Source organism: Vicugna pacos, chromosome 19 (genome assembly GCF_048564905.1).
Source record: "Vicugna pacos chromosome 19, VicPac4, whole genome shotgun sequence".
In the NCBI taxonomy this organism is placed as follows: Eukaryota; Metazoa; Chordata; class Mammalia; order Artiodactyla; family Camelidae; genus Vicugna; species Vicugna pacos.
The window spans coordinates 1,162,024-1,230,732 of NC_133005.1; the positions used below are offsets into that span (position 1 = coordinate 1,162,024).

General features: G+C 60.8%; 2 protein-coding genes and 1 long non-coding RNA gene across 3 annotated transcripts; 2 read left to right on the forward strand and 1 right to left on the reverse strand.

Moving 5' to 3' along the window:
• Nucleotides 1-10,549: 10,549 nt before the first annotated feature.
• On the forward strand, nt 10,550-17,444 carry CD93 (CD93 molecule). Its single transcript, XM_072943688.1, has 2 exons — nt 10,550-13,096; nt 13,324-17,444. Exons 1-2 carry the CDS (start codon nt 11,172-11,174, stop codon nt 13,346-13,348), a joined length of 1,950 nt encoding a protein of 649 aa, XP_072799789.1. The 5' UTR covers nt 10,550-11,171; the 3' UTR covers nt 13,349-17,444.
• Nucleotides 17,445-22,024: 4,580 nt separating this feature from the next.
• Nucleotides 22,025-28,585, reverse strand: LOC116278888 (uncharacterized). Its single transcript, XR_012061398.1, has 3 exons — nt 25,237-28,585; nt 23,260-23,393; nt 22,025-22,473 (listed from the first exon to the last, which is right to left on the reverse strand). It is a non-coding gene; the product is annotated as an uncharacterized lncRNA (long non-coding RNA).
• A 770-nt stretch (nt 28,586-29,355) lies between these two features.
• THBD (thrombomodulin) lies at nt 29,356-33,386 on the forward strand. Its single transcript, XM_072943649.1, has one exon. It carries the CDS (start codon nt 29,850-29,852, stop codon nt 31,587-31,589), a length of 1,740 nt encoding a protein of 579 aa, XP_072799750.1. The 5' UTR covers nt 29,356-29,849; the 3' UTR covers nt 31,590-33,386.
• Nucleotides 33,387-68,709: the final 35,323 nt, after the last annotated feature.

Here is a 68,709-nt window from a genome sequence, read left to right on the forward strand (position 1 = left end):
GTCTTTATCCAGTGTGTAAGATGCGAAACCCTGAGAAAACACAGAAGGAGAACGATGGGCGGGTCCCCGCACGCCTGTTGCTGGGACTGTCAGGGGGAAGCATTAGCAAACGCAGCCTGGGGAAGCGTCGGAGCAGCCGGTCCCCCCTGAAGGGCAAGCCCGCCGCGCGCGGGGGAGGCCGTCCCAGCTCATGCAGCTTCTTCCCTGACTTCAGCCTGGCCCTGGGGGCAGAGCCTGAGGCGAGGATGCCCGGAGTGCTTCCTCCCGCGGGCTCCTGGGAGACGCTGGAAGGGGGCGGGAGCAGCGGAGAGAACAGGGGGTCCCTTGGGGCCCCTCCCACAGGGGCTCTGGAGTGCGAATTACACCCCACTCCCTGCCCGATGGGAGGGAGGGGAGCGGCTTCCTGTACCCCTTGCAGCCTGGTGTGACGGGGCCCCACCTTCCAGGGATCCCCAGGGAAGGGTCCCTGGGGTGAGGGCCCTTCTGGGGGTGGGGGTCGCCACCCTGAGGGGGTCTGGAATGGGGGCCACCAGCATCTCCTACTAAGTCAGAGGGGAGAAGGCCACCACTTCCGCAGAGGTCAAGGGGTGTTTGGTAAAATGCAACCTAATTCTGACTTTTAAAGTCAGTTGAAGAGAGCAGACGAATGCTTCCACAACATGATGAAATGCTTCTGACAGAAATGCATGCTTCACGGTGACGAGCTAGAGACGGTTTTGCAGGAACTTCGCAGCAGGGCACTGACCAAGCCGCGTCACCCGCCAGATTCTCCCAGAGCCCCCGAGGCGGCTTCGCCGAGATAGGAGCACCGGATTCAAGACCGGGAGAGGCGGGCTGTGACCGCCTCCCTCTGCAGATGGAGTGGACTCTGCACGAGAGACACCGAGCAGCAAGCGAGCGACGGTCGGGACCGGTGGGCAGTCCGGCCTGGGTGTGGGCCTGATTTGCCAAAATCAGTAGCGTTATGAAAACCAAAATCAGCCAGAAAATAAAGCGGGAAAATATTTCATTTGCGGCAGCAATTTAAAAAAGTGATTTTAAAAACACCATGGAATCAACGTAAAAGGGCACGTTCCTTGTGACAAAAACCTAAAATACGAAGGCGGGAAAAAAATCAACCCTGTGCCCGTGTGGAAAGCGTTCTCTCTTCTGGGACAGAAAGCTCCACATTACCAGCTGGAGACTCTTCTCTCGTTAATTTATACGCTTCTGGTTATATAAATAATCATAGAGAGTTCGTTTCAACCGGATAAACTGGTTTTTATCTCTGAGAAGTTCTTACGAAAAAGAAAGCATGAAGTGAAATAGGGAAATTCAGGTCACGAGGCGAATCCGAGATCTAAAATCCAGACGCCCCGAAACGTCGCGAGCTACGGGGAGACACCGGGCGTGGCGTTGGGGGTTTGAACAGATGCGCAGGCCAGTGACGAGAACCCAGCGCAAAGACAGACTCAGGTGGCGTCAGACTTGAGTGTGTAATGAAGCCGGCGCTTGAAATGAACAGAGCGGGCAGGTTTGGTCACGAGATGCAGCGAGCCCACCGGACGAACGTGGGGAGCGCCGTGGCCTCGGGCCTCCGGCTCACCCCCGCCCCAAGCGTGCTCCCGGGGAGACGGAAGGCTCTACGTCAAAGGTAAACCTGCAAACCTGCCGACAGCACGGAGGCGTGGGCGCGCTCCCTTCGCGGGCGTGGGGCCAGACAAGCCCTCTCTCAGCACACGCGGATACAGACGCCGTTGCGAGCACCGGTTAAAAAACACTCAGTTAAGTTACGACACCACCATAAATGAACCCCAAAGCCAGAGACAAACAGAAACAAAAATGCGCCCTCCCCACGAGGCTGGCTTTGTACCCGTGATACATTTCTGTAAGAAGAACAGCAAAATCTCAGTGGGAAAAAGACTCCCCCCCCCCCCCGCCCCAAGCAAGCAGTTCCCAGGGTCTGGCTGAGGAATGTGCTGTGATCAGGGCGCTGACGCAGACTTGGGAGAAAGTGCCAGAGCCCTGCGGCTGATAAGGGACAATTCCAGACGCGTTTCTGATGACAAAGCCTGGCCGGGGAGGGAGGCCTACCCAGAGCTGTTCATCCTCGGAGAGAACACCCCGGGGATGTGCTGGGCACTCTCCCGCCGGGGAGGAAGGAAACGCACTTGCTTGTATCTCCCTAAATCCTGCTGGGGTTTCAATCACACGCGTAGCTTCCTGTGCGGGCCCTGGGCTCAGCTCTGCCCCTCGCCTGCACCCCAGCCCCCCCCATGCCGCCTGGGCCTCTGGGCGGGTGTGCACTTGAATGGGGGGAGCGTGACTGCACCGCCACCCCCACTCCCAGGATGGGCCTGGCTCCGGCTCTGTCCACGTTGTTTCTGGTGCCGAGCGAGGCAGGGGTCTGGTCAGCATCCACATTGCCCTTTAAACCCCAGCTCAGGTCGAAGGCCCTGGCTCTCCCTGACGCACCTCCTCCCCCAGGCTCTAGCCGCGTTTTCTCTAATCACATCGCCCAAACCTTGTTTTCAGCGCCAGCCTCTCCCTGAGCTCCGGGAGGGCATCACTGCCTCTCACCCAGGCCCGCAAGGTTTAGGGGGGCGTTCGGCCGGTGAGTGGGAAGAAGCGGCAGCACGAGGGAGCTCTGGGCATCGGGAGGCGTCGAGGCTCAGGCGACGCGGGCGCAGAGCTGGTCCAGCGTGAGACGTGGGGGGTGCCCACACCCGCACCAGCCGCGCTCCCCCGGCTTCCGCAGGAAGGCAGGCCAGGCTCAGGCCTCCGGGAGCTGAGGGCGTCACGGGGGCCCAGGGGACTCGCTCTCACTGAGGCGGGCACAGTGGGAGAGGGGCCTCTGGAGCGACGCATTCCTCCCTGATCATGCACAGGGAGTCCTCTAACTGCCGGATCTCATCAACAGCGCGGACTTAAGAATGGAGGCACGTCCGCCCAGCGGAACAGCCAGCACGGAGGCGGCGGTGAGCCCTCTGCACCAACGTGCCTCAGTCTCACAGGCCCTGGCCGGCTGGCGGGGCACCCCCGGGACTCCACGAGGGAACTGCAGCGAGTCACCGCCTGCGCTGTCCCAGTCGGGGGTCACCCTGGGGGGCCGTGGCACCAGGGCCTCCGGGGAGGCTCCGTCTCTTGATCTGGGAGCTAGTTTTGTGAGTGAGTTCAGCTGATGGAAACTCATCGACCGTCAAGTGTCAGCACGTGGTCCCTCCTCTGTGCCCAGTGCTTCCATGAGAAGGAGGAGAGAGCAGTGCACCGAGGGAGTCAGCTGGTCCACCTTCCCAGACAGGGTCTCCGCCCCCGCCCCCCACTGCCGAGCCCTCCCCCAGCGCCTCGGAGCGGGGCTGGCGCCACTGCGGGCCGTGCAGCTGGCTCTGTGCTTTTTTTCTGACTTCAGCTCGCCTTGCATCATTTTCTGTCCTGGCTTTAAATGAGCTCCTTAGGAAAAAAGCAACTTCCTTCCTGGCATTTGAGTCACTTCCCGAGGTCTTTGTCTGCTCTAGGTAAGCCCAGGGCGGTTCGTAAGCGTCACTGCTTGCTTGTCCTCCCGGGCCTCCTGACCAGACAGAGGCCCGAGCCGGGCAGAGGTTTTGGGGAGAACCAGGCGTGAGAACCGTGGTGGGTTTGCACTGAGGCGAGACTCGGCACGTGGCCGCCTTCACGGAATCTCCTCGGGACACGGAAGACCCTGCTGAGGAGGGAGGGACAGTGCGACCCCAGGAAGGCGCTTCCAGTCAGTCCCCATCTCCCTGCCACCCTGCAAGGGCAGGGAGCGCCCGCTCACACAGCCTGAGGGCCCCAGCGGGGAGCACCTGTTCCTGCCCCAGGGAAGCGCTTTTCCTCCCTGATCCACCCCCCCAAGCATCCCCTAGGGTTGCCCTTACTCCCATCGGTACGGACATAGTCCTCCACGTCTACAGCAGGACCTCCGCCGACCTGATGCACAGACGGAGATCGGCCTTCTCCACTGTTTGCTGATGGAAGACCCCAGTACTGGCTTTGTTCCCCTGACCCTCAGGTCCCGACAACGTGGGGCACCCAAGCTACCCTTCAGCTTCCCTTCCTGGGTCCCAGGTCCTCACCTGGGCCTCAGCCTCATCCCTGGCGAGTCCAATTTACCTGGGCCAGGCTGGGCCTGCACCGCAGCCCATCTCTCTCTGGGGGGGAGTTGGGTATGACTGGGAAAGCAGACCACACCCAGCGTCCCCATGGGGGCCAGGGCACGTGGGGGCCAGGGGACGTGGGGGCCAGGGCACGTGGAGCCTTCGGGTGTCAGGACTTGTCTTCCCTGCCGGGCAGAGTCACTGACGGCCTAGGGGCTGCATTTTGTATCTGCCACGCCCTCCTGCTCCTAAAGGTCAGAGAACCTGCTGAACCCTTCACGCCAGAGACTTGGCTCTGAACCAGGCCGTGTTAAAGGCCGGTGACGCCCGAGCGTGACCAGGTGGCCGTCTCCTGCTGTCCCCTTCTCTGCGCTTGTCCAGGTCACCACCTTTGTTGCTGTGATTTTTTTTAGTGGAGGGACTGGGGATTGAACCCAGGACCCCGTGCCTGCTAAGCGCGGGTTCTACCCCTGAGCTGCACCCTCCCCGCTGCTGTGAGTTCTTTGAAAGCGTTTTTGAGAGCGTTTTTCATGCTTTGTGAAAAGACACACGAAAAAGGGAGGTTGGGGAGGACCGCTGAGGGGTGGGCCTTAAAAACGATCTCAGAGGCGCGCCTCCGTGGGAAACAGAAGAACCCTGGCGCTGCTGGAAGGGGGAGGTGACGGCCGGGCGGCTGGGCGCCCTGGTGTGTCCTGGCGAGTGCGCACGCCCGGCGGGGCGGGTGAGGGAGCCTCCAACGGGAGATCTTGGGCTTGGCCTTCGAGGCCCCAGCCTCCTTCCCTGTTTACGCTCCATCAGCTTTGCACACCAGCACTCAGAAGACCGTTCAGGGGTGGGGTGACCATTTCTCACTTCTCCCTTTGAGGGCAAGAAGAAATTTCCCAAAGTGCCCAGCTCTCCCAGCCCACAAGGGCAGCCTGGGTCACGTGCCTGCCCCGGTGCAGTGCTGGCCAGGGTGTCGGACACGCCGTCACCGGCTCAGACCTGCGTGGGTTCTCCCCGGGAGAGGGCAGCCTCCTGGCGTCTCCCGACGCTTACTGCCAGCTACGCACAGCTGAGCTTTCCGTACGAAGCACGAGTGAGTGCATCTGTTGGAGAGCCGTCCAGGGTTTGTGTGACATTATTATTAGAAGGACTCCCCACAGCCCAGTTCGTGCAGAGAGGAATCCGCACAGAACCCTGACGGGCCCCAGATGACTTCCAGCAGCACGGCTGTGCAGCTGCAAACGGAAGGTGGGGGCTGCAGGGGTGGCATTTAGCAGGGCTGAGGCCCCCGGGGCTGCAGGAGCCGCACACGGCACCAGAGGACCCTGGCCTGGCCACTGGTTGCCACGTCAGAGTGGGGCCAGCGTTGTCAGACACTCTGAGTTTTCAAGAGAAGCCAGAAATCCAGACCCTTATGTAAAATCTTACACTTCTTAAACATTGACAATCAATTCATGTTTTGACCACCACTGCGTGGGTCTTCCAAGAAACGTCCAAGAGCTGGACCCAGCCTGGGGCCATGGTTCTCCTCCAGCAGATAAATAGGCCAACATCTGGAAGATGTGACGAGCCTTTGCTGTGACCTTTGTCACTGACTGGGAGGGGTGTCTCGCCTTGGGGCACGCTGAACAGCGCGGCCGAGGCCCGAGGGCACTGGTACCGTCCCCCAGGTCTGGGGACCCAACCACTTTCCGACTGTTGTCTTCTAGAAAGGACCGGAGAAGAGAGGGGGGAGAACCCAGGGCGCACGGAGGAAACGGCCAGAACGAGTCCCGCAGAGGAGCGCTTCCCTGGCCGGGCTGGGGAGGGGTGGGGCGTGGGCAGGGTGAGTCATCGCTGCAGATGGAAATTAGACACAGCTGAGAGCTTCTGTGGGGACGAAGCGGATGATGGAACAGCCACCGGGGAAATAAAATCAGACAAAGGCGCCCAAACTCCGGCAGGTACACCCAGGGTCAGGGCAGCCATGGAGCCGAATCCACTGGACACTGAGCTGGGGCCTCTGCACGCCCTGGGCCGCTGTGCCCTGACCCCCGTCAGTCTTAACAGGGTTCGGTGCTGGTTTGGGGCGTCAGTCGTGGAAGTCCGGTCCCAGTTGAAATGCCTGATTAAAAAGGGCTCTTGCCCTCACTGCGCCTGGGCAGGGTCGCGGGCCCCCCACCCCCGGCACGCCCCCCACCTGCCTGTGCCACAGCCGAGTCCCCGGCCCGGCCCCCTTTCCCGTCTTCACTCCTGCCCCTCTTCCCTGGGCGCAGGAGCGGAGACGCACAGAAACGGAGCGGCTTGGGAAAAGGCGGGTTTTGTCATTTCAAGCCGAGGGGTGCAAGGAAGCAGACTGGTCTGTTTTCAGAAGGACGGCGTTCGGTTGCCCATTCTTCCTGGGGTGTCAAAGCAGGTCCTTCATCCGCTGGCCCAGCAAACGCCCTCGCCCGGCGGGAGACGTGGGCTGGCGACCTCCGGTCCTCCCCGCCTGCCCGCCCCCTGCTGCGTGGTGAGGGTCAGGGTCACGCTGGCCAGTCACAGATGGACAACGAAGAGCACCGGAGCGTCAGGCCACCCACCTGCAGTCAAGGGGCGGGGCCGGCACGAGAGGAGGACTCCCGGGGTACCACTGGCCTCAGGCTTCGGGCTGATTCCCGGCTTCTGTGGAATTGCAGAGAGGGCCAGAAAGACCAGACTCTAAGGTGCCCGAGGAGCCCCTCATCACCCCCAGCAGAGTGGGCACCCCATTACTTGACTGGTGGGTCCCAGTGCTCCGCAGCCGCCTCCGGGGGAGATGGGCAGGCTCTGATCTGGGCCTGACAGGGGCCAGGCGGGCACGTCTCTGGGTGTGTGAGCCTCCGATGGTGCTGTTTGGGTGACGTTATGACGCGTGCACCCGTCGGCCTCCTCTGCCTCCACCAGACCAGGCGCCCACACAGAATTGCAGGTCAGACACCCACTGCCTATGGCCGCAGTGCGGAGCGTGATGGACGCACCCCGAGGGACCGCCTGGAGCCAGATCCTGGGGCAGGTGGGGAAAGCTCGCTGGGCACCAGCCGAGATCTCAGCGCCGGCTCTGACGACACACCCGGCTCCCGTGCCCTGCTCACGGCAGCCTGGGTATCGGGCCGGGGGCCCCCTCTGGCAGCACCCACCGTCGGCTCTCTGCTCTGACCAGCTCCGCTCCCCCGAATCCCACAGGCCCTGCGGCAGGCGGGCAGGCAGGCAGGCCTCTTTGATGCCGGGGTGGTGCCACCTCTGCACGTCTGTGGCGGGGTGGGGTGGGTGGCTGTGGCACTGACTTACAGACCCTGGACACCTCCTGCCTCTGGCGTGTTCTGGGTCACTCCCTCGAGAATCAGCCAGGGCAGAAGTGACAACCATGGTCCTTAGAACTGTCTCATGGTACATGGGAGGCTGTGCTCACGAGTGAGAGCGCCGCCCGTCACTGCACCGAGCGCCGGTGCAGTCCCAGCGCCTCTGCGGGGGCTCTGCCCACTCACTGGGCAGCTGGGGCCCAGAGGAACGGCGGTAGCCCTGTGTCATTGGGCTCGTGTCACATTCTGACTCACACCTACTGAAGGTGGGGACTGTCACTCTCATTTGTGCTACATTGCTCGAGTCTGGGGATGCCGGCCTAGGCCAGGCAAGGCGTGGGGGCGACCCTGCCCAGCAGACAGGCTCAGCTTTTCCCTGTACTCCTGCAGTGGGACACGCGGCTCCTCTGCGGCCTGAGCCAGAGGCCAAGGGCAGCCCGGCACCCTTCTCCCGAGCGGCCCCGGCCTGGACCCAGATGCCCCTGGCTGGTTCTCAGAGCATCCTTGAGGCAATGCGTCCTTGCGCATTCCAGGAATCTACAGGCTTGCCCAGTCAGCTTCCCGGAGGAAACGGACTCTGTCTGTTGGGCCTGCGTGGCCTCTTTCCTAAGAACCGCCATGTAACCTCCCCGTTTTCACAGAGAATCGAATCCTGGCACGTGAGGCAAATAGCTCGGTTTTATTTCTGTAACATTGTCTTGTCTAATTAAGGCTAAAGTGTACGGCCACTTACTGGACCCCCCGAGAGTGCTGTGAACGCCACACGGACCTTGCACGTCGCCAGGCCGGCCGCGCGAGCAGGGTCTACAGCCTTGTGTCTCGCCCCTGGAGACGGAATCTGCCGAAAGCGCCGCTGTCTTTGTGATTATGTGATTCCGAGTGCTGACAAGGGCCTTTGCCAGATCCCGGAGACGAGCACAGCGAGCCTTGAAGCCAGCCTCCGGCCCAGTCAAGTTTTCGGTAAATACTGTGCAGGGTAAATGGCGAGGGGGGTCTCTTTACGAAGTGCGGAAAAGTCAGTGATGCTCTCCAAGAACGTCTGCCCAGCAAGGAGCCAAACAAGGACTCGGAAGGGGTGGGAGGGAGCCTTTGGAAAATCAAAGCTGCCACTCTGCAGCAAATGTGACAGAGGCGCAGTGTCTGGGTCCCGCCCCAAAGCCAGCAAATGGCCAAAATGTGATTTCAGTTCCAACTGCCAGAGTCAGAGTCCAGGTGGGATGGTAGCTCACCAGTGGTGCACAGGCGTGAGCCCACTGAACCCTCACAGAGCCCCATGAGGTGCAGAAACAGCCGCAGACTGTTGTGCATGAACAGAGAGGCCCAGCAGCGTATAAAGGTCACACAGCTCGTGAGCTGCAGAGCGGGGTTCGCATCTGGGGTATATGTGTTCTGTCTTTCAGTGCAGAACCCTTGGAAACTCACAAGCTGCCCCCAGGGAGAGCGCGGCCTCACGTGGCTCTGCACACGTGGGATGTGCACCAGGGCGTCCGTGCAGCAGGTCACATGGGGGCACGATGGGGCTACTGTCCTTCTTTGTTCTTTATTTTTTATTTAAAACATTTTTATATTTGTTTTACTTCCACAAAAAAGGGAAAGACACAGCTTCATGAAACCTGCGGTTGCCGGCGGAGAGGCCCTCTGGTGCCCCTGGTGGTCCCTCACTGCAGGGACGGAATCTCCCCCATGCTGGCCTCCCCATGCCAGACGTCAGTGCTTCCCCAGGGATTTCAGAGGAAAAGCCCCCTGTCTTCACTGCCTGGGCTCCCAGAGCGCCCCCTCCCCACTCCCCAGGGTCTTGTCTGACTGCCTTTCTTCGCTCCTTTAGGAAGGACATGCCCCCCCCGCCCCCAGGGCCTGGGTACAAGCCACTCCCCCGCGCGGCCATCACCTTCCTCTCTGTTATTCGTCCTTTCAGTTCTGGCCTCGCTGCCATTCTCCCCAACAGGAGCCAGCCCAGCAGCCCACCCCTCAACCAGGTCCGGACCTCTCCTGATGCTCTGAGGCACCTGTCACAGCTGCAACTGTTCAACATGTTCTAGTCTGTCCCCTCTAAGAGATGTCAAGGGTCATGGAGGCAAGAGTTTTCTCCTAGAATCCCAGTGCTGAGCCCAGCACATAATAAGGCCTTAGTTAACATTGGTTCAATGGATGGGTGGATGGATGGATGCATGGGTAGGTAGGTGGGTGGTGGGGTAGATGGATGGATGGATGAGTGGATGGATGGATGGATCTCGACGGGCACTAAAGAGCACAGGAAAAATCCTATGGGTTCTAAGGAAGCATCTCTGGGCTATTGCAAACTTCTGATTAACACAGAAAGGCATGAGGCGCTCCCTCTGAGGGTCTCTGATGGAGCCTGGGGGTGGCTACTTTATCCCTTGTGGGGGCTGAAAGCCAGGGAGCTCCTCAGCCCCACAACACGCTAACTCAAATCTCTGAGGGGAGCCAGTGTGGCAGACACTGGTGCCGCACACGCCCCACACGGCAGTTCCTGCCACCCTCCACCTGAGCATCCCCCGGGACCCTGGGTCCTCCCCACCAGCCAGACTGATAAGGAGCTGCCTCCGCGGGGGGAGGGGAGCAGGAGGAGGAGAGCCCAGCCCCCGCCTCGGGGAGAATCTGACGCATGGTCCACACCGTCTCCTAGGGCCTCCCCACCAGGGAACAGAGGTCCGGAGCCACAGCCCATCTGCTGGTTCATTGAACGCTGGCCCCTCCTCATCCCTGCCTCACTTCCCCTCCTAAATGCACTGCTTGTCTCAGATCCTTGTCTTGGGTCTACTTCTCTGGGACCCCAACCAGTGACAGTCCTGAGGAGCAAAACACATCTGTCATCGCAGGAAAGAACCGCTGGGTCCAAGGGCCTTTGTCAGAGGCTGTGCGGAAGGAGGGATGTGTGGCCCGGGCTGGTTCTGGGCCAGACCGCCCGCCCTCCCTGTAACCCCAGGCGGAGAGAAACAAGCTGCGAGCCTGGGGCCGGGGGGCCAGAAAGGTCTCCATTTTTCCTTTCTGAGACTTTTTGTGACATAGTCACACCACAACACAGTGTTTGCAGTACAAAACCCTGAAAACTGCCACATTTTACCCCGTTGGATGAATGTCCTCGAGGAGCTTGGCATTGTGTAAGAAACACAGACGTTCCCACGGCCCGGTTCCTATTTAAGAAGTGCCTATCTATTTAAAGTTCACGATGGGGGAATCAGAGAAAAAAGACTTCCAAAGCCAAAGGGAACATGAGAGAGGCAAAAGGAAATGCAGTTTGCTTCTAAAAAAGGCTGAAAATTATAACCATCCATGGCCTCATGTCTCAAGTTGGAGGAATTTTTTTTCTTCTTCTGGTTGTTTGCAAACCAAAGTGGAGCTGTATTTGGGTTACAAAGTGAGCTTCCTCAAGCCCTGAGCCCCACAGAGTCTCTCCTCGCTCCACAGCGCGCCCTCCCGCAGATGGGAGCGAGCACCGAGCCAGAACGCAGCAGCTGGTGTCTCCGGGCCGTAAGCAGACGTCTCCCCTCACACCACCGCCTTTCCTTATCTGCGGCCCAGCGACGTGGCCTGGCTCCTTTTATGAACAACAAAACCGTGATGGGGGTGACAGGAGTCAGAAACAATTCAGCGCAGGAAGCCGGGGTATCCGGTGAGAAGTAAGACAGGATGCGCCCTGGGTCAGGGGGCCTTGAAAGCCCTCAGCCTTTGTGTCCTTCTCGGCAACAGAGCGTCCACGTCGCAGCCCCGGGCTCCCCTTGCAGCTCAGCTGGGGCTGCCAGCCTCCCGCCCAGGGGACCCGGAGCCCACGATGGCCACGTCGTTGGGCCTGCTGCTGCTGTCGCTGCTGGCCCTGCCCCGGGCGGGGGCCGCCGAGGGGCAGGAGGCCGTGGTCTGCGCGGGGGCGGCCTGCTACACCGCCCACTGGGGCAAGCTGAGTGCGGACGACGCCCAGCAGCGCTGCAGCAAGAAGGGGGGCAACCTGGCCACGGTGAAGACCGAGGAGGAGGCCCGGCACATCCAGAGCGCCCTGGCCCGGCTCCTGCAGACGGCGGTGCCCCCGGCGGGGCGCATGGGCCGGTTCTGGATCGGGCTCCAGCGAGACAAGGGCAAGTGCCTGGACAGCAACCGGACGCTGAAGGGCTTCAGCTGGGTGGGCGGCGGGGAGGACACGCTCTACACCAACTGGTACAAGGGGGCCAGGAACTCCTGCATCTCCAAGCGCTGCGTGTCCCTGCTGCTGGAGCTGTCGCTGCCCGCCCTCGGCAGCCTCCCCAGGTGGGCCGAGGGCCCCTGCGGGAGCTCCAGGTCTCCTGGGAGCGGCATCGAGGGCTTTGTCTGCAAGTTCAGCTTCAAGGGGATGTGCCGGCCCCTGACCCTGGGGGGCCCCGGCCAGGTGAACTACAGCACCCCCTTCCAGGCCAGCAGCTCCTCCCTGCAGGCCGTGCCCTTCGCCTCTGTGGCCAGCGTGGCCTGTGGGGACGGGGCCGGGGCCGCGAGCTTCCAGAGCTACTTCCTGTGCAAGGAGAAGGCCCCTGACGTGTTCGACTGGGACACCTCGGGGCCCCTCTGCATCAGCGCCCGGCTCGGCTGCAACTTCAACAACGGGGGCTGCCAGCAGGAGTGCTTCGAGGGCGGGGACGGCTCCTTCCGCTGCGGCTGCCGGCCGGGGTTCCGGCTGCGGGACGACCTGGTCACCTGCGCCTCCCGGGACCCCTGCAGCTCCAGCCCATGTCAGGGGGGGGCCACCTGTGTCCCTGGGCCCCTCGGGAAGGACTTCACGTGCCACTGCCCCCAGGGCTACCAGCTGGACCCCACTCAGCAGGACTGCGTGGACGTGGACGAGTGCCAGGATGCCCCCTGCGCCCAGGAGTGTGTCAACACCCCCGGGAGCTTCCGCTGCGAGTGCTGGGTGGGCTACGAGCCCAGCGGCCTGGGAGAGGGGCCCTGTTGGGATGTGGACGAGTGCGCCCCCGGCCGCTCGCCCTGCACCCAGAGTTGCACCAACACTGAAGGCTCCTTCTACTGCTCCTGCGAGGACGGCTACATCCTGGCCGGGGAGGACGGCACCCAGTGCCTGGACGTGGACGAGTGTGGCGGCCAGGAGGGCAGCCCCTGCAGCGGCCTGTGCTTCAACACGGAGGGGTCCTTCCGCTGTGGCTGCCTGCCGGGCTGGGAGCTGGCCCCCGACGGGGTCTCCTGCACCGGGGGCCCCACGTCCCCTGGCCCACCGGCCAGGCCTCCCCAAAGGGGGCACGTGGGCAATGAAGAGGGGACGCTTGTGCTGTCCGCCAACACACCCAGTCCCACCAGGGATACTGAGGGCACCTCCAAGGTGGCACCCACCTCCAGGGGAGCCTCCTCCCCCCCCAGCATCCCCGTCCCTGCCTCCCTGGCCCCACCTGAGATGCTGGCCCCCAGCAGGACCCCTGGCATTGGGACGGAGCCCAGCACCCATCAGCCCACGGCCACCGCCGCCCCCGGGGAGCTGGCAGGGGAGGACTTCAAGGCCGAACAGAGCGACGAGGGTGCAGACGGGCAGAGGCTGCTGCTGTTCTACATCCTGGGCACCGTGGTGGCCATCCTGCTTCTGCTGGCTCTGGCTCTGGGGCTGCTGGTCTGTCGCAAGCGCAGGGCCGGGAGGGAGGAGGAGGAGAAGAAGCCCCAGAGCGCGGCTGACGGCTACTCCTGGGTCCCCGAGCGCGCCAAGAGCAGGGCTACGGAGAACCCCTACAGGTGAGGGGGCCCCGGCGGCCAAGGGGCCAAGAGGGCGGTGGAGGGTGGCGACCACGGCACAGAGCGGGCAGAGGGCGAGGGGCAGGCGCTGGCCACGCTGGAAGGCATCCCCAACCCCGGGGTCCCCCCTCCGCCCTGCCCGTGGCGCAGTGCACGGGGATCGCCCCCGGGGCTAGACAGTGCAGCCAGAGCTGTAGCTTCCAACGTGTCTCTTTTGTTTTCCCCAGTCCGACGCCGGGGACAGACTGCTGAAGGTGAGGAGGCCCCGAGACGCTGACAGCAACCGCCGTCCTCAGAGCCCTCTGCCTGCCAGAAGCAGGACCCCCGTCCTCCTGAAAGACTGGACTGGAATCGTACCAAATCCTTGTAAATCTTGTGTTGAACACCCAGCAACTTAAAAGGTGCAGGCTTCCCACGCGTGGTGGGTGGTGTTCCCGGAGCGGGAGTCGGTGGGGGGGCGATATTTCAGGAATTTCATGCGTATTTACCATCCCCCCCCCGTCTCCCTGTCCAAACACAAACTTACGGAGCTCATTCCGCCCCGTGTCTGGGTGGGGCTTGACAAGGCAGGTGCTAACGGGGCCCCTTGGAACTTCTCTGCCCATGCACGTCGTCTAGGAAGAGGCCTGAGCCAGAGCCAGTCAGGGCTGGAATGTGTTCCTCGTGGTGTTTCGGAGGCCACGGCGAGGAATTGTTTGATTCTGTAAGATGCTGTTTCTGCGGGAGGGAGCAGGGTCAGAACTGGGGGCGTCCCTTTCCATTCAGGCGTTTGCATCCCCAGCTCTCCTGAGCTGGGAGCCACCTAAATCCTCCAGAGCGACCAGAGCACACGCAGCGGGCAAGGAGGCAGGAAGTTTAGAAATTGCACTTTCCAGCTCTTCAGGTTCCGAGAGTCTTCAGTTTATCTGCAGGTAAAGTCTGAACAACGTGGGGAAAGTCACAGGCAGTAAGTTAAAAGGGCTTTTGGAAACAGGAGTGAGAGGGCAGGGTTTGTCTCCAAACTACTTGAATCAGTGCCTCTAAATAAATGCACGGATGCTACCGCACGCTTGACTGATGGGACGGACAGTAGCCAGGACAGAGTCAGGGAGCCCTGGGCTCGGGCCAGGACAGCGCCCGCCCCTCGCAGCTGCCCGGCCTCCCTGCAGGCTGCCCCGGCGGGGGTGCCCGCTGAGCCTCTCATCCTGGTGGTTTCTGAAGGGTGTGTGAGGGCTGCTGGCCTGAGCTTTGAGAGCTCCGTCAGAGGCACCTCTGCACAGTTCACCATGCAGGAGGCCCCCGAGGGCTAGGCCTGGCCCTGCAGGCGCTAACCCAGTGCTGCCTCCCAGACGTGTGGCTCCTTCCTCTGTCCCTTAAAAAAGATGGCGAGGAGGGAGGGTGTGAGAAGGAAAGAATGACTGTCTTGTGCAACAGTGGACACTGCTCAGAGCCACTTGAATTCAGAGCCTGGCTTTAAAGTGCTCACTTGCAAAGATTTCCCGCAGCAAACACTGTTGCCATCGGTGGTGCTTGGTCCCTGCTGGTCCCGCTTGGGTGCCTGGGAGGCAGCCGGTCACCGCAGGCCTGAGCCCTCAGGAGCTGCCTGAGCTGCAGAAGCCTGGGGCCTGGGCGCTTCTGCTGCTGCCACCACTGCGCAGGAGAGCAGGGGCCGGTCTCCCTCCTGGGAGCTGAGCTCTGTGTCTCAGGATGAGGGCGCCCCCGGGACCCGGCTCCGCCTCAGGAACGCCTCCCGCCGTGTGGGCAGGGCCCCAGCGCACCACCTCCAGCGCCAAGCAGACACCCTTTGGCCAATTTTGAAATGTAGCTGCTATGGTTCCGACTTTATTTTAAACAGCAAATGGAAAAGTAAGGTGGGGGAGGGAAGGGAGGATGGAGACTGAACGGGGCCCACAGGGGTTCGGGACACCATTTTTTAAAGTCACCTAGTGTCCTCCTGTTCCCACTCGGACGCTGGTGTTAGTACCCCTGGGGGGGCTGGCCATCGCTGCTCGGCTGATTATGGCTGATGTGCGTCTGCACTGACACGAAACGCTTCACTCCGGGCCGTTACAGCCTTCACCCGTATCACTGGGGTGAGGGGGACGGTCCCAACCTGCTGCCCCCAGCCCCCACCGTGCCCATGGCCTTGAACGGACCGAGGTCGCTGACGTGCCCTTGATCTCTGTGTTGGACTCCCCCACAGCCCGGCCCCGTTCTGGTTCTGGGTTTGAATTCTCCTGGGGTGGGAAGGTGCAGCCCTGCCTGGGCGCCCCAGCTGTGGCACCCACAAGGGATAAGCAACAGTTTCTCCAAACCCCATGGGTCAGAGCCAGCCCCTCCTCAAGTGAGGGAGTCTGTCTGCCCTCGCGGTCACCCCCCCGCAGCGGCCGGGATCCCCCGACTGGACGACCTCAGGCAGCGAATCTGACGACAGCCGCTGGCCTCAAACAGACGCTGTCTTCTCCCCTCCAACACCACTGCCCCTCGTCTGCGGAGGCAGAATCCTTGCTCTGGGGACTCAGGGGCCATGGCAGGGACAAACAGGTGCCCAGGGGCTGTGTGGACCTTGACAAACCGTCCTCGTGTCCAGACACCCAGGCAGCTCGGCTGTGACGGCCCAAGAAATGTTCAGACGGACAGAGCATAGAGGGTGCTCTGCGGGCACAGACCCTGTCCAGCCGTGACCGTGACCTGGGGCTGGGCCGGGGTGGGCTGGGAGCTGCTCAGTCCCTGACCAGCTAGGGGGCGAGTAACCAGGCGCTGGGGACAAGAAGAGGCTCCCCTTGGGAACAGGATCAAAACAATGGAGACTTTGGTCCAAACAGAATTTCCCATAGTTGAATAACCCTACGTTCAGGACAGACGCCCCGCCCCGCCTCCCGCCTCCCGAGGCAGGGTACTTAAAGGGCGGGCATCTCCGTAAACAGGCCGGTTCCTGAACGTGAGGGCGACCACCACTCTGTCTCCTGGTGGTCATCTGGAGAGGCTGACGCTGGGGGGCAGTCCCCCGGAGAAGATGAGTGCAGATGGCTGGGGTGGGGCAGTTCTCTCAAATCCTTTGCACAGTGACCCACGGCCGCTCACAGGGTGGCTCGAGGCAGAAGCAGCCTTGCCGGTGTCACTTGGGACGCCCACGAGCCGCGTCCCCAGCAGTGTCGTGGGTGGGGAGCTCGAGGGGTTCTGACCCGAGGCCGGAAGGCTTGCTGGCCGGCTGTCTCAGGCCTCCGCGCCCCCCGAGCAGCCCGACGTCCTCCCCAAGATCAGGCAGAAAGTGGAATAAAGCGTCAGACACGCACGCACGCGTGCTGGGTCGGTGGTGCGGGAGGACCGGAGCCGGACATGGGGCTCCGCGTCTTCCTTTCTGATCACGAGGCCTCGGTTGAGGCCGTGGTGGGGCCCGGATTCACCACCTGTCAGGCTCTGGAGGATGTGGATTGGATCCTTGGCTGCTTTTATTCCGACTCTGTCTCCCGTGTGTGCGTCTGTGAAAACTGAGAGAGCAGATGTGAGATCTGAGGGAAAAAAGGCACTAAATTCAAAATAACACAGTTTTTTTTCTTTAAAGAAAATACAGGAAAACCTTTTCCTTTTATTTTTCTTCTTGGCTTCTCCATTGTCTGATTCAGGAAAACAGGAAGGCTCTGATTTCTAGCAGCTGCAAAACGCTGTAACGTCCCCTACGTGTTCCGTCGCTGAAACAATAGGGCTCGCTTGGGAATCTGAGATTTAATCCCTGAAAACATCTGTCTTCTCGGGCTGTGAAAGCTGCACCTCACATCTGTGTGATCTGTGGAGTCTGTCCACCAAAAAAAAGAGGGACTCTCCGCAGAGTCCAGCACCTAAATGCACCCGAGCCCCGTGACTGACACACACCGAAGTGCTCGTTGGAGAGCGAGCGTGTTTCGGTCTGTTCTTGGAGATAAAGCCCATGTGTTTTAGGAGGAAACTCTGAAAGTCCTTTCTCGCATTGTCCCTCTTATCTGCAAGGTGGCCAGCGCTTCCTTTCAGCAGATTTGCCACCGGCCTCCTGGGCTGACGCTGTTTTTGCCTATTTCGCTCAAGCCTGAGTTAGACGGAGGCCAGGCCTCGCTCCGGGACGCTGGGTGCGACTGCAGAGGCCAGCAACTGCTCCGGAGCGTGGGCGCTAAGTCCGAACGCCAGCCTCTCTGAGTGTGTGTGTTTGAGGCTTGTTCCCTGATGCTGGGGTCGCGGGCTTGCTGGGCCGGGGTCGGGGTGGGGCGGGGCTGCGCCACAGGGCCCTCAGGCCTCTAAGAAGCTGGGTGGCTCCCGGGTCCGCCTCACAGGGGAGTGGCTTGTCATCCTTTGTGCTTTGTTACGCGCCTATACTAATAAACTCTGAAATACATTGTCGTTGACTTGTTCTAATATGTTTATTTTCTTTCTTAAAAATTTTTAAAAAATTAAAAAATTTAATTAAAATAATTTTTTAATTAATTTTTTAAAATGGAGGCACTAGGGATGGAACCCAGGGCCTCGTGCATGCTAAGCATGTGCTCTGCCCTGAGCTCTGCCCTCCTGCCCTTGATGTGTTTCATAATAGCTCAAAATACACGGCACAACTTCTGTGTCCCTCCTCGAAGACACCTTGATGGCCCAGTTTCTGCATCTCCCCTGCACCAGAGGCGACACTGGCCCAGGGTGCCCAGGCGTGGGGAGGCACCGCCCTCCTGCCCTTGGCACTCTGCCCTGGGGCCATGGACACCGGAGGGGCTGGCGGGCAGTGGGTCCAGGGCCCCACTGCTGAGACCCAGGCCTGAGTCAGGCTTGCAGACTTTGCCTTCCGTCCCCGAGCAGTGTGGTGTCTCCACCTCCCCCTTGGCACCCTGCATCTTTTTAGCTGTGCAGGTGACACCTGGTGCGGGATTAAACACCTCCAGTTGGTGCGACGTGTAGACAGTGGTCTGTAATTATCATTGGAGCGTTTATCACCACTTGGTCAGCAAACCTTTCTCAGCTGATCTGAGTGGTCGGGTAGGCAGCACAATCGCTCGTTGCTGGGCTGCGGGAATCTCGCTGAGCCCGGAGGCGGGGGTGGCAGCTGGCGGTCAGTCTCCAGTCCACCTGCTTCTCAGCCTGTGCGTTTGGTAAGAACGGGGCTTACATGGGTAAAGGGCTCTGCTGTGAGGCCGATGGCCCAGGCACCTGCGCAACAGTCATCATTCGGGACTGGACGACGCTGATCCGGGAGGGGTCTAGCCACTGACTAAGCACATTTGGAAATTACATCTTAGCACGAAGAGCCCTGGCTGCTCCTCTCCCTACCACACGCATGCACAGCACCACAGACACACTCAGGGAAGCTCCCTCTGCACGCGCAATTCTAATGTCCTCCTGTTCTACACGGAAAAACCTGAGGCCAGGGCTTCCTGACTCACGGCAAGAGCCCATGAGTAGAAGTGCCGATTGTTTTGAGGAACAGTTGGTTTACAATGTTGTGTTAGTTTCACACAGGCCCAGCCCAGTGATTGGTTGCGCACATAGATCCCCCTTCCTTTTCTTTTCATTATAGGCCATTACAGGGTATTGAATACAAGCCCCTGGGCTGCACAGCAGGGCCCTGCTGTTTATCCATTTTATACACAGTGGTTTGTATCTGCGAATCCCGAACTTCCAATATATCCCTCCACCCGCTTCCCCCCCAACCCGTAACTGTAAGTTTGTTTTCAATGTTTGTGAGTCTGTCTCTCTTTTGTAAATAAGCCGTCACATTTTAGCAGGGATTCCTCCTGGTGACCTGCTATCTGCTCACTAAATCGATGGAAATGCTAGTAAATCTTTCAAACAGAATTCACTCACAAAAAAATCAATTTACGCAGAACTGCGTCTACCTCTCAACACAAGCACGTTTCTAACAGAGAACAAGCAGGCGGCCGCAGCAGCGTCACCGCGAGCTCCCGCGTCCTCGGCGGGAACTGAGGGAGCGGGTCCGGGTCTCAGCCACTCCTGGTTACGTTCAGTAAGAGGAGGCAGAGGTAACGCCCCACGAAAAGCCTCGTCCAGCCTCCCCCCGAAGGATGTGCTGACTTTACAGCCGCTGAAGGAGAGAAGACTGGCCCCCTCTCCTTTACAGCCCGGCCCCCATGGGAGGCGTGAAGGGCTGGGCGGTGCGAGGAGGAGACCCGCCGGGCTGGCCCGGGGCCCACAGGCGCTCGCGGGAGCTTGATCCGCGGGGACGCTCTTCCCAGGGCAGCCTGCACACCCTCGCCCGAGTCCCAGGTGCCCACAGCCGGAGCTCACCACTCGCTGCTGCCCGGGTTCCATTTGCTGGGCCTTTATTTCGGGTTCATCCCCGTTGACTGGGATGTTGGTCCTCTCTTGTGGTTGAAATTGGTCTATAGAATTCAACTGTGGGGAAGGAGGGAGGGGGAGGGAGGGGGAAGGAGGGAGGGGGAGGGAGAGGGGAGGGAGGCGATGGGGAGGAGGGAGGAGGGTAAACAGAGACGGGGGAAGGGCAGGAGGGGAAGGGAAGGAAACTGGGAGGGGGTGCCCAGATGAAGGTCAAGTCGATGGTCAAGGGGCCCCTCCTACGCACACACACACGCACTGACAAGAACTGCTCAAAAGCTCTCTGCCGTCCCCAGAGATTGTGCCCCTGAGCCCCGCCGCCCCTCCTCCTGGGATCGGAGGGCAGGTCCCATGCCTGCTCCTTCATGGGCCCCACTGGGCCTTCCCCACTCCGTCCTGGTCACAGCCATGCGCTCGTGTGCACTGGAGGAGGCGTGGTTCTACCCGGTCGTCAGCGGCTACTTCTCCACCGGACTCACTCACAGTGATGGGAACGTCAGTGGTGTCACTTCGTCGAAGTCAGTCTCTTAGAAAGTTAAACACACGCACATGACCTAGCAATTCCACTCTTGGACTTTTGCTCAAGGACAGCGAAACCATGACCCTCACGACTTGGCCACAAGTTACTCACGAGAGGTTTATTTATAGAGCCTGGACCAGAAAACGCCCAGCTAGTCATCAGCCGGGCTTGGATAAAGGCTGCCACTTATCCGCACAGTGGGACACTCCTCAACTAAAGACTTTGATGTGCGCACAATGACACATTTCAAAACCACCGTGTACAAAGTAAGCCAGACACAGCAGGGTGGGCCCCGCAGGGTCCCCTGCCTCTGAAGTTCTGCGGTAGGTGACACTAATGTGCAGTAAAGGAGGAAGCTCGGGGGCTGTGTGAGCGGCGAGCGGGGACTGGCTACTAAGGACTTGAGGGACTCCCTGAACGGGAACGCTCTGCGTCATGACTGGCTGGTGGTCACGTCGGGGTTCGCGTTGGTCAGAAGCCCTCAGACCATGCACGTAAAGTGGGCTCATTTCCTTGTGTGACTTGCACCCCAGTATAGCTGACTTTAGACCCCTGCTTTTGCATGTTATGTAGAAAACAGAGGTTTCCAAGTTGTGGCCAGTATTTTTTGTGGAACAGGGGAATGTGACCGCCTCGGACGTCACTATTTCAGCGGTAACAAAAGACGGATGAGTGTACGGGCTTGTACTCTGCATGCCTCCAGCGCTGGTTGCTTGTCGCAGCCCTGCGCTCAGCTGTTACGATCGGGGAGGCACCCTTCCTGGGACCAATGTCCCTACCTGGCTCCAGGGCAGCGCAGAAATCGTTCACACCCTCCGTTTCACTGGCCTCCACGGAAACATTCATGTACACCCTGAGGACGGGGTCTCCCCTGTCTGCTCCCCGCCGCGCCCCAACCCCACGCTGAGGGTTCACTTTTCAAACCCACAGTGCCCTGTTCCTTCTCCCCCCTCCACCTTCAAGGCACCCGCCTGCGTCTCCTCCTGCGCGACGGCCACAGGCAGACCTGCCCCGGGTCTTTAGTCCTGTACTTCCAGGGGAGCGTCTTTACTGTGGAAACCACCTTTCCTGTCATTTGAATTTGTAAGTAAAAGCAGCCTCGGCAAAACTCCGGGTGCGGCAGACGCCAGGTCTGAAGTGAGACCGGTGTGCGTGGCAGCGTCAGGGCCTGCCTTTAAGAGACTTTTCTCATCGCGCAGAAGAGACCAGATGCCCGGAGCAGCCCTGCTGCTCCCAGAGCCTGGATTTGAGGCTTACTGGTCTGTGGCTGGAATGAAACGCTGTTAACTTTTGCTACGTGCTGAGTGGTGTTCGCAGAGGACATGTATTCTTCTCGAGAAAGAGGATTCATTTGTTATTTCAAAATTTGGAGCCACGTTGTCTGGAACCCACTCGGGTGTTAGCTCGACAGACGAGCAAACAGACCAGAAGAAATAAACAAAGGCCCGGTGAGCGGTGTGTCCCCCCACCCCCCGCAGCAGGTGCCAGGGCCAGGACCTGCAGAGAAACCCGGGCGGCCCTCCAGGCCCTTGCTCTGCTTCCAGACCAGCGACCTTCTGAGCGTGGATGGAGGATCACAGAGGGAGACACGGCTCCTCCTGTTTATTTTGTGTATAAAGTGTGTCGTTCAAAGAGATGGCCTTTTTTGACCCCAAATCATAAAGAAAATGAAGGCAGAGGAAGTTTGGCCTTTTAAGTCTCCTTTCACTCCAAGTGAAATCTGTTAAGAGTTAGTTTAAGACAGACCAGTAGACACAGAGCCGGCGGGAGGGGCTGGGAAGGGGGACGTGGGTGTGCGTATGTGTGTGTGCGTGCGTGCACATGTGTTTGCGTGCATGCACGTGTGCTTGTGTGTATGTGTGCACGTGTGTGTGTGTGTGCGTGCCTGTGTGTATGTGTGTGTGAGACATCACAGAACAATGGCTGTGAGCCACATCTCACAGACAGGAACACGCCAATCAATGGACTTTTAAATCCAAGCCAGTTGCTAAACAGAAAGGAACTGCGTGCTGGAAGTTATCTGGTCTGTCTCCACCTACATGGCCATCTGCCTTCGGCCAAAGGGCCCTCCCGGGCTGCCCCACCCCTGCACGCCCCATCCCTCAGCTTCCACAAGGCCAGGTCTGACCGCCCTGCCACCCGGCTCCCTGTGAGACTCGTGCGGCACCCGGGGCCTCAGCAGCCCCGCGCAGCCCCGGGAGGACCGTAGTCTTGGAAGGTTGGTCCTTGGGGACCAAGTGACAGAGGGAGAGCAGACGTGGCAGACAGCACGGACAGCGGAGCTGATGGAGCCGGTGAGGCTCCTGCCTCGGAGAGAGAGTCATCACTTGACAGACACTTCAGCTTTCACACTGTGCGCAGAGTACAGGGTATAGGACGTGGCTGTACCTCCAGGGAGCTTGTCCACCTACTGAGGAGATGACACAGACGCACCGAGAAGAAAACAAACACAGGGCGATGATCACAAACGCGTTCGCCTCCTCGTCTGCACAGCGGGGACATGAGTCACTTCGATGCTTGTTTGTCGTGAGGATTCAATGGAATGGTCTCCGTCACATACTTAACGTGGCACCTGGCACGGGTAAGGGGTCAGAAAATGGAATGAATGAGTGAAACGGACACACAGCCGAGGTCCGACACGTGCTAGCCAAAAAGGCTGCAGCGCCTGGCAAGGAGATGGGGCGGAGACGCGGGGAGCCTCCGTCAGAGATCCCCGCAGACGAGCTTTATAACTCGCCCAAGAAAGGCAGCTCTCCAGGCCCGGCTGGAGGCAAAGGAGGGGTCTCCACAGCACCGCCCGGCACCCAGCGCACGGGCCGCTGATGGAGAGCCTTCAGGAGGAGCTCTGCCCTTGCCGCTGGAGTTCAATGACAAGGCGCCAGGACCTGGCCAGCCTGGGTGTCAGAATTCTCGGATAAAAAATGCCGTTGTAGATTTTGCCAAGTGAGAGGAATCTGAAGAAGAATGCGGCCCCAAACCACTACTGCCAGTGAGATCCACGCACTCACCCCATTTGATCAGGAAATGCAGCCTTGGTGCCTGCACCAAGGACGTCGAGGCAGACCCATCCCCACCCTCCACAGCACCGCGCCAGGACTGCGCTTCCCCAGAGGGATGCGGCCCGCGCGCTGCTGGCGCTCTCAGGACTGGCCGGGCAGCCCGCTGGGCGCCACTCCCAAGGACGGAGCTGCGCTCCCCTCCCGCCAGGCCGCTGGGGCAGCTAGCCTCTCTCCGAAAAGGGGGCACTGCTGTGCCCTGGGCTGCTTTGCAGCTTCTGCTCCGCTCTTTTCACCAGAAACATTGCTCCAATTGGACGTCTCTGCTGGGGGCCCTTTCTGAAACCGGAGGGGAAACTCACCTTTTTCAAGTTCTGTTTCAGGTTTTCATGGGTCCAAGATGTGTGCTTTCTTGGAAGATGACGTGTGCAACTTTCAGGGTTGTTTGCAGAAAGGTGGCTTCCTCACGAGTAGATTTATTTGCTAGGGGAGGGAACTGGAAATGACCATAAATAACCGCCTGATCATGGTGGGGACACAACAGGGGGTCAGACCACTCTTCGGACATGTTTGCGGGGTGAGGCATCCAAGGTTTAGAGCACAGGCCCACGCCCGGCTTCTGCAGGAGGCGAGCGGGGGTCAAGCCCGCCAAGGGAACAGCTCGCACAAACTGTTCATTTCCATTTGCCTTTTTCCTACCTCAAATTCTCCTGATCATCACTTAAAAAATTTTATTGTTAAATTTTTATTATTATTATTACTTTTTTATTATCATATTTTAAAAGGGAGGTACTGGGGCTTGAGCCCAGGACCTCGTGCCTGCTGAGCACACGCTCTACCGCGGAGCTCTGCCCTCCCCCGACTCCTGCTCTCCACCTTTTTAAAAAAGAAATACGTGGCGCTGTACGTAAGCAGACCCTCTTAGACCCTGACTTGGCAGCCGTGACGAGGGGCTCACGGGAGCCAGAGTCCTCGCAGCGTTTGCCACTCGCTCCAGGTGAGTTTTGCTTGGCGAGCAGAGGGTGGGTGTGGGTTTCAGACGCGCTGCTGTGACGAACGGGGTGAGAACTGAACCGGCCACGACGTCCTCTGTGATGGAGGGGATTTATCACATCCTCCTCGTCCTCCGCTCCGGGGATAAGCAGACAGTCTTGTAGTTTTAAGTGTGAACTTTAAGAAACTGGATGAAATTCAGAAATGGAATTTTGTGTTTGAAACGGAATTTTTAAGCAGACACAGGAAGAGATGGACGGTGTTCTAACCCAGTTGTTTACACGCCATTCATGATTTCACAGGATGCAGCCTAGAGACTAGGATTTGCCCACGCCCTGCGCCAGAAATGCCACAGCAGTTACTTTATTGGGGCGGAAATCTTTCTGCATTGGTTTTATTATTAAGTCCTCCCCTTTTTTGTTTTAACCCAGGGTTTTAGTGTGGTAAGCCCAAGGTAGTCCCAGGGTCCTTAAGAGATGGGAGAGGGAGGCAGGAGAGATGTGACAGAAGGAGACGTGACAACAGAGCAGGGTGGGAGAGAGACGTGGGCAGAGGCCACGCTGACGGCGCGTCTCCTTTCTCCTTTCCCTCCTCTTCTCAGTCTGCAACCTCCCCCGCCGCCCCCGCCACGGGAACGGCCGTAACGCAGCCACGAGGGGCAGAAATCGGAGACGGAGGGCCCCCTCCCCACCGTCGGCCCTTACATTTGAACAAAATACTTCTTAGTGGCTGGACTTCTTTCCTTCCTGTCACCTTATGTTCCTCGAGTTAGAGAAAGCGTTTGTAAGCAACGCCTGCATCTTCTGGAATGTTTCTTCTTCAGTGTGTTTAACGCAAAGGTTGGCGAAGTCTGACCCTCAGGCCCCGTCTGCCCCCCTGCCTGTTTTTGTGTGGTCCATGAACTGAAAAAGTCTTTTAGTTTTTAAGAGTTGGGGAAAAAACCCACAGAAGAAAGAGATTTCAGGACACGTGAACCTTATAAAAAAAATTCCAAGTCCACAAGTTAAGTTTTATTGGGACCCCAGCACTTGGATTCATCTACATTTTATCTGCTGCTGTTTCCAGCTCAGCGGCAGAGACCAGGCAGCTCACAGAGCCTAAAACATACATTTTCCGTCCCTTTTGTTGACCTCTGGCTTGGGGGAGATAGCCTAATGCACACAGAGAAGAAGCTATTTAATGATGATATTTGACTGAATAGAGGGGTCAGGCTTTGAGGTTTAAATAAACCAGAGCAGATAAACGGCAGTCCAGGAAGCTACACGTTAACTTACTCAAGTTTGCACCCAGCAGGCAAGGGGCTGGCTGCAGGTAACAGCAACCTGAGGACACGGAGACTCACTCACCTCCTGAGGCAGAAGTGCGGGAGCGGATGGTCCGGGCCTGGGGCTGGAGTTCCGCATTCCTCAGCAACCTGGACCCCTTCAGCTTTCTTGCCTTCACCCCAGTGCATGACTTTCAGCCTTGTGATCGTGACACCTGCCGTACCTTCCGTCTTTGTGGCAAAACTTTACAGGTTCCGCTTAGCGTGGCTGAAAAGTCTATTTCCACTACTTGGTCAGATGGGGTCTGCACGCAGGAAGCGTTGCCGGGGCGAGGAGCCAAAGCGGACCAGAAGGATCCAGGGGAAGGGTGGGGGTGACCAGAGCCTCGGGGGCCACGTCTTCCACGTCTCACGCCCTGCTCCGGCATCAGAATCCCCGAAGCGTCTGCCCAAACCCAGAGGGCTGCGCCCAAGCCCTGGGGTGTCTGAGCCAGCAGTCCAGGCTGGGCCCGGGAGTCCGCCTTCCTGACCAGCACGGGGTGACAGGGTGTCGGTGGAGAGGGGACGAATGTGGATGCCTCTGGTCCTGGGCTCCTTTGTACCCAACTCGAGAGGGTCAGTGATGCTCTGGGAGGGGGAGGGAAGAGGCAGAGTCTCCGTGGAGGGTCTAAACCCGGCCACTCGGCTGCTGGGCTGGCTCTTTCTCCCGCACAACTGTGCGGGAGCGTGTGTGCGCACGGCCCCACCCCCGGCATCTTGTCAAAGGCAGATTCTGATCAGGGAGGAGGCACAGGGTGGGGTCAGAGACACGCACCCTAGCAAGCCCCAGGTGTGGCTGCTGGCCGCGCTGTCCTGCTGGGAGGCCGGGCGGTGGGAGCCGCGCCGTCCCTCCTCTCCTTCAGTGGGCCACCCTGTTTCCAGCCCCAGCTACCTCTCCCACTGCCAAAGGCTGCGCCGCACGGACATTCTGGGCAGGGTGTCCACATTTCTGTCACTTCTACTGAGCGGGAGTACTGACTCATTTGCGTGACATTCTCAGCTCTCTGGAAAGATAGAGCTGGGCCAGAAATGGAAACGGTGGCGAACGTTCTCTGGGAAACAGGAAGCCAAATATTTTTTTCAATCATTATTTCCCCTGGAGTCAGAGATAGCTTAATTTCCAATGAAATACGACTTTGAGATTACAAGATAAAATCCAAGCTCAAGAGCAGAAGGGCAAACACTGTGAGAAAGAAGAGAGTCGTGAAGTGTCTCTGACGCACTTCAGGCTCGGAACTTATTTGTCATCAGCTGTGTGCATGCGTCCCGCTGCAGGAGGACCTGCGGGGCGCTAAGTCTGCACCGTGCGTCCCGCTGCAGAAGGACCGGCGGGGCGCTAAGTCTGCACCACGGGTGCTGCTGCCAGAACTGTCCCTGCCTCTGCGGACTCCGAGCTCTCCGGAGGTCAGCTGCCTGTCGGTGATGCTTCTCCAGTTCCAAGGAGGAAGCATCCGTCCCCAGCCCAGTGGAACACAAGTGTGTGCCACTGTTTGTGGGGACGTGTGCCTTGATTTGTCCCAGGTGTACACCGGGGAGCAGAACGACTGGGTCCCACAGTAACCGCACGATTGGCGTCCTGAGGAGCTGCCGAGTGGCGTTCTCAGCGTGGCGGTGCCACCGCGCACTTCTATGCGTCCCCACTGCGACGTACGCGGGCTCCAGGTTCTCTGTGCCCTTGTCAGCGCCTGCTAGTATGTGTCTCTTGTTCCAGCCTCCCTGGTGGGAGTGAACCGCATCTCCAGGTGGTGCTGGTTGACGTTTCCTTGATGCCCGTGATGCTGCGCCCCTCTTCACGTGCTGACTGGCCGTCTGTCGGTCTTCTTTAGATAAAGATCTGTTCAGATTTTTACCTGCGTCTTCATTGGGTTAGCTGTCTTTTTAGTACTGACTTGCAATAGTTCTTTATAGATTCTGGAGACTTGCCTCCTATCAGACACGTGAGTTGCAAATATCGTCTCCCATTCTCCCATTCTGCAGATGGTCTTCTCACCTTGAAGGACAAAACTTTGTAAATCCCGGTGATACCCGATTTATCTGTTTTTTCTGCTGCTTGTGCTTTTGGTGTCATATCTGAGGAGCTCCTGGCCAATCCCAGGCCACATTTATACTAAGTGTTTCCTCCTTCTAAGGGCCTTCTGGGTCTAGCCCTTACATTAGGCCTCTTCTCCACCGTGAGCTGCTTTCTGCACGCGAGCGGGAGCAGGGCCCCGCCTGTGTCACGTGGACAGCCCGTCAGCGCACCGCCCTGTGTTGAAGGGACCCTCCTCTCCTCCACTTGATTGTCTCGGCACCCTTGTGGGAGTTAACTGACTAACAGTGATTAAATACAAAAATGTTTATTTTTGAGCATCTTTCCATGTGCCTGTTGGCCATCTGTATGTCTTCAAAGGTTTTTTTTTGGCTCTCAATTCTGTGTCATCGGTTGTCTTTCCTTGTGCGAACCACGCTGTTTTGATTGCTGTAGCTTTGTAGTAAAGTTTGAATGGTCTCAAGGAGACCTGAATAGGACATCCCACCAAAGAGGGCCACGATGAATCAGCCAGAATCCATCCAAGCCTGGTGGGGGCTAGACCTGGTGCTTGAACGTCTCTCAACTCCTGGGCAGGACAGCATCAGCCTCTGCATACTGCTTTGCTGTCCCAGTCCTGAAATTCACTGTAAATGTTGAGCAAAGGGTATGACTGGTCCTGTGCCCTTTCTTGTCTCGTGCACTCACCTCTGAGATCTCTGTCCAGCGAGTACCAGCTGGTGTCTGGCACCCACCCAGCTCCAGGGCTGCAGGGAGACAGCCCTGCTCAGGCGCAGGCGTGCACTTGAGCCGTGACGCCTGACTCATGCCTACAGCCCGTGGTGGAATGTCAGGCCAGCGCCTGCCCTGCTCCCACCTGGGACAGCGTGGCTCTCCAACCTGGGGTCTTTGCTTTCTCCTCCAGAAGAGTGGTGGCGCCCACTCAGACTTCAGCGTCCCGTTTCTGTGGGGAAAGGGGCAGCGGGATATCCAGGGGTCTCTGCCCTGCGGGCTCTGCACCCTAGGGAGTGTAGCGGGACCATGGTGCCTCCCTTTCACTTTCAGAGAGGCCCTGCCCAGCCCCACCCCCTCGGTCACTGTGGCCAAGGCAGGTACTTGTCTTCCACGTGACAGGACGCCACACTCTCCTGTTCTCTCGCAAGTTCTGAGCTCTGCTGGATGCGGAAGCCCAAATGCCGGGTAAGCCGGGGTATCCTGGACCGCTGTGTCCTGCCCAGGGAGAAGCCTCTGCCTCCCCACACCCTGAACCGGTTCAGCCCAGCAAGTTTGAGGCTCTCCAACCTCTTTGGGTTCGTTCAGAGATCAACAGCGCCGCCACCTGGCGTATCACTGTGAGTCACCACAGCAGAAGATGGCACGGGGGGGGGGGTTTAAAAAAAAAAGTTTGCCACACTCTGTTCTGTTTTGGACCTACCCCTCTGCATTCCTGATGCGTGAATAAGCGGATAAGGTCGCGAAAGTGACAGATTCCCATCTCCTCCTCCCAGCGCTCTCCTCCCTGCGTGCGCACAGGGACCGCCCCTCTTCAATGTCCTTTGCCCATAAAGTGGCTTTTACACGTGCCCTTGCATCGATCTGATCTTTCAGCCAAACGGGAAAACTTTAAACAGACCTGAGTGGGACCCGTCTGGAGCCCCGCCCCTCCCTTTGGGGGTTCGAGGTGGACTGTCCCTCTGGGATGCTGGACAAACTCAGGCCAAATAGGCCAACATGCTCCTAGCACACCCACTGCGCAGGGCTGGGCAGGGTCTCACCGGCCACCACTTCTGAAGGGGGGAGGGGCCTTTCCGCCCTGACGATATCCCTGCGACTTTCCCACCTGACGAGATGAAGTCCGGCAGAGGCAGTTCACGCTCAGGGACTCTCGGGTCCCTGCGCGGGGGTCGGGGCGTCAGGTCAGTCCTAGCCCCGCCCACGCCCCCTGCATCTGTCTCCTGAGCTAGGCGCCCTGGCCGGCGGTCTGGCTCGCTCTCTTGGCGATCACGTCTTGGAGGAAGCCCACGCCCTAGGCAGCCCCTCCTAAGGCCCACCTGGTGGTGGGCAGCCCCTCCCGCAGCCCGTTGTGTCCCGGGCGCTAAGTCCCCCACCCCTCATCCAAGGCCTCCTAGACCCATCTCCTCGTCCCAGAGTTCCGCAATCCAGGCTCGCCTTGAAATAGGTGGTGACAACACTGATGGAGGGAAAGAAAGAGGACCGAGAGGTTCAGGGGGGCTGCGCTCGCCGGGTCCCAGCGGCGGGGCGGGGCGGGCCCTGTCGCCGCGCCGCCGACGGAGGTGCGGCCGTCCTGGGCGCCTGCGCTTGCCGGCCCCGCCCGAGGACCTCCCAGTCCGGGCGCGTTTACTCATCCCCGCGAGGTGATCCCTGGCGCGAGGGCGGGCGCAGGGCGCCCAGAGAACCCAGTAATCCGAGAATGCAGCATCAGCCCTTCCCACCAGGCCCTTCCTTCCTTTTCCCGAACGTCCAGGGAGGGAGGGCCGCGCACTTATAAACTCGAGCCCGGGCCCTCCGGCCTGTCAGAGGCTGCCTCGCCGGGGCTGCGCGCCGCAGCCGGACGCGTCTGGTCTGGGACGGACGCCAGCGGCTCCCCGCCCCTCTAGGCCCCGGCCGGGCTCCTGCGCGCAGACACCATGCTCCGCGTCCTGTTCCTCGGCGTGCTGGCCCCCGCCGGCCTGGGGCTCCCGGCACCCCTCCAGCCGCGGCCCCTCGGCAGCCAGTGCATCGAGCGCGACTGCTTCGCGCTCTTCCAGGGCCCCGCGACCTTCCTCGCCGCCAGCCAGGCCTGCGAGCGCCTGCAGGGCCACCTGATGACCGTGCGCTCCTCAGTGGCGGCGGAGGTTATCTCCCTGCTGCTGAGTGGCGGCGGCCTGCGCCTCTGGATCGGACTGCAGCTCCCGCCCGACTGCGGGGACCCGGGGCACCGCGGGCCCCTGCGCGGCTTCCAGTGGGTTACCGGCGACAACAGGACCAGCTACAGCAAGTGGGCGCGGCCGCAGAGCGACGGGGCTCCCCTCTGCGGTCCGCTGTGCGTCGCCATCTCTGCGGCGGGGGACCCCGCGCCCATGGAGCCGGCCTGGGAGGAGCAGCAGTGCGGCGCGGAGGCCGACGGCTTCCTCTGCGAGCTCCACTACGCCGCCTCCTGCCGGCCGCTGGCTGTGGAGCCGGGCGCCGCGGCCGCTGGCGTCGCCGTCACCTACAGCACCCCGTTCGGGGACCGCGGCGCCGACTTCCAGGCGCTGCCGGTGGGCAGCTCGGCTGCCGTGGCGCCCCTGGGGCTGGAGCTGGAGTGCGCGGCGCCGCCCGGGGAGGCTGAGGGGCGCTGGGTCCGGGAGACGCCGGGCGCCTGGGCCTGCAGCGTGGAGAGCGGCGGCTGCCAGCACGGGTGCAACGAGAGCGCCGGGGAGTCGCGCTGCCTCTGCCCGGCAGACGCCCCCCTGCAGGCGGACGGGCGCTCCTGCGCGGAGCCAGCGCAGCACCGGTGCCACCAACTCTGCCAGCATTTCTGCGTCCCCGGCCCCCCGGACGCGCCCACCAACTACACGTGCATGTGCGCCACCGGCTACCGGCTGGCTGCCGACCAGCACCAGTGCGAGGACGTGGACGACTGCATGCAGGTGCCCAGTCCCTGCCCGCAGAACTGTGTCAACGAGCAGGGCAGCTTCCGTTGCAACTGCTACCCTGGTTACGAGCAGCAGGACGGCGAGTGCGTGGAGCTCCAGGACCCGTGCTTTGGGAACAAGTGTGAATACGAGTGCCAGCCCGTGGGCCGGTCCGAGCACCGCTGCATCTGCGCCGAGGGCTTCGTGCCTGTGCCCCACGACCCCAACAGGTGCCAGATGTTCTGCAACCGCACGTCGTGCCCGGCGGACTGCGACCCCAACAGCCCGGAGTCCTGCCGGTGCCCGGACGGCTACATCCTGGACGAGAAGACCACGTGCACGGACATCGACGAGTGCAGCAGTGACCTCTGCTCCGGCGAGTGCCGCAACCTCCCCGGCTCCTACGAGTGCGTCTGCGGGCCCGACTCCGCGCTCGCCGGCCAGATCGCCACTGACTGCGACCCCGTCAAGGTGGGCGGCGACCACGCCGTGGAGCGCACCGAGGACGGCGGCTCCGGGGAGCCCCCGGGCAGCCCGCCCCCCGGCGGCGCCACCCCCCGCCCCCCGCCCGCGGAGCCCCTGCACTCCGGCGTGCTGGTGGGCATCTCCATCGCCAGCCTGTCTCTGGTCGTGGCGCTTCTGGCGCTCCTCTGCCACCTGCGCAAGAAGCAAGGCGTCTCGCTGGCCGAGCCGGAGTACAAGTGCGGGGCGCCGGGCAAGGAGGCGGTGCTGCGGCGCGAGGGAGCCGAGCGGACGCCTCAGAGACTCTGAGGGGCCTGCTTCCCTCCCCGGGTGTCCGCCTCTCCGCCCTCTGGTGGTGCCCCCCCCCGCCCCGCCTTCCTACTCAAAGCACCTTAGCTGGCATTGGAACTGGAAAAGACCCTCACCCCTCTTCTTCCGCGGCTTCTGCACAGGGCTGGGGAGGGGGACTGGCCGGCTCAGGGCCCAGCCCGTCCCTGACGTCGCCGCACAAGTGGGCGGAGATGGTCGTTTTAGAGAGACAGCCCGCAGAGCGCCCATGGCCTCACCAGGGGCACAGGAGGCCTGAGCGCTGTCGGTTCGGGCGGCCCCAGTGGACTAGCGAGCGTTCCCAGTCACGGACAGTGGCCACGGTATTTATTATTATTTTTTTAACTATGTAGGGTTTCCGTCTCTGCTTTTTCCCTACCTGAGTGTCTCCAGTACCCACTGCATCCCTCCGCCCTTCCTCCCGGCTCTCCCCTTCCTCTTCGCTGCATTTATGCGCTCCCACTGTCGCGGGGCCCTTAAACTCAGTGAAATTTCTCCCAGCTCTCTGGCATTTATGAAGCCGCGCCCCATTTCATCTGGCTCGGTTCTCCCAATCTTCCCTCCCAGGAAATCAGCACTCACCTGAGTCAGCGGCCGGTGTCGGCCCTGCCTTCTACTCTTGGCTGTCTGCCCAGGCAGAACTCCGACGTGAGGCAGACACAAGAAACTGACACCGCGGACGGTCGGGAACTCGCTCTCCCACCAGCTTTGCTCAGTTACCCTGGAGCGTCAGGCTTCCGAGCAGCGTCATGCTAACCACGATGAAGACCCGAGAGGCGTTTGCTGAGCTAGTGTTGGTGGGCTGTCATAGAAACTCACCCAAGGAGATTTTTATTTTCGCTTTTTACACAACGAATCTGGGTTTTCTTGTTGCTTTGGTTTGGACTGAAAAGCAGTCGTTGTTAAGTCTCTTATGCTGTGTCTTTTCTGACGGTTATTCCTAGCCGTACTGTGGCTACTTATTTTTGACAGTGTTGAAAACGTTCATTCACGTGGTTGCTGTACATTGTGAGACGGAAGCCCCGCCCAGGAGACAGTGTAAGAAAGGTTTGGGCTGCACCATTCAGGCTGATGACCATTTTGACTCTCACTGTTCTTATAATCTGTCGGCCGACATAAAACCAGTTGCTGCTGGTTCTCTGGATTTGGGGGTTTGGGGATGGAGCCTCTTGGGCATCCAGGGTCTCACCTGGATCAGGCCCTTGAGGATTTCTGCCCCTTCCGAGGCGCCTGCCCAGCCACGTGGAACAGGATCTCGAGGCAAGAAGCGGAGCCGCCCGGACCTCTGCTTGGAAATGCAGACCCCGAGGCTCTGTGCACCTCCTGCTGCAGAATCTGCATTTTGACTAGATCAGCAGGGGGCTGTCTGCTCGGCAGAACTGGAGGGGAGCTGTTCCAGGCAGCTCCGACCTTCTGGGACAGATCACCTATGGGTCAGTAAAAAGTAGTGGGCCGAGTCAGGCCCTATGTTCTCAAGAAACTGAGGCATCTTCACACGTCAGCTTTGCTGTCTGCCGGAGGCGCCTAGGTACACCCGGCGCGGACGCTGCTGCACGAGGCCTCCGCTCCGAGTGAGCTGGGAGTGAGACGCCGCGCGCTTCGGTGTGCGGGAGGAACGTGTCGCGTAAAGGTGTCTGTTGTAAAGCAAAGGTTTTCTGCCACTATGTTGTGAACTCAGCACGTGTGTACATAGTTATTTATTTATTGGAGATAAACTAGAACACAGGCGAATCCCTGCTTCTGACGCCACATGCAGAAAATAAACAGATAACTGAGGGCTCTTGGGCTTTGCGTTTGTCCGCCCCCCTCCCCCGCCCCTCGCGGTGCGTATTAAACGGGCTCTGAACAATGCGGATGCCCAGAGGTGCCTTTAAAGGCGCCCCCCATCCTGTCACGAGTTCCAGCTCCTCATGACTCCCTCTCAGACTTTCAGGAATCTTTCCAGAGGCGCTTGCCTTCACCGCGGCAGGACTTACGTTGTATCTGTGTGCACAAATATTTATCTTTTTCTTCCTGTAACAATAACAACTTCATACACAGGACTTACGTCTGTGTGCTTTAAAATCCATTATCAAGCTATTTGTTGGGATGAGTTAAAGAAACAGCCCTTCCTGGGGCGTCTCTAGAATCCTGGCTGGTGTCCTTTTGCGAATGGTTTGGCATTGTCTGCTCCCGGGGACATCCACACAGCAGAGCCGTGAGGGGCTGGCCTGTGGCTTGAACGCAAGGTTCCACGCAGTGTCAAGGCCTCCTCGTTTCCCTCGGAGGGGAGAGGCGCTGTCTTCCTAGCACACACACTTCTTGGGCCCCTTCCCGGGGGTGGTAGAGCAGGCCGATTTTATATGCTGTGCTCCGAAAGCTTTCAGAAAGCAGAAATTAGGAGAAAATTGGGTTCGGTCAGATACATTAAATATATAAAACCATTTGGAAAACACTGAACCTCTCCGTTTTAACCGGAGCCGTTGCTGTCGTGCAGACGCGGGCGGGGGCTTCAGCAGCCACCCTGGCCGGAGGAGGCGGCGCCGGGCTGTGTGAGGCGGGGGTGGGCGGCTGCTGTGCGGGCCCCGGCTCGCTCGGCGGGCAGAAGACCAGATTCAGGAGTAGGCACAGACGAAGGAAGAGCTCGGTGAGCGGGGGCCAAGCGGGGGAGGACAGATCGAGCGAAGGGTCCAGGAGAGAGAGCCACACCTTGCAGGTTGTCCGCACCCCCCGGCCTTCCATTTTTTGGAAGAGTCTGTGCCCAGGAAGCTGTCAAATTGACTTTCCAGGGCTCGTTGCTCCATGATTTCTTCCTCCAAAGGAGGGGTATTTTCTTAAGAACGTAAGAAAACCAACACACGCTTTCAAGACTCAGAGGCAGGAATCCTCACTGAGGCGTTTCGGCCCCCAGGACGCTGGTGGGGGGGTGCCCAGCCCCTCCCCCCCGATGCCCCTCACGTCCTGTCCGGGGAAAGCTCAGCCTCCCTGATTGCAGGCCTCCTCAAACTTGAGATGTTCAGAGCAGCCAAGTAACGTCGGCCTCTCTCTGAAAAAGACACCAGGACTGTGTAACCTGGAGTTAACTCTGGAAACGATGCCCCAGCATTTCAAATCCGGGGGGACCTTATGAAACATGGTCCCTCCCTCCTGTTCCACCTGCGGGGCTGCAGGTCCCACATCTCAGGGTGATGTCCATTTGTCAGTGGGGTTCCAGGGCTCACGGGGGCGGAGGCCAAGGATGAGTCAGAATTCAATTGTATGAGTCAAACGGCAAATTTTTTGCCCTCAGACCGAATTCCTTGGATCAGTTCAGCAAGTGTTCACGGAGCGTGTGCTCTGTGCCTGGTTGGTTGGCGACAGGCATGGTGACCTTGAGAAGCTTGTGCTCTGGTGGGAGAGGCAGACATGCGAGAAGTGATCGCCCCCCCAACTTAGAGGCCATGGGAGGGGCTGGGGAGGAGGAGCATGGTGCCGCAGGGCTGGAGAGGCCTGCCTGACCAGCCGACGACGCTGGATGCGAAGGAGCAGCTGGTTGGGTCAGATGTGGAGCCGAAGGCGGCACGTGCAAAGGCCCTGCGCTGGGAGGAGTCTTGGCTGAGGGTGTGGAGTGAAGTGAGCGAGGAGGAGGGGGTCCAGGACGAGGCTGGAGAAGTGCAATGGCGGGATAAAGAGGGGGGCAGTAGGTCCACTTAAAGATGCTGAGTTCTGGGTGCTGCAAGTGTGCCACCCAAGGAGCTTGGCAAATGCGTGCAAGCATCTCGAGAAAGTAGCAGCTACCTCTAGACTTACGTGCGTGTCAGACACCTGCACAGCTCCCTCCGTCCGGCAGGGCCGCCGCGGAGCGTGGGGTCACTCGCACCTGGATCTGAATCCCTGCCTGACGCCTGGGGGTCACATGGCCACGGGCACCCCTCAGCCCCTAAGGCTGTAAACGGGGTGCTGGCTGGGCTTCCCTGAAGACAAGCCTGGCGCACAGCAAGTGCTCAGTAAATGCCTGCACACGCGCCAGGAGACTAGCGGATGCATAAGGATAAAGGATAAAAGTGTGTTGGGATCCTGAGCATCTGGATGGCAAGTTCAAGTTTTCCAGCAAGTGAAGGCATTCTTCCCAGGCAAGGCGCGGTCACTCAACAAGGCCGCTGTCCACCCTGGACCCTGGATCCCGGCGGGGCTTGGGGCATTGAGCGGCAGCGAGGGAAGGAGGTGTCCGCACAGCGGGGAGGTGGCCCCACCTCAGCTGTAAAGTCCACTGCAAAGGCCTATGCTCCCTGCCCACCAGCCCACAAGGCTGGCGGGGCAGAGCCCCCTCACCAGGCTTCCAGGGAGGCCGCGGAGAAGGGGCGACCACACCCCAAAGCACCTCCTCTCCCCTCAGCCGCCACGTGGGGCCTCGAGTCTACAACACCAAAGGGGAACCCACCAAAGAGAAAAGGGCCTTCGGTTCTCAACGAGGAGCCAGACCAGGGTCTGCGACGTTCGCCATGGGACTTGGAGCCAATGCTGTCCTCGCCTGGGCAGCGCAGTGGGCAGTGGGTCTGGGCACCTAACCCCCAGGGGAGTCACAGGTTCCAGGGACCAAATCTGCGGCTGCCAGGCAGAGGAGGCCCCTCGGGCCAGTGACGGCGGCCGCCTCCCTCCCTCCGCTCAGGGGAGGCTGTGCCGTGGTCTGGGGAGGGGCATCCTGGACTCCCCGCGTGCCCAGCTACGGTGGGGGAGCCGAGGCCCGCTGGGGCGCTTGTCACTGGCGGGGGCTAGAGGCACCGGGGTCTGCAGCCCGGCCGCGCACTGGGGTCTTCTGAAAAGTACCATGAAGCTGACACAGTAAACGTGCCTGCGTCAGTGAGCAGTTCTGAGTCTGAAGGACGCACGCTTGTGGGACCCCTGCCATCATCACGACGTAGAATATTTCCATGACCCGGAAAGCTCCCTCCTGCCCACCTCCCTCTGCTCACACAGGAGTGGTTTACACACGCTGGATGCGGCATTCCCCGCAGACACTCGCTGTGCGCCCCGCGATCCCCTCAGGAGCCCCCTGAACTGAGTATCCTGTTTTCATGCCTGAATCCCAAAGATAAGTTTTTCCAAAGAATGACCAGATAGCCCGGTCTCTTCATTTTCTGCAAGCATGTTGTAACGAAACCCAGCTCATGTGTCCCCCAAGCCCTGCTCACTCACCACGAGTCCTGGACCCGCTGGACCCGAATCCCGGCAGCCCACCGGAGGGAGGGAGGGAACGCAAACAAGGCGTCACAGCACATCACACAGTCTCTGTGTGACATCCCGAGGGATGTGACCAGGAGTCGGGACCCTGGAGGCCAGGGAGGGACACTGCTGCCCACGTGGCCCTCCGACGGCCGCAGCCCTTCCCGCGGCTCCTGCACCCCCTTCGGTGCAGAGACACCCAAGGCCGCGCTGGTCTTGTGTCCAGTGGGGGTCAATCGTGTCCTCTCCAGGGGAGCTGAGTTACAAAGAAGACGTGAGAACATGTTTCCGTGGTGGTCCGACTCGGCGGGGGGCCCAGCTCAGCTGGGAACCCGCCCTGACCTTCTCAGCGTTTCCTCGTCAAATGATGCGGGCCACACCCGGCTCTGCCTGTCTCCCTCAGAACGCGCACCGGGTGCAGCCCTGTCTCTTTGTTTTGAGAGAGTCCGTCTTCCTTTTCTCGGCCAGCAGGATCGGAGGCAGGCAAACAACAGACTTCCTCTCAGAGGAGAAATGAAATATTGTTTTAACATCAGGCTGTAACGGCGTCCAAATCCGTTGAAAGTGTGATTGTGAAAGTCAGCAGATCCCTGGGGATGGTTAGGCCCCTCGCGGCCCTGAACACGGTGGAAACAGGCCAGCAGGAGCAGAAGGGGCTCAGAGCCCAGTGGAAACACCGAGACTCCAGACTGGGGTCCACGGCGATGACGCCCCGGGGCCAGGCTCTGGGCCCTGGCTGGGGGATGGGTGGCAGCGTCCTGCCCAGGCCTTGCGAAGCCCAGGCCTGTGGTCTGTGGTCTGGAGCCCAGGGCGTGGCTTCAGATGCAGGTGGTCGAGAGGGCGGAGCTCCCTGCTTGGGGACTGAGCCCAGGAAACGGGGCGGTTGGCCTCCCTCGATCTGGGGTGCACCACCCCCAATTCTGTCTCCCCAGCCTGTTGCCAGCTGCCTCCACAGGGCACGGATCACAGCCACCACGAGGAAAGGATGTGTCCGCAGACACACAATGGTAACCTTGTAAGTGTCAAAATTTATAAAACCATTAGCCTAGAAAGAGTGGCTTTCACTATCTGTAAATTATACTCCCATAAAAGTAGGCTGGAAAGAAATCACAGTCTTCTCGGAGTGGCTAAAGGAAGCCTGATGCAAAAAAGCTCTGCAAACTAAGACAAGCCCACAGGGCCCCGCCCTGGCCCCAGCTCCCTGCACCACCCACCCCCGCCCCCTCCCCTGCCGGCTGGTCACGTCTGAGCGGGGAGCTGTCCTGGGCGGCCCCGCACACCCCGGGGGACGCTATTGTTCCGCCCTCTCTCTGGGGACCACACAGCTTCCCTGCAGCCACGCTGGGCTGATGAGCGGTGACCTGCCCGGGTCTGCGTGTCCCCAGGCCCGTCTTCCCCCTCCACCCGGCGCACCGTCCACACCTTGCCATGCTGCGGGGCAGGTGCCCACGGTGTGCTGCAGACGGAAGCCTCGGGTTCTACGTAGGGCCCAATGTTCCCATTCTGGGCAACACGGCTGACGACCTTGAACTTTTTTATATTGGTTCCCACTTTCAAGAGAGCCCTCCCGGACAGATGGGAAGCCAATCCAGTCCCAGGCCCAGGGACCCTGCCTTCCTGCTGATAAAATGGCTGAAAAACAAAGTGACAAGGACAGGAGCCCCCTGCCAGCCTCCCCCTGGAAAGCGGGGGCACGTGCCCGGTTTCAGGAGTGCGTCGAGGGGTCTCCTGACCAGCGAGCCTGCACCCGTCACCGCCGCTGCTCTGCGCCTGCTAGCGCCTCCCCCTGTCCGGGCATCACTACCCCCTGTCCCGGCCGCCTGGGTGCCCTCGGCGCCTCCCTGCCAAGCGTCACGGCGGCCGCCGGGTGGAGAGCAGCTTCGACCGTCAGATTTGCAGGGACTCCCCCAGCCGCCACTCAGGCTCCCGGGTCCGGTTTCCGGGTAGCACGGCCAACACTTCCCCCTCATTTGGTGGTTTTTCCCCTGATGTCGGCGTTGGCCCCTGAGGAGTGCGAGGTAGGATGTTTATATCGCGAAAGTGAAGCCAAGAATTTAAAGATAAACGAAAACTGCATTCCTTTTTGCTCAGAACCTAGTGTTGACAAACTGGGCCAGGACTGCAAGGAGTGACCACCTGCCATGTGCAAATACCATGTTCCTGATCATCTGGAAAAATTAAACACCAGGCTGGTCACCGAACAGTAAATCAAAGGCAGTTTTAAAACACAGAGCAAGGTCACTGACTGGGGGTGCCCGAAGGCTGCTTCTGCCTGGATAACACTGTCTTCATTCAGGCTGAAGTCAAAGCTGAGACCCCCAGCCTGGGGAAGCAGAGCAGGGCTAGGGCCTGAGGGCGCCTGCCTGGCTGAGCCCCCAGGCTGGTGGAATGCGCGAGCGCCCTCAGGCCTCGGGGGAGGGTGTCACGCGACCCCGGTTATGAAGACCTGGCAGTTGGCGCGCACCGCAGCTGGCAGCGCCGCTGCTCTGAACACATCCCCGACCGATGCTCGGGGTGCTCGCTGCCGCTGAGTCGTGAGTCCCCGAAGCGGCCGGCAGGACTCCGCCCTCCGCCCGCACTGCCTGATTTATTCCTCCAGGGTCAAAGGCAGGGCAGTGCTCATTTTTGACAAGTGAAGGAGGGAGCACAAGGCATAAAGGACGCCAGCTCCCCTCGCACCGCCCCGGCCAGCCCGTCTCTGCAGCGTTCGTGACGTAGTAGAGAGCGCAGCTGGGAGGGCTCGAAACTCACAGTCCCCTGTGCACGTTCCAGGCGGGAAACTGAGGCTCAGCGAGGTTACACCTCCGCCCACGGGGCCCGGCTGGCGCAGAGGCCCCCCTGCCTCTTTCCCTCATCTGGGACTGCCTCTCCTTTAAGCATCACCAGCTAAGTTTAAGAGGTTGCATTTTTAGACACTCATCAGAGCCTGGGTGTTGCCAGGGCCCCTGGTCAGTGCTCTGCTCTGCCCATCAGTGTGCCCAGTGTGGGTCGCTGTGGGAGAGGCCGGCAGCCACACCCATCAGATCACTGCCAGCGCCAGGGCCCCCGGCCTCGCTGATCGCCCTGCGTGGTCCTCGAGCTCAGCTCACCCGCGTCTCTCTAGCGCCGGCCCCGCCAGGCACTGCCAGGCCCTGGGGAGCAAAGAAGCAGTTCACTTTTAAAGACGGTCCGGAGGTCACGGTTACAGTGCCGACCGACTCCAGATGCCTGGGGTGACTCCAGTGTGTACTGCCCGTGTCTGCGTGCGTGCGTGCACGCGTGTGCGGCTCAAGGGGCTGCGCGCCTTGGTTCGGGGCTTCCTATCCACAGCTGTGTCCCTGGGATGTAGTGCCGGCTCGGCTACACGCTTTCTCTCCAAGATAGACGTGGGCCCCTGAGTGCAGACCCTGAACACCGCGTGTCCCCCGTGCCCCCCAGACACACTGATCCCGCTGACACTGCTTCCAGGTCGCAGGGCTAGCCGGCCGCGTGCGGGAGCAAGTGTCCAGTGGTTCTGTGCCCAAAGACAGCTTAGGGGAGGCCCTTTCTTCCCCAGACCCCATTCGGGAACGGAGAAGCTGGTATCTCTAGCCACGTGGGAAAACCATAGCTTAAACTCTAAGAGTCACCGTGTGTCGGCTGGGGGGCCCCCCCGGCTTTGTGAGCAGAGCTCTGAGGACCTGGGATTGGTCACCTGCCAGGTCACACGACCCTGGATCCAACACCAGAAAGAAGTCAGCTCTCCTGCCATTTTCCGGACACCAAGCACCTGCCCACAGCCAGGCTTCGGCCCGAACGCGTCAGGGAAGGGCCTTGCTCCTCTTCCCTGGCTCTCAGGTGAAGCCAGGCCCACGGTGGGAGTGGGGGCCCCTCCTCAGTCTTCTTCAGCCCCCAGTGGCCTCCCTGCACCCACCTTGGAGCCTGCTGGCTGCCCGAGGAGACCTGATCCTGCAGGTCCTGGACCAAGTCAGGCCAGGATGTTTTCTCCTGAAGCCCTCCCACCAGCTGACACCTGGGGAGTGGAGGGTCTCTCTCCTCTGCTGCCCTGCTCCCCCCACACCCCGAGTAGAGTAGCTGCTCTCACGGTCAGGGCCGGCTGGCCACACCCAGAGGTCCTCTGCTGAGCTGAGCCAGGGCCCAGGCGGTGGTCCCTGCACCCAGAGCTGCCCGTGCGCACCCCTGCCCCGCCCACCTCTGCGTCGGGCTGAGAGCAGGAGCGCAGCTCCCCTCCAGCTGACTTTTTCCTGTGGGGAGATCGTTTATCCAAGGGTTAACAGCAGACACAAGTCATGGTCTCTCACTGTGTTCAGCCTCGATCTGTTTATTATCCACATCTGGCTAGTGCTTTACTGAAGGTCAGCCTTTTTTTTTTTTTTTTTAATAATTTTGGATGACAGAGCTGCCTCCTCCATCCCAAATCTGGGCTGATTTCCATCTGCTTCTCTGGTCTTCCTCCCCCTTCCCCCCAACTCCACCCCTGTATAAACCGCTGCCTTAATGAGGTCTCATGGTCTCACACCCAAGCGCGGGGACCAAAAAAGTCACATCACAGGAGTTAGGCTAGAGTAGCCTATCTGCTTCTTTATTACAGACCTGGTTTCAAGCCTCGGAACAAACCCCGCGACAGGTCTCTCCAGACCTTTTCTACTCACAGGAAGCCTGCTATCGGCCCGGGCCCACCGGGGCGACACCTGTGACTGAAGGAGGCGTTGGGCCGGCGCACCAGGCTGTCACACGCGAATCTCAGTTAGCACAAGAGCCCAGGAACAGACACGAAGGGAGAGGCTGGGGGCATCTCCCCTCCTCCTTGTCTTTCGGAACACGCTGCGCCCCCGCCGCAGGCGGAGTCCGCGGGGAGCAAGGCTGCGGGCGCCCTGGACAGTCTCTCCCAGCCGGGGCCGCGGTAACAAGTCGCAGGGGACGGCCTTTCCTCCCCCGCATCCCCCCATCCCAGCCCTCAAAAAACAGCCTGAGGTTCTGAATGAGTCACATCCTAGTCCAGTTCCAGAGGCTCCTACCCCCGTGGAGGCTTCTCCGAAAGCCGGAGTCCTGGGGAGGGGGAGCTGAGCAGCCCGGCCGCTCTGGGGGTGGTTCCCAGCTGCGCGTCCGGCACGGGCAGCCTCCTGGGCTGTAGAGGGCGCAGGCCCCCAGGTGGCCACGCCAGGTGGGTGGTGAGGACCCTTCAGAAGGTGGTGGTCCTGGTGAGGGGGACCTGCAGCGGCTGGGTTCTGGGCGCCTGGGCTCCGCCGGCAGGGGAACCGGGCTGGGGGGCAGACGCCTCCCATCCCTCCTCTGCTCTCGAGGGCGGTGACCCTCTGCGCCACTGCGGCCTCCAGAAGCGAGCAGCGCAGGCAGAAAACCCTGGGACGACAGGCGGGCGTTGTCGGAGAGGCAGCCGTGGAGGCTGGGGTTGGCACAGCTGCTGGCGTGAAACTCTCTTCGTGACGAATGGAACCCGAGTCTCCTGTGGCATCGTGGGCAGCTCCAGGTCTGCCCGGCCCCGGCGCCCCTCCCCGCAGCCCGAGCCACCCCCCTCCCGCACCCTTTCAGTTAGATTTCGGTGAGACTGAGCTTGAGGCGGAAGATGGATACTCGGGGCAGAGATGCCACAGGAGAAGGCCAGCCTCTGACCCAGGTGCTCCGTGCGGGGGCCTCGCGGACACCGGCGGCGAGCACTAGACCCAGACACCCGGAAACCTCCGCCACTCACCCTGCTGTCCTCGGAGGCGGCTCTTCACCCACCAGGGCCTCTGAAATGTGCCTGGGGAGGGGGGTCAGAGGGGCCAGGGTTCCCGACTGGGCCTCCTTGTCCACCCCCCAGCTCCAGAGAGTGTGGGTTTACACCCCAGGCTGGACCGTCCCGGGCTGGGCACCCACCAGGCAGCCCCCAGCCCTAGCTCTCCCGGCTGTCGGTGCAGGGAGCGGCCGAATTCGTGAAGTGGGCTCTGCCCTGGAAAATCGGGCAGGGTGGCTGTGGGTGGTGGTCTCCTAGGCTGGGTGGCTGGGGAGGGGTCAGGATGCCTGAGGCCAGCTGGAGGTGACTTTCAGAGGTGAGCCTGGTGGCTTCCCACCGCTCCTTGTCCAGGCTTTTCCCCCTTATTTGCAGGGGGTGTGATCAGCAATCGGGCAACACAGCATCTCGGGCATCTGCCCCTGAGTCGTGTTTCTCCAAGTTCGGGGCCAGCAGCCTCGCGTCACCTGGCAGAAATTCGAATACTCGACCTGCTGAATCAGAAACATGGAGGGTGGGGACCAGCCCTCCAGGGACTCCGGGGACACTCACGTCTCAGAGCCCCGGGAGTGGTCTCTCTGCACCTTGAACTCATCTGCCCGCTTCCCGAAGTCGTGAACCAGTGTCAGCAAAGGCCACTGGGTGTGGACGCTTTGAGGTCTCTGGAGCGGGGCTGGCCGCATGGGGTGCTGCAGGGGAGCGGGCACTGCGAGCGCAAAGTACACATCTGATCCCAAAGACGTGAGGCGAACGAAAGAAGGTGAAGTAGCTCACCTGTTTTTTTATATCAGTTACATGTCGAAGTGATCTTATTTTGGAGAAAGAGGAAGATTACAGCGTATTATGAAATGAATTTCACCTCCTTCTTTTTCCTTTGCGTGGCTACTGGGATGTCTCCGCTTCCTTGGCGTCCCACGTTGTCTTCCTAGGGCATCAGCGCCCTGCCGGGTACCACGGCTGCTCTAGCAAAGCCGCGGCCCTGCGCGTCCCACACCGTCCGTGCTGCGGCCACAGCTCCAGCCTGCTCTCTGAGCTCATTACATTCAAAAACGGAAATTCAATCTTCAGTCTCACGGTCCACCCCTCGAGGGCTCAGGAGTCAAGGGTGGCTGTGGCCGCCTCACTGGACGACGGCGGAGGTCTAGAACATTGCACCATTGCAGGAAGCGAGGCACAGAAGCGGGTGGGCCCTATGTCCCCGGGACCAGTCCGGCTGGGACAAAGCCCCAGCCACTGTTGTGCCCTCCCAGAGCCCACCGTGCCCCTGCCTGGCGGGCGCATCTCTGCTGCTGTTTAGGGCTTCATTTTCAGTGTGCTCAGGGGCTCAAAGTCGCTGCCGGCTTTAGAGGCAGGCACTTGGCCCCACCCTGGCCCAGGAGACATGACGGGGCATCACTGAAGCTGCAGGGGCAACTTCTGGGGAAGGTTGGGCTATTGTTCCCTGGGGATGGAAGGCTTGGAGGAGCTGCAGCCACTTTGTGGCCGTGAGGTGAAAGGCTTATCCAGTCTGTTGAAGACAGTCAGGCAGGAAGCGGGAAGGCCCGGCCCTGGGCAGCCGTGGGAGCTAAGAAGGCGGCTGCTTCCCTCCGGCTTCTCACAGGCGGTGATGCGCGGTCCTGCTGCCCGAGTGCTTTCAGATGCGTTTCTGTCCCGAAGCCCAAAACATGAGCGCAAGAACATTTCCTCGGGCAAGTTCCTGGCGTTTTGGGCCTTGCCCTCCTTGTCTCTAAGGCACAAACCCAAGGGCCTTGCCCCCCTGAGTGAGATCGTGTGATGACGAAGCCAGCAAGCGTTCACGTCACGATCGTGTCGACTCAAACGCGCAGCCTGAAAGTGGAGAATGATGTTTCATTTGGCGGCAGGACTCGAGCCGGGATGACAGCCTCTCAGATCGCTCTGGGGGGCTATTCCGAAGAGGTAGGGGAGGAGCTCGGACATATGGGAGCTTTACAACAAAGACCAGGTAGTCAGAACGATAAAAGATGACTTGTTAACTAAAGGCAACCAGGCATCTCAAGTTAAAACTTTAGTGTTTTCTAGGTATGGAAGGAAGCAAGCATTTGGGCCCACTGAACTCATTCCCTTGACAAGCACCTGGCTGTCTAGGGCCAGTGTCCTGTCCTTTCTTGTTCTGAGCCCCCTCAGGGGGCACCACTGTGAGTGGCTGCCGAGGCCGGGCTGCAGGCTGGTCTTCACTGGGGTGGCGGCAGCCGCTGAGGACTTGACGGCTTCACACTCTTTGTTCACTGACATGGTTTGCAGTATTTTTCGTTCACGACTGCTGTGGGCCCGACTCTGTTCCAAACAGTCAATTCATGTAACGAACGTGAAACGCTCGGCCTGAACCTGTGTGTTCTCAGCGCTTGTCCCCGTGACCGTTGCTGTTCCGGGAACCAGGCTGCTCGTCCAGACGTTCCGTTCCTGGACGTTTTGCTTTCAGCAGGAAGAAGTAGCCTTTCTGCACCCCACCCCCACCCCGGGGGCAGGTAACAGGAGCATCTGAAGACGGTTTTGCCCCACGTCAGTGTCAGAAGTTCACATCCTCTCCCAGAGGAACGGCATAGGAGTCAGCACACGGGGACTGTGCCCCTGGAGCTAAGGGGACAAGGCGCACTTCCAGAGACCGACTCAGTGGGAGTTGCTGTGAACCCATCTGGAGGCCGGGGGCACGTTACGGGCGTGATTCTGGGTGCGTCTGGGCTCGTGCAGCTCAGGAGCGGGATCTGCTGTGCCGCACCCCACGCTCTGCCTGTCGGAGTCCCGGGCACGGGGTGCAGCCCGGGGAGTCGTCCGCGTCTCAGCGCTCCGTCAGGCGCCGTGGCGGGCTGCGGGCTGGCACGACCTGAAAGCTGCCCGGCAGATGGGGCTCCCGGGCCCGAGGCCAGGGCTCGGTCGCTTGGGGCCAGCGGGGCTGAGCTCCCCGTTTGTCCCAGGGCCCCTTTCTGTACCAGCCCCCCGCCTGCCCTGCCCCAGGGGGTGAAGGGTGGGCGGGCCCAGGTGAGCGCTGCACACACGGGCTTACATCAGAGTCGAGGAACTTGGAATTTAAGGAATCTCAGTCTTACGAGGGGCGACAGCGAGCCTGCCCACCTTCGCCGCGGGAAGAACTGCTCCCTTTATTACTCTGGTCAGCAACCTGCCCCCCCACAGCCCCACGGACGCGTTGTCTCTGCGTCTAAGGCCACCTCTGTACGACAGCCTTGAGAAGACCGTCCAGAGCGAGGCAGTCAGAACTGCAGACAGACGTGGGAGAGGCCACGGCCTTGCCCCCCGGCCCCGCGCTCATCCCCGGAGGCGGAGGAGACCCCTGCGTCTACGCCTCTCTCAAGCACACTGTCTGCGTCTCAGAAGCGCCTGCTTTCAGCCGGGCCCCGCGCTGCCCCCTTACGTGTTGGTGGCCCGGCAGCCACGCCCACCACCGCCTTCTCAGGGGCCCACGCCCAGGGAAGGGCGTCTGGTCCTGCTTGGGTCCAGTATCCAGCCCGGGGGACCGGTGGTGGCCAGGACGGTTCAGGGCACCTAGACCATCTGCCACCTCTGGGGACGGGCAGGGAGGGGCAGAATCTCTCAGGACGAAACAGCTTCACTGAAGACTCACCAGGAGCGTCACCACACAGCTGGGCCGGCACCCTAGGCAGGAGCCGTCCTTTACGTCGTGTGACTCTCCTGTGTCAAAAGGCTTCCTCACGTCTGACTCAGATACCTTCCGCAGGAGGCAGCACGGTAAAGCCACTTAGCTGTGTGGTCTGCACTTTCTGAATGTTCAGAAGGTGGGTGGCGCCTCCCTGCTGCGCGGGTGCGGGCGCACTCCTGGCCAACGGCTCGCAGGGCTGACGCTTTCTGGAAGGCACCACGGTCATTTGTATTATCTCTGAAATGTGCCATTTCTGTGAATCTTGCCCAGCAGCCAGAGGAAAGGGTGGAAGGGGGGACGGGGAGGCAGCGGGGGGAAGGCAGAGTCCGGCTTGGCAGGACCCACAGACGCGGGGCCGGCCCTCCCGCGGCCTTCACGCCGCACCTTCCTCAGGGGACTCTTCCCTGCGGCCCGGTCGCCGGCCTCTCAGAGGACAAGAGGCCTCGAGCTCGTGATCGGCCGCACGCTGGGTTGTCGGATTCCTGCCGGTTTCACCATTCTCTCACGGTGAAATGCAGTGGTCCTCGAGTGAGAAAGCCAGACTCACGTTTGGTCAACTGGGCAGCCTTGGTCAGTCCTCGTCTCCAGCTTAGAAAACCTCAGAACCCGGTACGAAGGGCACTTGGGGTGAGGGATGGGGCCCAGGAAGAGCTTTGACCCCTTGGCTCGCTGCCCCGCAGCTCCTAGTAGGAGAGGCCTCGCCCCTGCCCACCAGGGACCTTCTGTCCCGGCTTTGGAGCTAGGTGTTCTTGAGTCTCCTGCGTCAGACCCCGAGCACCAGCACTGCCCTCCTCCCGACTCGCGTGGGAGCCAACCGCCTGCCCCGGCCCCGGAGACCCCACCTTGTGGCCCTGCCCGGGCCTCTCTCCTTCCCGCCTTGCTGCCCCTGGCCCTGTGCCTGGGCCCCTGGGGTGTGTGTCCATGTCTTCATCCAGGTGTTTGCAAGCTTTCGGTGCTGGGCCCAGCGCGTTGTGGGGTCCCGGGGTGGAAGCACAGGCCCGCAGCCTGCCGTGCGGGGGAGACAGGCGGCAAACAGACTGGCGCAGGAGAACCAGGCCGGAGGCTGGGCGAGGGCTCGGGGGCACCGAGGGGGCCTCCTTCAGCTTGGGGGCCCAGGGACAGACTTCACAGTGGGGAGGACTTGTCCCCTACATCACAGACGGAGCCAGCAGGGCATGAGGGGGGCACGCCGAGGTCCTCAGGGCTGGAGCAGGGCCCCTCGCCTGTCTGTCCTGGCCCCCGGTGGTGTCCTGGGGCGCTTCCCTCATAGGAGGGGTCTCCGTCATCTGTGCAGCGAGGCTTCGGCTCCGGGCGCTGCTGGCTCTGGAGGGCCTGTGAATGTTGACACGTCTCAGCAGTTTAAGGTGGTTAGAGACGTGTGCGTGGGGCGGGTCGGGGCAGAAGGAGGTGCATTAAGGTTCCTGTGTGTTCCTCTCCTCCCTCCTCTGCTGGCCCGGGGTGCTGGGTGGGGCTGGTTTTCCCAGCCCTGGCAGTAATCGTGCCGGCGAGCTCCGACTCTGCCGGTTCATCAGCTCGACTCCTGCTGAAGGTCAGTGCTTGCTGAGGGGTGATGTGCCCTCGCCCCGCAGGGCCCTGGCCTGGAGCTGTCACCTCCCTCTAGAACCGCTCCCCCAGGATCACCAGGGGCGCTCGGCTCCCTGCGGACCTGAGGACTCGGGTGCGATGGGCCTCGAGGTCTGGGATTCGCATTTCTAACATGCTCGTTGGATGATCGGAATGAACATGAAAATTTGAGCAACTTCCCCGGAAAATGGGTAAAAGGGTCGTGCAAAGGAGACGGCAGTTGCCGGCTGACCCACGAGGCGGCGCAGGAAGAGAGCACATGACGGGCCTCTGACTTGCTCTGCTCGGCTCCGCGGGCCGGTCTGTGGCGCTGGGGCGACAGTCCGCGTGCTTTATAAATGTCTGGGTCACTTACAACATGGAAGGGCTGACTTTGGCGCACAGCAGCTAGAATCGATTTTCAATATTCTTAACGTCAGAAATCCTTTTCTTTTTTTTTTTAGTTTGATCTCAGTGATTTGAATGAGGCGTTTTACAGCCAAGAACAAACGGAAGTGGTGTGAGGTGCCAAGGACCTCCCGGGTGAGCCGGGGGAGAGGACAGGCCCCAGGGGAGAGGTCCCCTTTGCGGGCAGGACTCTGGGAATTCTAGCCCAGTGGTTCCCCAGGGGGGCCCGTAGGACAGCGTGTCAGCACCCCTGGGCTTTGCTGGAACAGGGGACCCTGGGCCCACCTCACCGCTCACCCTGAACCCGAAACCCAGCGGCCCAGGACTCCGTGTTCGTAAGTCCTGCAGAGGGTTCTGATCGTGTTCAAGTTTGAGACCAGTGCTCCGGACTTTGGTGGACAGTTGGTGACTGGTGAGTGTCCCCTCTGTTCCCAAGCGTGTTCCCCCTCCCTGCTGCCCGTTGGGGTGTGAGGTGGACAACGCAGGCCTCCTCTCTCCACACTGGGGGGCACAGAGTGAACCCCTCCGTCCCGGCGCCCATGCCTTCTGGACCTCTGCCCCTCACCGTCTGGGAGATTCAACAAAGTTCTTCGTCTTTTAGGCAATAAAGGTGTTGTCTAAAGTCCTGGTAACATTGTTGGTTGATAAGACGTAACATGACTAAAATTTTTGCTTTTAAAAATTGCTGTGTGAAAAGGGAAAACAGTAATGTCACAGCTGAGAGACTTGGTGGTGGAGGCACCCTCACACCCGGGGACGCGGCTCAAACCAGCAGCACTGGGACAAACCGACGTCGCGTGACACCCGGCAGGGCGTCCGAGGTCACGTGACACCCGGCAGGGCGTCCTGACAGGAGCAGCAGGCGCGTCGAGGTCGCTGCTGCCCGGGACCCACAATCTGAGCCAGTTCATGGGAACGTCAGGGCACCCCTGAAGGATACAAAGTACCCCTCGTAGGTCTACAGGGTAGCTGACCCGCACTTTCTGAACCATCACGGTCAAGACCACGAGGAAGGGCTGAGGGGCCGTCTTTCCAGGTCCAGGAGGCTGAAGAGAGCTGGGGGCTGAAGGCGCGTGGGACCCCATGTCGGGGTGGGGAGGGGCGGGGCTTTCCCGGGCAACACGGGGACGGTGACCAGAGGTAAGTGCCACTTGCGGCTCTGACAGTAGCACTGCTCGGTGTTAAACTTCCTGGCTTTGACTGTTGTCCCGCGGGAACATGAGAGAATGGCCTTGTGCTTAAGCAGACTCAGCAGCGATGGCGGGGGTCAGTGTGCAGGGCAACGTAACGGATTCTCTCACGGCTGAGACGGAGAAGCAGGGGGGCAGAGAGAGGGATAATGGGGCGAAGGGCAGGCAACTGACGACTCTGGGGGGTGGGAGCGCTCTCGCCCAGCCTTACAGCTTTCGTACAACTTAGAGCAGTCGCCGTCACGGCGGTTTTGGCTAGTGGGATCATGGGGGCGCGTATTTCTTTTCTTACTTAACCGCCCCCCCATATTCTGTAGTAAGCGTGAAGCTGGAGCAGAGTGAGTGACGTGACCAGGATGATCCTGGGTCTTCATACCTCCTCCGCCGTCCTCTTCCCTTCCTGCTGGCCCGAGGAGTCCTGCCCGCTTCTCCGAAGGACTGCGGGTGGCTCAGAGCCAGAGACACACACCAACCCGACCCGGCAGGACCCAGTCCCTGCACACAGCTGGCTGGGGAGGGAACACAGCGTAGCTCGTGGGACCGTGGGTGAAACCACCGGCTCCCCTTGTTCCGGACGCGCAGATTTTCCCAGCCGGCCGCGCGGGTCTGCTCCGCGTGCCCGTTCGCGCGTCTCCAGCGGAGACGGACTCTCGAAGGACACCCTCTCTTCTGCTGCGTGCGCGCCTCTGTCCGGCCGCGGCGAGGCCGCCGGGCGCTGGGAGGCACCGGTTACCTTCCTTTGGTGTTTCCTGCCCTGCCAGCCACCCCAGCAGTGTTATGGAGATAATTATCTTTCAGTCATTTCAGCATTGTTACCGTGAAGACTGAGACAATACTTGGCAGATGCCAAATACTAGAGATAAGGCTGTTACTTTAAGGTCTTCCTCCCCTGCAAGCACGGTTACCAGATAACACGTCCCGCTCACAGGCCTCCGCGGGACGAGGGGCTTGCAGGCCGAGCGTGTGAACAGCACAGTGAGGGAGGCTCTGGGCTCGAAGGCCGTGGGGTGAAGTCAGAGCCTCGGATCTTCCAGGCGTGGGGGCTGTTCCTGGACTTTTCCTCCAGACAATGGGTGGTGAGCCGGGCGGAACTCCCTCCAGCAAAGCCCTGAACTCGGACGCCCCCGCCCGTCTTAAAGGCCACACGGAGGCGGTCCCAGCCGCGCCCGATGCTCTCACGGATTCCTCTCTGTTTGAGTTACATTTGTTACTACTTTGCCAGTTGTTAGAAATAACACGGTTTCTTAGAAATGCTTGTTTGTGGTAACTCCCCAGACCTCTGGGGCCATGTTCCAAAGAAGGCCGTGTGTCGGGGTGGCTGCAGAGCACATCCTGTGTTACAGGCTGGGCATATGAACGACATCTTTCGATCACTAAAGGGCTGGTTGTAGATCCTCTCGACACCTGCTGAAGACATACCTGTTGAATAAACAAACAGCTGAGCGTGTAACCGAGCCGGGGCTCCTGCATGACCAGGGGTTCATGGGGAACCTGCAGTTTCCCAGGGCACACAGACGTGGCCCCAGAGCAGCAGCCTGGCCTCCCGCTGGGAGCCGCCCGAGATGCGGAACCTCAGGCCCCACCTGGAACTTTGGACTCAGAACCTGTACTTTGATAAGGCCCCTGGGGGGGTTGAACTGGGTTCCCGAGGCTGCAGACAGCCTCCCCCAGGGCTAGGGGGAGGCAGGGGTCGCTGAGAGGCTCGGCCAGGGGCAGGCTGCTCACGGGAGAGGCGGCTGTTCCTCCGAAAGGCACTTAAAACAGTAAATTTTCATACATCCGAGACGGGTGTTGTTAGCAGGAGACTCGTGGTAAGGGTTTTTCTGGAAGCAGGAGGACTGTGCACTTACTGCAGACTAAGCTGTGCTGGACGCTGCGCCTGCGTGTGCACACGTCTGTGCGTGCACGGCTATGCATGTGTGTATGTGTGCATGTACACGTGTGTCTGTCTCCTTTTTTCTCATCACCAGGCCCTTGGCTGCAAGTCCCCCTCACAGGTCAGAAGGCGGCCCTGGGGCTGGGGTCAGTCAGTAACTCGTGTGTGGGATGGGGGGCGGGGCAGAACCTGCAGGGGGTCTGGCTGCCACCCAACCAGTGCCCCCCGGCTCCACCGCGTTCCTCCTCTCTGCGTGAAGGGGACAATCCTCTTCTGATCACTTACGTCCTGGTCACTGGGTTATGTGGTGGGGGGGCTGGGGGGGCTCCGGCCACTGGGTTATGTGGTGGGCTGGGCTGGGGGGGCTCCGACTGCTGGGTTATGTGGTGGGGGGGCTGGGGGGGCTCCGACCGCTGGGTTATGTGGTGGGGGGGCTGGGGGGGCTCCGACCGCTGGGTTATGTGGTGGGGGGTGCTGGGGGTGCTCCAGTCACTGGATTATGTGGTGGGGTGGGCTGGGGGGGCTCCGACTGCTGGGTTATGTGGTGGGGTGGGCTGGGGGGGCTCCGACTGCTGGGTTATGTGGTGGGGTGGGCTGGGGGTGCTCCAGTCACTGGGTTATGTGGTGGGTGGGCTGGGGGGGCTCCGGCCACTGGGTTATGTGGTGGGGGTGCTGGGGGTGCTCCAGTCACTGGATTATGTGGTGGGGTGGGCTGGGGGGGCTCCGACTGCTGGGTTATGTGGTGGGGTGGGCTGGGGGGGCTCCGGTCACTGGGTTATGTGGTGGGGTGGGCTGGGGGGGCTCCGACTGCTGGGTTATGTGGTGGGGGGGCTGGGGGGGCTCCGACCGCTGGGTTATGTGGTGGGGGGGCTGGGGGGGCTCCGACCGCTGGGTTATGTGGTGGGGTGGGCTGGGGGGGCTCCGGTCACTGGGTTATGTGGTGGGCTGGGCTGGGGGGGCTCCGACTGCTGGGTTATGTGGTGGGGGGGCTGGGGGGGCTCCGACCGCTGGGTTATGTGGTGGGGGGGGCTGGGGGGGCTCAGACCGCTGGGTTATGTGGTGGGGTGGGCTGGGGGGGCTCCGGTCACTGGGTTATGTGGTGGGCTGGGCTGGGGGGGCTCCGACTGCTGGGTTATGTGGTGGGGGGGCTGGGGGGGCTCCGACCGCTGGGTTATGTGGTGGGCTGGGCTGGGGGGGCTCCGACCGCTGGGTTATGTGGTGGGGGTGGGCTGGGGGGGCTCCGACCGCTGGGTTATGTGGTGGGTGGGCTGGGGGGGCTCCAGTCACTGGATTATGTTGTGGGGTGGGCTGGGGGTGCTCCAGTCACTGGGTTATATGGTGGGTGGGCTGGGGGGGCTCCGGCCACTGGGTTATGTGGTGGGGTGGGCTGGGGGGGCTCCGACTGCTGGGTTATGTGGTGGGGGGGCTGGGGGTGCTCCAGTCACTGGGTTATGTGGTGGGTGGGCTGGGGGGGCTCCGGCCACTGGGTTATGTGGTGGGGGGGCTGGGGGTGCTCCAGTCACTGGATTATGTGGTGGGGTGGGCTGGGGGGGCTCCGACTGCTGGGTTATGTGGTGGGGTGGGCTGGGGGGGCTCCGGTCACTGGGTTATGTGGTGGGGTGGGCTGGGGGGGCTCCGACTGCTGGGTTATGTGGTGGGGGTGCTGGGGTGCTCCAGTCACTGGATTATGTGGTGGGGTGGGCTGGGGGGGCTCCGACTGCTGGGTTATGTGGTGGGGTGGGCTAGGGGGGCTCCGGTCACTGGGTTATGTGGTGGGCTGGGCTGGGGGGGCTCCGACTGCTGGGTTATGTGGTGGGGTGGGTTGGGGGGGCTCCGGCCACTGGGTTATGTGGTGGGGGGGCTGGGGGTGCTCCAGTCACTGGGTTATGTGGTGGGTGGGCTGGGGGGGCTCCGGCCACTGGGTTATGTGGTGGGGGGGCTGGGGGTGCTCCAGTCACTGGGTTACGTGGTGGGCTGGGCTGGGGGGGGCTCCGACCGCTGGGTTATGTGGTGGGGTGGGCTGGGGGGGCTCCAGTCACTGGATTATGTTGTGGGGTGGGCTGGGGGTGCTCCAGTCACTGGGTTATGTGGTGGGTGGGCTGGGGGGGCTCCGGCCACTGGGTTATGTGGTGGGGGGGCTGGGGGTGCTCCAGTCACTGGATTATGTGGTGGGGTGGGCTGGGGGGGCTCCGACTGCTGGGTTATGTGGTGGGGTGGGCTGGGGGGGCTCCGGCCACTGGGTTATGTTGTGGGGTGGGCTGGGGGTGCTCCAGTCACTGGGTTATGTGGTGGGTGGGCTGGGGGGGCTCCGGCCACTGGGTTATGTGGTGGGGGGGCTGGGGGTGCTCCAGTCACTGGATTATGTGGTGGGGTGGGCTGGGGGGGCTCCGACTGCTGGGTTATGTGGTGGGGTGGGCTGGGGGGGCTCCGGCCACTGGGTTATGTGGTGGGTGGGCTGGGGGGGCTCCGACCACTGGGTTATGTGGTGGGGGGGGCTGGGGGGGCTCCGGCCACTGGGTTATGTGGTGGGGGGGCTGGGGGTGCTCCAGTCACTGGATTATGTGGTGGGGTGGGCTGGGGGGGCTCCGACTGCTGGGTTATGTGGTGGGGTGGGCTGGGGGGGCTCCGGCCACTGGGTTATGTGGTGGGTGGGCTGGGGGGGCTCCGACCACTGGGTTATGTGGTGGGGGGGGCTGGGGGGGCTCCGGCCACTGGGTTATGTGGTGGGTGGGCTGGGGGGGCTCCGACCGCTGGGTTATGTGGTGGGGTGGGTTGGGGGGGCTCCGGCCACTGGGTTATGTGGTGGGGGGGCTGGGGGTGCTCCAGTCACTGGGTTATGTGGTGGGCTGGGCTGGGGGGGCTCCGACCACTGGGTTATGTGGTGGGGTGGGCTGGGGGTGCTCCAGTCACTGGATTATGTTGTGGGGTGGGCTGGGGGTGCTCCAGTCACTGGGTTATGTGGTGGGTGGGCTGGGGGTCTCCGGCCACTGGGTTATGTGGTGGGGGGGCTGGGGGTGCTCCAGTCACTGGATTATGTGGTGGGGTGGGCTGGGGGGGCTCCGACTGCTGGGTTATGTGGTGGGGTGGGCTGGGGGGGCTCCGATCACTGGGTTATGTTGTGGGGTGGGCTGGGGGTGCTCCAGTCACTGGGTTATGTGGTGGGGGGGCTGGGGGGGCTCCGGCCACTGGGTTATGTGGTGGGGGGGCTGGGGGTGCTCCAGTCACTGGGTTATGTGGTGGGTTGGGCTGGGGGGGCTCCGACCGCTGGGTTATGTGGTGGGGTGGGCTGGGGGTGCTCCAGTCACTGGATTATGTTGTGGGGTGGGCTGGGGGTGCTCCAGTCACTGGGTTATGTGGTGGGTGGGCTGGGGGGGCTCCGGCCACTGGGTTATGTGGTGGGGGGGCTGGGGGTGCTCCAGTCACTGGATTATGTGGTGGGGTGGGCTGGGGGGGCTCCGACTGCTGGGTTATGTGGTGGGGTGGGCTGGGGGGGCTCCGATCACTGGGTTATGTTGTGGGGTGGGCTGGGGGTGCTCCAGTCACTGGGTTATGTGGTGGGTGGGCTGGGGGGGCTCCGGCCACTGGGTTATGTGGTGGGGGGGCTGGGGGTGCTCCAGTCACTGGATTATGTGGTGGGGTGGGCTGGGGGGGCTCCGACTGCTGGGTTATGTGGTGGGGTGGGCTGGGGGGGCTCCGGCCACTGGGTTATGTGGTGGGTGGGCTGGGGGGGCTCCGGCCACTGGGTTATGTGGTGGGTGGGCTGGGGGGGCTCCGACCACTGGGTTATGTGGTGGGGGGGCTGGGGGGGCTCCGGCCACTGGGTTATGTGGTGGGGTGGGCTTGGGGGGCTCCGACCGCTGGGTTATGTTGTGGGGTGGGCTGGGGGGAGGGGGTCCAGCTACCCCTGCTGTCTAAGAAATCCCCTGGCCAAGCCGCGCGCACTGCACTGGGGGTTCCTGGTGCGGATCTCAGCGGGCCAGGCCGAGGCGTGGCAGGGCTGGGTCGGTGGTCCCTGCTCCCCCGTCCGCCCCGCATCTGCAAGCTCGCCACTCACCCCCCACCTGATTCCCCCCTTGTAGAGCGAGCCGAGGGCAGCGGTGGGTCCTGTTACTACAGTCCGACAGCATCGGAACCCGAGGTGGCGAATGTCGGAAGGGAAGATACACACAGCTTCCAGCAGCCGCCGTGCTGGGGGCGGCGGCCACGGCGCTGATGTGGGGGAGGCTGCAGTCAGGGGAGCACAGGGGTGACGTCCCGCTCTGTCCGAGAAGGAGGCGCCAGGCGAGATGTGCAGGGGCGGCCGCAGGGGTACCAGCCTGGAACGATGCTGGGGCCGTGGTCCACGGCCGAGACCAGGACTCCCTCAGACTGCTCCCCAGGTGTCCCCGGGACAGCAGGGCGTCGGGGCTGGGCCGACGTGACTGTTTGGCCCTTTGGTCCTGAGTATCTGATGGCTGCGATGGCTGGCATGGAGAGAAGCTCTGAAGTCTTGTGTTTTCTCACAGCAAGACTTTGAATATAACATCTCCTTTTAAAGAAAGTGTATTTGGGTGAAATCTGCCTCTTTCCGAAAGCGATTGTGACGCCCCAGGTGCCTCTTCAGCTGCCACAGGGAAGTTCCTCGTTGCTGTCAGGTGGAGGCCGTGAGCAGTGTGGGCCTTTTGCAGATTTAGATAAAGTCTCGTCTGAGTTTTTCCTTCTGAATCTGGCAACCAAGGTACCCAGACGGTTTTGTTGAAATAAACGCCCCTTGGTTGCAAATCCCTGGACTGAAAAGAAAAGACACAGGCAGTACTTTTCAGGAGCCCTTGGACAAAAGCCAGTCCTCTAACCCCGAGTCTGTATTCCATCTGCCCGTGCCCTGCTCTGCAGCCGGCTCAGCAGGTTGGCCGTGGTTGGCGGGGCAGCCCCTCCCTGCCGGCCACACACCGGAGGCCTGGGGACAGAGAGCCAAAGGGAAGATTCCAGGGGGGTTGTCTAGGGGCGGACTGTGTCAGATACAGGGACGGGGCAGGAGCACAGCCTGCAGGCCCGGGGACGAAAGGGCCCAGGATGGCCTCTGTGTTCTGAGAGCGGCCCAGAGGGCCTCCTGGAGGGTCTCCCTGCACCCCCAGGGCCTGCAGCCACAGGCCCCTGCGGTGCTCCGGGCGCCCCGCAGTGACGGCCACAGGGCAGTGCTGCCCCCGCGTGGCTGGTGCGGCAGGACCGGCGCAGCTCGCGCTCCACTCCTACCTCTCCACCTGCTCAGGCCTTGGCCAGAGCTCCGGGCGCCAGGTTGATGACGGTTGCAAACCAAGCATGATTTAAAAAACAGTCGTTACGTAGCTTCAGAAGAGTCGTAACTGAAGATGGGAAACAACATCTCCAGGTGGTAATATTCACCCTTTAGGGCCATCCTCTTTTAAACCAGGTTAGGAAATGCCACTCCTGGGCTCAGAGCCCTCTGAGGTCCCCGTGGGCCCGCGGGTGTCGTCCTGCCCCTCACCCTGACCTGCGGGACCCTGCCCCTCCCTGAGCCGTACCTCCCCCCTCCCCCGACCCCTGCTAGCTCTGTCTCAGGCCCACGGGTGAGCAACACTTCTAACCAAGCCAGCCCTTCCTGCCGCAGGGCCTTGGGACACGACGCTTCCGACACCTGCTGCTTCCTTGCCCTCGCGTCCAGCTGCTGCTCCTCCCCACGCCCACCCTTCCCCGCCGGCTCCCACCTCATCTGACAAGCGGCCTTTGACAACGTCTGACAATGAGGGAAGTCTTCCTTGGTCTGAGCAGCTTTCCCCTGCCTCCCAGGTAGGCTGGAGCCCCTCCCATCCTGTCTCACTTGGATGCCTGAGGACTAGATCATCAGCTGTAATCCTGTGCGCACTGCCCTCCCCAGGCTCTGTGGCGGCAGGAGCCCCGCACGCCTGGCCACTGCCCTGCCCCCGGGGCGTCCAGTGTGTGCGCGGCAGGCTGCCGGCCCTCGCCACCCTAGGCGTTGCCTTCATGTCTCCCCCTCCTGCAGAGCCGCTCCTAGGAAGAAGCTGAGGACCCCAGGTACGTGAATCGGGGATTCGTTTAACGAGGTCATTTTGCAGCTTAAGCAAAGGTGTGTACGGCTGCTGCGTTCAGATTCGTTCATACACAGTTTCCTTACGCAGGGCCTTTGTGCCTGGCGATCCGATCTGGACTCTCAGCTGGTCACACGCTGCACCCCATCAGGGGCAGCACTGTCCGGTCCAAGGGACTGGACGAGGGGCCTGCTGTGCGGTCTCGGCTCAGCGTCTAGACGAGGGGGACCCGCGGGGCTTCCCCTGGGGATGCTCAGACGTGCGCATGGGGGGAACAGAGTGAAATTAGCAGGGCCAGACCACGAGGACGGAACTGGAAGTTTGCAGTGACTTTTACAACAAGTTTTTCTATAAACCCGGTGTTTTTTCTCATGCTCCAAGTTTGAATTTAGTCATGGGGGGATCATCCAGAAAGGGAGGGACGGGCTAGCCAGGGCCACCACGTGGGGGCTGGCTTCATCCGCTCTGCATGTGAAATGTTTTCGTCCTGAGAGGCGAGGGGACAGAGAGGGTGGATGAGAAGTCCAGGGGGTGGGGAGGCGGGGAGGGAGCACAGCAGCTCGGCAGGCCCCACGCGTGTGCAGGACTTGCAGGTCAGGACCATCTGCCATGGAATTTTACGCTGTCAGCCTTTCTTCACGCAAATCCTTTTATTCCCCCAAACATTCAGTCAAGTGTGCCCCTGACGCAAATGCACACGTGCACGTGTGTGTTGGTGAACTCGAAGTCCAGGCTTGCGTTCTCTCCCAGCATCGGTGACGTGGAGTGCGGACTGGGAAATGATCACCCCAAGGTCAAAGTGACGGGGAGACACTGATTTGCAGGCATTAGCAAAAGAAACCTTGAGGAGGACGTGGATTTTCCACAGATCAGAGGAAGGGAATGGATCGACTCTTTCTGGGTGTCCAGGGGCGGCAGGAGCTGACCTCTGGCCCAGGGCCCTGTCTGGATGCCTGAGCCATCCCAGGTCCAGGAGCAGCCCTGCCTCCCCCCGCAGAGACAGGAGCCACTCCCGCCGGGCGCTGGGTCCCCGCATCCTCTCCGAGGCGTCAGATAAACCAGCAAAATCTGTTCTCCTCTCGGTCCCACTTCTGCTGACCTTTTCCGTGGACCGAGGTGGGCGCTGGGGGAGGAGCTGCTATCAAAGGCTCGAGGTGAGGGGGTCACAGTCTCTGACCCCAAACGGCAGAGGAGGCTGTGGGCTCGACGCCCATCCGGCTTCGACTCTGTCAAGGGCACCAAACGAGGTGTCCTTGCCGTTCTTTTTGTCCCAGCACCACCTGGAAGACTCCAGCTTTCCACTTGCCCCCCTGGGTGTGTCCCAGACCCTTTGCGTGTGACATGGAGAAGGCAGACAGTGGTCATTGCAAGAGGAGGCCTGGCAAAGCTCCACACGGGGGTGGTGGGAGCTGCTGGGTCTCCACTCCAGACCCACCTTCTACCCAGAATCTTCAGAACCGCCGCCCCCCCACCACACACACCATCTCGGTCAGTCTCACAGCCGCCCGAGAGGTCCCAGTGGAGGATGTCCCGACTCCTTCCTGAGAGGAGGAGGCCGCAGCAGCTCAGAGCGGCTGGAGGTCTGCCAGGAGAGGTGTCCAGTTAGGTCCCAAAAGGCCCCCTGATTCCATCTCCCAGAGGTCGCCGCCGCAAAACCCCACAGGAGTCAGCAGAGATACACGTGCGTGAAGCGGCCCAAGACCGTGGGGCAGCAGGGAGCGGTGGGGACCATGGCCAGCTGGGGAGCTGGTCCTCATCTCCAAGGGGAGCTGCTCTTTTGCCCTCTTCGATGGTGAGCTTGGGGGAATATGGGCACCATTTTGCTAGATTTCCCACATTTACCACAATTCCTGTTTCTTAAGAAATTATTTGGCAGTTTACTTAAAAAGAAAAAAGATGCACAGATTAAACAAAACACACCTTAGTGGGTATGCGGCCTGCAGGGTGTGACGATCTGGGGGAAGAGGGCTGGCTGGGCGGGGTGGCCGGGCCGGTGGGGCGGGTGGCCCTGCTCTGCGTTCTCGGCAGCGACCCCACCCCTCCCTCTGCGGGGCTGCTGGTGGCCAGCCGGGTTCTGGGCCGGGAGGGGCTCCCCAGCCACGACCCCTCTGAAGGGGAAGTGAAAACCAGTGGCCGTTTACCCCGTTAGGGGGAAAGCGGAAGGACAGAGTGACCGTGCCCCAGACCACCTCCCGCCCCCAGCCTGGCTCGCGCCAGGAGCCCGCGCGCGGCCCTCACTTCTGGAAAGTCGCTTTTGGAACTTACGGTGAACTTCCATCAGAGAAAGGGAAGCAGTTACTGTCTCACCTCCGCTTCACGTCACTTCTGGGAGGACGGGAGGACGGCGTCTGGACCCTTATCTGCCAGTGTCACCGTGGAGCAGTCTATTCAGTGTCCAGACGGGTTTCTGCTGAGAACAGCCCGGAGCTGCGGGGGACCTCTGGTCCCCGAGTGTCACTCTGTTTCCCTCTCCAGCGCCTCCCTCGCTGACAGGGGCCTGTTTATCTAGGGTCGTCTGTCAGTGGGAGACTTCGGGGTTCCCCTTCCTGCGAGTGCCCCGCATGGGACCCCCGAGGTGTCCCTATCCCAGGGCTCCCTGCTGTCCCACTAGCCTTGGCCACCTCACTCACATGTATTACCACTGACTCCGGTGGGAGCACCTGGAGCCCCCGTTTCTTCCATGAGACGGACGTGGTCCCAGCAGATGAGACTCTTTGGCAGGAAGCCCCGAAGCGCACACGCCCCCATCTTCCCCAGCCTGCCGCGTGCTCAGCTGCACCGAGGATGGGGCGTGGGGAGTGTGAGGTCTGGACCCCTAGAGGAAGGGGGCTTCGGGGAGAACGAGGACACGTCCCACGCGGAAATGCGCCGAGAGCCGGAAGGGGACCCACCGCACAGGCTGTCTCTTTTCCCGTCCCTCTTCACATCTCTCAGTCAGCGTGAGCGTAAAGGGCTGGCACACTGGTGCTGGAACAGCTCTCGGGGAGCCAGGAGGGGCTGGCGGGACTCGCAGCCCACGTGCTCGGGAGTGCAAGAAACACATTTACCTCTGTTTCTTCAAATCAGCATCATTCTGGCCCAGAAGCCCTGCCCCCGCAAATGCTGGGAACGCCCCCCCAGCGTTAGGGAGCCCCTCCCTCAGGGCCTCACCAGGAGCTCAGGGAAAGGGGGCAGCGGGGGCAGGGCGCCCAGCCTCTGACTCCTGACCTCGGCGTCCGGCTCTCCGGAGTCCTCACAGCCCCCTCCTGTCCTGCCTCCCCCTCCGCACCGGTGAGCACCACCGGCCTCCCTTCCAGCCACACATCCTGGCTGGCCTGGGACATGGCCTCCCAGCCTCCAGCTGCGACCCCAACATGCTCAGGCCTCAGGGAAGCAAGAGCAGACAACCGTTTCCTGCAGACAAGTTCTCTCCTTCTGCTACAAGCTCCTCCCCGTAAGAAGGCCTGGGGAGTGAGCGGGAGAGCGACACCAGGGGAGAAACATCTGGGGGGAAATAGAAACCAGTCTCCCGGAAGGTGTCACCCACAGCAGGAGAGCGATGCCGTGGCTGCTTCCGTGGTGGCTCCAGGCGTCACTGCTGGCGGCTCCTCCCGCTTAGGGCCTTTTCGAGCGCTACTCTGCCTGGAGTTCCCAGCAGGAAAACACAGCGTTTTTGCTCCAGGAAAGGACTCCTATGTTCTCGTGGCCTGTTGTCAGCACCGTGACACAGGCCCCTCGTGGGAGATGGGCGAGCCTCTCCGTCCCGTGACAGAGCCTGGGGGAGGCGGGACCTGGGCGGGCCGTGGGCGGCCTGGCCCTGAGGGAGGGTGTCTGGGGGCCGGCAGTGCCCAGGACGGCACCATGGGGACTTGGGCTCCTGGTTCCCTCCTCCCTTCCAAGTAGGAGGTCGCGCTGGGACCGTGGGTGCTGCCTGATGCCCGAGGAGCCCCACAGGCTGTGGCCATTTCGGGGCAGCCCGGCAGCCCGGCCCAGGCTGGGGGCGCTGGGCTGAAGGTGCAGGTGGCTTTCTGTGAGTTCAGCTGTCCCCTCCCCATCCTTGTCTTCACAGGCCAGGAGACAGGTTTGAAACGCTGCATTCAGGACTTACAGGTCCTAAGTTGCTTGGGTTTCTCCTTTCTTTGGTCTTTTCTTATTCTGTTCTAAAAATTATAAATACCTCTTTTAGTGTTACTTATTTTTTATTGGGATGGAATACACACAGAGCCAGAAGGTTCCGGTGGGGCACGGGGCCCCCCGTGATGCCGGTGCCGCCCTGGGACCCTCCCCAGAGGCAGCCCCTGTCCAGCGTCTCCTCTCCCGGGGGTGGGACGGGTCCTGTGTGCCCGCCTGAGTCTCCATTTGGGAAAACGGGTGCGAGTCAAGGGGCAAACGGCTGGCAGTCGGCTCCAGACCTTCCCGAAAGCCTTGGGAATCCTGGCACGCGTGAGACCTGCCGCGTCAACAGCTCGGGTGCGCCGGGAGCGTTGTTTTCCTTATTTCAGTGTCGTCATGGCAACCTCTGGCCAGAGACACCTGCAACCTTTCGTCAGAGGACCTCGTCGTCAGGAGCCGCGGCCACACTTTGGTGGGGCTTGTTCGGTTACACGCGCACCCCCGACAGCCGGAGAGGGGGCCGTGACTCCGGGGGGCGGAAAGGAAAGGTGTGGGGGCGCCTGGGTTGATGGGTCAGTGGGGGGAGCCCAAACGTTAAAAGGAACTATTGACATGACTTCTCAAATCAGCCCGGTGCGGAGCCCAGGTGTGCCCGGTCCTGTAGTGTGACAGACTCAGAAAGTCTAACAGGGAAACTTGGCTTTGAGCACAAGGGTCTGGGTGTTTATAAGCCAACTTTCTGGCAAGATCTTGAAATAGAATCTTTTGACCTTGAAAAATAGGTTCTCTCTCATCCTAAGTGGAGGGAGCCTGCATCTTCCTTTTCAGTTTTGCATATGAGTCCCCGAGGGCTTGGGCAATGAACTCTCCAAGCTTTGGTGAGCTGAGCCAGCTTTGACATTCAGGCGTCTCCCGCTTCCGAGGGGCTGCGGTGGGTGTGGCCGCCGGGGACGCGGGGCTGAGCTGCGGCACAAGCTGCTCTCTGTTTCCTCGTGGACACAGATGCGGGGCCGGCTGGGGCGCTGGATCCGAATCCTGCCTCCACCCCGACTCTGTGGGTTCTGAAGAAGCCCCTCCCTGGAGGCTGCCCCCCGCCAAGCAAGTAATCAAAGGACGTGAAAAGGCCTTATAAACGGTGCAGCGGAATCAACACTGAAACTCCTACTTTGGGGTGGAAATCGTTGGCTCTCCGCAGTGAAGGGTGGTTTCCTGTCTACCGCTGCTCCGCGTGAATGTAGGTCTCTGGTTCCCTCACTGAAAGCACTTCCCAGATGCCAGCGGGCGTCAGCACTGTGTTAAGCACCACGGATAGAAAAGATAAAACCGAAGTCAAGGTCAAGAGAAGGGCACAGCTGGCCGAGTAACCAGCGAGTCTATATGTTTGCAAGAGGCTTATGACAGAAACAGGTTCCCCAGCCGTGGAGTCGTTGTACACACGAAAGCCCTCACGTGGCTGCAGGTGACAGAAGCGACTGGAGTTGACCTGAGCACCTCCCCAGACACGGAAGGGAACTTGACGCATGGCCTGGCGGGGGTCGGGAGGTGGGTCGTGACTCCCAGGGAGGGAGTGTCTCTGCAATTGGAGGGGGACAGGAGCCTCAGGGGCCACGCATCCATTCTGATGCTCAAGAGACTCACTTCTCTGCTGATTGCACGGCGGGAGGAAGACAGACAGCTCTCCCACCTGCAATCAAGTTGGCACATCTTGACACCCATGACACCCAGCCCAGCATCCTGGGAAGTGACTCTGTTTGGGGCGGCCGTCCTGCTCGACGCGCTCAGAGCGGGCTGCTCCCGGCCGTGTGCCCTCGCAGGTACACCCCCGCCCGCCCCGCCCCGCCCCACGTCCAGGGGCTTGTGTGTTGATCCCCTGGTTGAGTGATTTGGCTTGAAAGACTGACATGTATTTTTACACATATTTTTTTCACTTGATTAACCCTGGTTCCTTCCATGTGACGCGTATGGGTTCACATCATTCTTCTAAACAGCTGCAGAGTATCTGAGAGAATCTGTTCCATCGTCTCTGAACGATTCCTCTGTTGATGGTTTTTCCAGTTCTTTTGTGTGATTTACAGAGCCACGGTCACCCCCTGCTTGTAAATCTTCAGGTATTTCTGGAGCACAGAAATCTCGAAGGGTGGTATCTGGCTCAAACTGCGTGTGTTCAGACTTCACCGGACATCACTGAACTGTTCCCCTAGTGCCTAACGGCCAACGCCTCTGGCAACACAGTAAGAAGGTGGGGGTTTCTCGTCCCCCGTCAGCCCTGGTGTTGGTCAGGATCCAGTGGTCCTCAAAACACCTGCCACACTCCCGGCTTCCTCGGAGTCCCGGGGCTGAGCTGTAATTGAGGAGTGTGGTTCTTGCCCACCCCTGGGCCAGATGGAGACGAGGTCCTGGGCAGCACTTGGCGGCCCCCAGCCTGCCGCCTGCCTCCCAGCACGGGGGGCTCCCGGCTGGGGGGCTCCCCTCCCCCTGCCGCCACCCTCGTGCGGTCTTGGCAGGTGCAGTTCCCCGTGAGACGCTGACAGCTCCTCAGCCAGGACTTCATAAAGCAGAAGCAGGAAACAGTTGGGTTTAAAAGTGAAAAAATCCTAACTTAAAAATAATCTGCTGGAGTAAACATTTAAGAAATTGAAGTAGGAAATTATGAGTAAGTTCCTTCTAATCTGTGGCAAATACCAGGCTCTCCGCCACCACTGCTGTTCCTGTTGCAGGAGCCAAGGCAGGCGTCCCCGAGCCCCCGTCTCTTCCTGAGGCCGACTGAGGGCCTGTCGCAGCGTGGACCCTGAGGGAGGCCTGAGTCTGGGACTCCCTCCTTTTTGTCCTTTGTGTGGCCCTGGACGCGTGGCTGAGACCTGAGAGCAGAGCTGGGTGGCAAGGAAGGACAGGATGGATTCTGTCTGTCTGTCTGTTTCCTATTCTGATTTAGTTCAACGATTAAATTCAGGTTTTCAAAGGACCCAGGCCGTCTGCTCTGGAGGTTTGGCTGCTACTGCCCACTCGCTGCCCTTGCCTGGATTGGAATAGTGCTGGAATCTGTGTGGTGTTTGGCGACCAGAACGGCTGTGATGGGGGTGCTAACCCTCTCCCTAAAAGGCCCCCGTCTGCTTGCTTTACAGACTTGCTGACTCAAGAGAGACCCCAGTGGTTTTGCTCAAGAACATTTTGATTTTTTTTCATAGAGTTACAGGTTACATTCCTGATCGTTCTTAAAAACAACGTATAATATGAAGTATTTAACTGAGTCTTTTGAAAGTGCAAGTTGGAAAGTGGTGGAAAGGACCCCAGGGTCAGGTCCTCTGACGACCCCTGGCTCAGACCCCAGCGGCCTGGCCGCGGGCCCGCCCCCGAAGCACTGGGGTCTGTATCCTTATCTGCCAGGCGGGATCGCTGCATTTCACAGGGTTGGTGGAGATTCAGCTCAGCGACACAGGGCACCCCCAACATGTTCACTGCAACGTGTGGCAAGAGCAGACGGAGGAGAGTGAAATTTGGAATGCTCAGATTTATGCTCCCAAACAGTCCATGTGTTAGCTCACCACTAGTCAACGTGCTGATCTGAGTCTTGGTGGACAGCTTGTGGTCCTCCTGGAACGCAGGCCCATCTCCCATGACCCCAGAGGCTCTCAGGAGACATCTCGTCATATCCGGGTCCCGAGGAGACGGAGGCTCCTGCATCCCCTCCACCCAGTGGGGCTGCTGTCCCCATCCACACATAGGAGTCCTCCACCCCTCTCGCTTTGGTGTCAACCTGTTTGGCGTGTGGGACGAGGACCCAGGAGCTGGCACCTTGGCTGCCCCGCCCTTCTCCATCGATGTAAGTCTGCGTCCAGAGGGGCTCCTGCCTCTTGACCACAGACCAGCCATGGATGTGGCCTCGCCTTTTCTTGGGTGCTTGACACAGACCTGCTGGGGGCGAACTTGCCTTAGTACAGAGATGCTCAGGACAACCGTCCAGGCTCTCACTGGGCCCCCACGTGCCTGGAGGCCGGTCTCGGGGACTGGCGGGCAGCCGGGCCAGTTGTCGGCGTAGCGCGGGCAGTCATCACAGGACAGGGAAGTGAGCTCCAAGATGGACAGCGGCTTCCGCGGGTGTTCACTTCTTTCCCCTGGATTTTGTCTCTGTCTTGGGGGGCCTTCCCAGGGAAGACTCTGCGGCGTGAGGGTCTGTCCCAGAAGCAGGTCTGGGAAAAGGCATTTGAGGGGATAAGGTTTGCCCGGGAGGTGAACCTGGGTGCATCCTCAGGGGTGCAGGGCAGAGAACCGGGGACGGCGAGAGCCAACGTGGGGCGCTGCTAAGCAGATCTCCACAGGGCCATGGGGCCCAGTCCTGGGGAGCTCGAGGAGGTGGTAGGGACCCTGAGCAGAGTGGCCTGCCCCCCCCAGGGCTGACCCCAGGGTGCCAGGAGCAGCCACCAAGTCCGGCCCACCAACGCCCAGGGTGTGTCCTGGGGGCCCTGCCCACCCCCCTGGGGGCCCTGCCTCACCCGCTGGCAGAGGGGGCCCCGGGGAGGGGGAGGAGCTGTGACTGAGGCCAACAGCATCGGTTCCCACCCTCCCCTCCTCCTGGAGCCACTCGGAGCAGACCCAGGGGACACACCTGCCGGGAAGCACCAAGTCGGGGAATGCGGGGAGCATCGCGGGCAGAGCAGACGCTGGGCCCAGGATCCGCACGGTTTCTCAGAATTACAGCTTGTCCACGGCAACTCAAGGGTGGCCTCTCATTTCAAAGAGGGCCCAGTTTCCTACGAGCGGTTTATTGAAAAAAACATGTGGGGGGAAAGCGTCTGGGAGCAGCACAGACGTCAATTCATACGCAGAGGCACCGGCCCCCGTGTTGCAGAGCTCTTTCTGGGCGGTGCCTCCAACTGCCGAGCGTTTGTGCTGCTGCCAACCTGCCTGCAGCTGGGAAGGTCCACCAGGCCGTGCTTAAAATAGAACGGCCTGGACCGATTTGTGGGAAGGATGGCGAGGTTGGCTCGGGGGACGACTCTGACACTGGTGTTGTTACAGGCTGGTCTGGGCGGAGGGAGGCCGCACCCAGCACCCCTGACACCCCGCCTGGCTCTGTGGCCTCTCAGAGAAGACCTGGAATTCGTTCCAGGTCTCGAGCCAGGTGGTTCCAAGTGCTCCTGACCCCGTCCCCACTCGGCGCTCTTAACAGGCAAGGGTGTAAGTTCCTTTACTTCCGTTTCACGGAGGAAGTAAGCAGGTCAAGGAGGGACAGGACCTGCCGCTGGCCCAGAAGCCCAAACCGTTCTCGTGATGGTAACTGGTGTCCAGTAAACGTCTGGACGGTGCTGGGCGGGGCTGTGATTCACTCTGGGCCTTTCCAGCACAGGAAGACCGTGGGTTGGTATCAGCAGAGGTCCTGACAGGCAGCAGGGTTCCATCTGGTTCGGATCCACCCTCAGCTCTCCCCCCAGATCTGAAACAGCCCCCACGTGGCTAGTTACACAGGCCCATCCTTACAGCCCGTGAGGTGCAGCTCTTTGGGGGAAGGAATGGAGACCAACCTGGGCCAGAGGTTCTCAGGCTTGAGTGGCATCCGAGTCCCCAGAGGGGCTATCGGCACATGGTCCCTGGGCGACCCCTACCCCAGGGAGGTCAGGGGCCGTCCAGGGCTGGCGTTTCCCGGAAGTTCCAGGTGATTCTGATCCATCCGCTGTTCCGGCTCCACATCTGAAGCCCACCGGGGCAGCCCCACCGCCCACAACCCCTTGGAGCCTCACCCTCACCTGCCTGACAACGCCAAGGACGTGGTGCAGAGGGGCCGGGTCCGTAGTCTCCCAGCTGTGAGACCTGGGGACCCTGCTCTGGGGGGAAGCCTGGGGTTTGCCGAGCACAGCAGCCAACCCTCCCCCCGAGTCGGCAGGGTTAGCGGCGGAGGGAAATCCCGGCCTTCCCCCAGGTGCCCCTCCCCCAGTGCCCTTCCCCTGGTGCCCTTCCCCCGGGTGGCCTTCCCCCGACAGGCGACAGGCGGGCAGGGGGAAGGGAGGCCGGACCGCAGGAGGCAGTGATGGTGGGTGGTGGGACTTCCCTTTCATTCCCCGTTTTGCATTTCTAGAAACATCTGATCAAATAACATCCTTCATAACCAACATGGAACACGAAGAGCCCTGCGCGGCCGAGCCCGGCCAGCGAGTCCTCAGGCCAAGCCACAGGAGGCCGACGCTGAGCCTTCCAGCTCCGGGCCCGGCCAGAAGTGCTGTGTGGATGAATTCCTCTTTGGGAGCTGGCTAAAACCTACCACGCTTCCTCGTATCTCAGGATAAACAGCATGGCCTTGTCATATAAATCTAGAGTCCTCAAATTAGGTTAAAATAGGCCTTCTGGGGAGATGATTTCTGTTTTTTTGGCAGGTTATTCCAGAAATACGTTCAGACACAAACAGCTCAACTTCTTTTCCTTCCACACTTCATGGCGATCAAACTAAACTTCTGCGTGTTTGGAATTGTATTACATTGCATTGTATTCTTCAGTTACACATAAAATTCAATTGGCATTTCTTTAAGGAAATTTAAAAATTGCATTTAGGTTAAAGAGAAGAATATTTTAAATGACATTATGAAAACGTAAGAAGCAACGGAATTTAGCTTCTCAGGGCAAGCGCAGCTCTGCCGTGGGGGTGAGCCTTCCACGTTTTCCGCAACAGAACGCGCTCCCGGGCAAACGCACGTGAGCCTTGTTCTGTCTGGTAGATCCGCCCTCAAAATTGTGTGTGTAGAACGTCTGTGAGGTGCGTTACCACACACTGAAGCAAGATCTGGGCGAAAAGATCACCTTGGTCGCTGACCCGGACAGAAGGACGCGGGTCCTCGGGGCTCCGGCCCGGAGTCAGGCAGCTGGGAGCCGGCCCCGAGCTCGCACCGGGTGTGAGACGCCACCTCGTCACGCGTGCCCGTGAGGAAGGCTTCCTTGGCCTGCCGTGAGGGCGTCCGGGTGACACAAATAAGCTGTGAAGATTAGAGGCTTCACCGAAACAGCGTTTCGTCGGTTTCCGTCCATTTCACCGCCCGTCTTGGAAACGCGCCCCGGGCCGAGCCAGCGCTGAGCAGGCCCGCTGTGCGAGCGCGGGCGTTGCCCCGGGCTGGCCGGCAGCGGCGCCAGGGCTTCCCGCGCTGGCCCATGGCTCTGTCCGCCTCGCTGGCTGTTCCCCGCCACCGTGTGTCTACAGCTTGTCTCACTTTTCTCCCCATGTTCTTTACAGAGTGAGGAGGGAAAAGGCAGGGAAAAACACGTCTTGGCCTTTGCTCCCGCACACGACCAGCTGATCTGCGGGAACCACGGTCTGCCGTGCGACGAGCTTTGCTAAGGCGTGTGACGCCGGCATGCCGCCGCCCTGCCAGAAAAGTCTCTGAACCTCAATCTGGGAACTTGATTGTTCTTGAATTAAGT

Excerpts from the sequence above, each read along its gene's own strand:
- CD93 (XM_072943688.1), top strand. The coding sequence starts at position 11,172 with ATGGCCACGTCGTTGGGCCTGCTGCTGCTGTCGCTGCTGGCCCTGCCC. Across the intron at positions 13,097-13,323 it reads GCTACGGAGAACCCCTACAG|TCCGACGCCGGGGACAGACT; the intron begins GTGAGGGGGCCC and ends TGTTTTCCCCAG.
- THBD (XM_072943649.1), top strand. The coding sequence starts at position 29,850 with ATGCTCCGCGTCCTGTTCCTCGGCGTGCTGGCCCCCGCCGGCCTGGGG.